This window comes from Gossypium hirsutum, chromosome D04 (assembly GCF_007990345.1).
Source record: "Gossypium hirsutum isolate 1008001.06 chromosome D04, Gossypium_hirsutum_v2.1, whole genome shotgun sequence".
Lineage (NCBI taxonomy): Eukaryota > Viridiplantae > Streptophyta > Magnoliopsida > Malvales > Malvaceae > Gossypium > Gossypium hirsutum.
Window position 1 is genome coordinate 5,082,990 of NC_053440.1, and position 72,089 is coordinate 5,155,078.

General features: G+C 33.2%; 5 protein-coding genes, 1 long non-coding RNA gene and 1 pseudogene across 8 annotated transcripts; 5 read left to right on the top strand and 2 right to left on the bottom strand.

Moving 5' to 3' along the window:
• Positions 1-3,303: 3,303 nt before the first annotated feature.
• Positions 3,304-4,333, bottom strand: LOC107935786 (uncharacterized). Its single transcript, XR_001694277.2, has 2 exons — positions 4,016-4,333; positions 3,304-3,751 (listed from the first exon to the last, which is right to left on the bottom strand). It is a non-coding gene; the product is annotated as an uncharacterized lncRNA (long non-coding RNA).
• Positions 4,334-21,933: 17,600 nt separating this feature from the next.
• LOC107935783 (ABC transporter I family member 10) lies at positions 21,934-26,066 on the top strand. Of its 2 annotated transcripts, XM_016868404.2 has the most exons (6): positions 21,934-22,394; positions 22,530-22,701; positions 23,039-23,125; positions 24,872-24,997; positions 25,091-25,213; positions 25,695-26,066. In XM_016868404.2, the coding sequence occupies exons 1-6, from the start codon at positions 22,144-22,146 to the stop codon at positions 25,902-25,904; spliced, it is 969 nt and encodes a 322-aa protein (XP_016723893.2). In that variant the 5' UTR covers positions 21,934-22,143; the 3' UTR covers positions 25,905-26,066. The 2 variants fall into 2 exon arrangements, with proteins under 2 accessions (XP_016723893.2, XP_016723894.2); XM_016868405.2 differs by lacking the exon at positions 23,039-23,125 and having other exon boundaries at positions 22,134-22,394.
• A 2,493-nt stretch (positions 26,067-28,559) lies between these two features.
• LOC107935805 (GDP-mannose transporter GONST1) lies at positions 28,560-37,291 on the top strand. Its single transcript, XM_016868425.2, has 10 exons — positions 28,560-29,005; positions 30,138-30,296; positions 31,013-31,244; positions 31,389-31,528; positions 32,912-33,041; positions 33,581-33,679; positions 34,574-34,728; positions 36,073-36,189; positions 36,555-36,652; positions 36,766-37,291. Exons 1-10 carry the CDS (start codon positions 28,995-28,997, stop codon positions 36,822-36,824), a joined length of 1,200 nt encoding a protein of 399 aa, XP_016723914.1. The 5' UTR covers positions 28,560-28,994; the 3' UTR covers positions 36,825-37,291.
• A 3,646-nt stretch (positions 37,292-40,937) lies between these two features.
• Positions 40,938-44,144, top strand: LOC107935803 (probable gamma-secretase subunit PEN-2). The gene is made up of 2 exons (XM_016868422.2): positions 40,938-41,283; positions 43,784-44,144. The coding sequence occupies exons 1-2, from the start codon at positions 41,004-41,006 to the stop codon at positions 43,942-43,944; spliced, it is 441 nt and encodes a 146-aa protein (XP_016723911.1). The 5' UTR covers positions 40,938-41,003; the 3' UTR covers positions 43,945-44,144.
• A 693-nt stretch (positions 44,145-44,837) lies between these two features.
• LOC107935802 (photosystem I reaction center subunit N, chloroplastic-like) lies at positions 44,838-45,879 on the top strand (annotated as a pseudogene).
• Positions 45,880-45,973: 94 nt separating this feature from the next.
• Positions 45,974-50,179, bottom strand: LOC107935801 (probable polygalacturonase). Its single transcript, XM_041091757.1, has 5 exons — positions 49,462-50,179; positions 48,500-48,620; positions 47,590-47,764; positions 47,141-47,211; positions 45,974-47,020 (listed from the first exon to the last, which is right to left on the bottom strand). The coding sequence occupies exons 1-5, from the start codon at positions 49,912-49,914 to the stop codon at positions 46,392-46,394; spliced, it is 1,449 nt and encodes a 482-aa protein (XP_040947691.1). The 5' UTR covers positions 49,915-50,179; the 3' UTR covers positions 45,974-46,391.
• A 12,662-nt stretch (positions 50,180-62,841) lies between these two features.
• On the top strand, positions 62,842-64,390 carry LOC107935784 (uncharacterized). 2 transcript variants are annotated; one of them, XM_016868406.2, is made up of 2 exons: positions 62,842-64,001; positions 64,154-64,390. In XM_016868406.2, the coding sequence occupies exons 1-2, from the start codon at positions 63,001-63,003 to the stop codon at positions 64,161-64,163; spliced, it is 1,011 nt and encodes a 336-aa protein (XP_016723895.2). In that variant the 5' UTR covers positions 62,842-63,000; the 3' UTR covers positions 64,164-64,390. The 2 variants fall into 2 exon arrangements, with proteins under 2 accessions (XP_016723895.2, XP_040947692.1); XM_041091758.1 differs by lacking the exon at positions 64,154-64,390 and having other exon boundaries at positions 62,842-64,115.
• The last annotated feature ends 7,699 nt before the right edge of the window (positions 64,391-72,089 follow it).

Genomic DNA, 72,089 nt, shown 5'->3' on the forward strand with positions numbered 1-72,089 from the left:
TACAAAAGTCTTACATAAAACCCAGTTACTATAAAAATCAATATGAAGCAGCCAGCATAATCTCACAACTTTATTCTAAACGCCATCAAACTCTTCCGACCGGAGGTACCGTACCACCGGCTCGACGGCGAGAAATCTGCAAATAAATACAGTAATATTATAAATATTGTGGTCATCATGATTTAACCATCTTAAAATATATTTGATTAAACAGCAACAATTATTGCCTCCCGCAGGCTGCTCCATTGTCCCATATCTCATCAAAAAAAAAAAACAATGCTAAACATGTTTGAGAAATTCGTTTGTTTTATAAAAACAAAAATTCCAAGATTATATGCTTCATACAAAAGCTAGAAAGGGAAGAGAAATGAACTTTTTACCATGATACCTAGGGAAGTTCTACATCAACCTCGGCTCCCCCAGAGATGCTAGCAAGATGGTTTGAAGCGGTAGTGGCACGTCTTCGTCGTTTGATGCGAACAAACACGAGCTTGAACAGAAAAATAGCAGAGATGCCGGTAAGCTGGATCAGTGCCATGATTTTTGTGTCACCCTTCATGCTAATGTCCCCTGAGAAACCCACGGAAAATGTTGATGATGAAGAGTTGGCAGAAAATTCCATTGTTTTTCAGAGATTATTAGGCTAAGAAGAAGTATGTAAAGCAAGAATGGACTGACAAGGTAGATTTATAGAAAAATTCCTTTGTCATAAATGGAGTTTTTGCTTATGGAGACGGTAAAGGGAAAAGCACTCTAGGGTACTTTTAAGAAAGGCACTGTAGTTTACCACCATTTTCTTCCTAAGTTCTCCACCAAATAGTAAACTGCCACTTTTAACACTTTTTGGTGGGGCACAAATCTCACCTTGTCAAATCTCGCCTTGTCAATCCATGGTCCATAAGCTCGTGTTAGTCTGCGGGAGTCAATCGTTGTTGCTGTTTAATTAAATATATTTTAAGATGGTTAAATCATGATGACCATAAATCAAAATGGGGAATTTCAGATTACAGCTTTTGATTCTAATCAGTGTCCTGGTAATTTATTCTGTTGATTGATTTCTTGGTCTATTTTGTCGTTCTTTTTATTGATTTATTATTTGGTAATTCTTTGTTGATTACTTCTCAGCATTGGGTTGTTTGAAATTTGAATGTTGTGATATGGCTTTAAGTTGAGAATTTTCTTTTACAGGGTTCATTTATGGCAACAATTATACGATTTTGTCCTTGCTTATGCAAACAAAGTACTAAAGGACTCTGTCTGATTGTTATTTATTCATCTTAATTTTCAAAAGCAACAAGGCAACAAGTGTGTTTGGATGTTAGAGTGAATTCTATAGTTTTGAGTATTAAAATTTCATTTGTCTTGACATTTATTTGAAAAAAAAAAAAAGAAACGATGTTGATCAGTTTGATCTTGGGGCCATTTTCCTTTTAAATCAATTATCTTGTTGCTTTTGTCTTATAACAAATTATTTTGCAAGTTAAAAGCTAATAACAAAAATAATAATAAAAGGGAATTTGTAATGGTTTGCATCCTAAATTAATGTATGCTTTTGAAGAGGATCTTGATGTTTGCATTAATTCCGTTACTGTTCCCATGTGGTACTGATCTGGATAATATCTAGAGATCACTACTTGTCATGATGTACTCTAGTTGGTCTTTTGTGATAAAGAGTATTGGATTTCTAGTATAGCAGACAATTCTCATTGAATTAGAAGAAGAATCTCTTCACCATTTACTGACAAATTTTTATATAAGAATGGATTCTAGCATCTGAGCTTCTGACTTGATAGATTTTATGTTACCTGGACTCATGGGTGAGTGTTCGATGCTGATATATGTTCAACATAGGTATTCTCTGTTTTTTATAAGTTTTTGCATATATTTAGAGGATCGTACCTATAACGATTTCCAAATTATGTGTCAGACTTAGGTACTTGAGGGAAAGTGGAGAGTCAGGTAACATAGTTGAAAACATGACACTTGCTTTGGTTGTCTTTGACTTTTAGAAATTTACTTTTGTAGATGATGCTTTCTGCTTTTATGAAGAAGTGTGTGGTGTGGGGATGGTTTGTTAATTTTCTCTATTGACATATAGTATGAATTTCAGGAGCAGTTATGTTCTTGTTTGAAGGCAGTTTTGGTAACATCTTGCATACCGGAGACTGTAGACTCACCCCAGAGTGCCTCCAAAATTTACCTGAGAAGTATATTGGCAGGGAAGGAAAAGAGCCACAATGTTGTTTTGATTCTGTTTTTCTAGACTGCACTTTTGGTAGATTCTCTCGAAATCTACCCAGCAAGCATTCAGCAATCCGTCAGGTAGTCCTTGTTTGCTTAGTGATTTTCGTTTTAATAGTCTTGTCATTGTAGGCCTAATTGGAATTTAAAATGTTTTTATTATTCATTTCTCATGAATGCGGTACCAACTTAAGAGAACCACCGAGATTTGTCTACCGTATGCGGACAATATTTTCTTTAGTCACTACCATTTCAAGTGGGGGGGGGGATTCCTCTGCATTTTTTGCTTGTTAATTGTGATGTTTTATAACTTAAATTAAGGAAATATTTTACATTAGATTTCAGATATTGCTTTGTTAATAATGAACTGAAGCAGGCAGAAGTGAACACATGCAAGCAGTCCCATTGTATTTTGATCCTAGGAGTAATGAAAAAATAACACCATTTTGACATTAATCCTTAACAATCATAAGATCATGAAGACAGCAACAATGTTTCTAAGAAAAGGATTGGCATTCACTAGCAATTAGTAAAAATCTGATTAAAACATCAATTTTACTTGTTCTTTTGTCATTATATTGATTTTTGATTAGTCGTAGTGTGTCACAGTTTCCTGAGGGTCTATAAATAATATAAATTTTCTTTCTTCAACTTATTGTTTAGTGTTATACGTAGTTAAATTTCTCAAACATCAATTTTTTGAAGGCTAATTGGTTACGAGTTTTTGCCAATTTTGACAATTAAAATCTGTTTAATTCTTTGAACAATATATAGATACATAAAATCTGTTTAAAACCATAGACAATTCTTCTTCCCATAAGCTTTGATGCCTTGCTTGTTCCTAATGAGCTGAGCAAAGTTCAGCCCAGATCATGTTATTGCTATTGATAGTCGCAAGTAACAAAACTTGGCAAATTGCTTCCCATTTTTTTGTTTTAATTAGAAGCATTTATTGCTATTGCTTCCCATTTCCAGTTCTTGCTTTCAGTCAAAGAAGCTCAACTATGAGACACTGTGAAACTGTCCTTCACAGTCTCAACGGTGGAATCCCACCCATTAAAATGATCCCAATATACCATTCATTTTCCATTTCCAGTATCATTTGGTTCGGACTCACCATGAGTTACAAATACTGTATTAGCCAAGCGGATTTCTGGTCACTGGATGACTAGTCATGATACCACAGCTATTGAAATCGACTGAAGCATTGGCAAATCATAAACTTCCCACCTCCAGCAAGCTTTGCTCCAATTATTACATTGTAATAGGCCAATTTTGGCCTGGTTAAAAAACAAATAACAAGCCCATATTATAACCCAATTACATTAGCCTAAAACTAAATCTAACCTAGCCCAATAAACCCATCAAAGCCCTTTCGCCTCAGTGCTGCAGCAGCAGCCTCCTTCCCAGCCTTGGCGCCGCAGCAACTGTCTTCGCGCACGAACGCACAACAGCCCCGTATGTCGCGCACGTCGCCCTCGCACAGTCCACGAACTCTAATTCAGTACACCTGTAAACCACGAATAGCATTAATAGGACGATACATACAGAAAATTGTAAGAAATGGCTATAAAAAGCCAATCAATTTATGTTATAGGGGTTAGCAAATATATTGTAAGAAAATTACTGAAATACGAAAACAAAAGGAAAATAAATATTTTTTAAGGTGATTAATTTGCTCCGTTTTTCCTTTACTTTTTACTTTTTTTTTATTTTCCTACTTGTTTCTTAAAAGTACATAAGCGAAGAAAAGGAAAAAGAGAAGTATACTTACCTGCGTGGAGGAGACGACGGAACCCCGTTTGCTCTGCCCAAATCGGAGCCGGGGGGAGGTTTCAAACCCGTTGAAGTGGTTGCGGCGGCTAGGGGTTTGGGTTAAAGAAAACCCTAGCAGAGAATTTCTCTCCTTCCTCCCCTCTGTTCTTTAAAGAAAATGAAATAGACATGTTTTTTTAAAAGGAAATTTTTTATTTTAATATTAAAGAAAAGTGGTGCCGTTTAATGGCTATGGATTTGCCTTTTTTATTCCAATGGTCTATTTGCGCAATTGGTCTCCCTGGTTTTACAGTGTTTTTAATTATTTTTTTTATTTATTTCTCTTAAATTTTGCAACGCGTTTTATCACTGTTCCAATTTAATCCATGTTGCTGCACAATGTTTTAGAGGGAGGGATTAATTTCCCTTTTGGTCCTCTACTGTTAATTGTATGTTCTATTTGGGCCATTTTTATTTTATTTGTTTCAAATTTACCCCGATTTTTTATTAAAGTTTAAATTAGTCCTTTTGTTATTTTTCACTATTATTGTATTATTTGTTAATATAGTTATTATAATTATAATTATTATTATATTATTATTATACTTACATATATACACGCATAGGTATTTTATAATATATATGAATAAATTTTTTTTAAATGTTTTTTAAATACCTATGCATATTTTATTATTATATTATTATTTTGTTTTCATACTTTCTATATATATGTATATACATTTATATTTTATAATATTTATATAGTTTTTCATATTTTATAATCCAAATATATATACATTTTTTTCTTATATATACATATTTTCATATTATATTAGTATATTTTTCTTATGTTTTTATTTATTGATTTATATTTTTTAGATACTTATACATATTTTATATTTTATTTTCATAACTTTTATATACATGTTCTAATATATGCGTACACATTTTCAAAATTCACTTACATATCATTATATATATATAAATATATTATACATGCATAATTTAAATTAAAGTATATATTATACATACCTTTTAAAAGTATATATTTTGGTTTCGTCGAAACATTAAAATTATTTTCTTTCGATTCAAAAGCTTTAAAATAATGCAATAATCGATATTTGGAATTTTCGAGGAAATTAAGCCCTAACGTATTGGGTTCCGATTTTCTTTATTAATCCTAAATAATCGAAAATATTCTTTTTCAAAACGCATAAAAAAATTATTTTCGGGAATTCAACATGTTATATCCTAACGCATTGGGTATGACATATTGTTTTCTTGAGATGAAGATTTTCCCAAAAATAAAAGCGATATTCAAAGTTTGGGGATTTTGAGAAATTGTACCCTAACGTATTGGGTCTCGATTTCTTCGTTTGACTTAAACATTTGATTATCCTTTTTAGATTTCACCATTTGAGCTTTTTACAATCTTTTTAATCCTCGACATTAAGACATTAAAATAATCAATTTGGTACCGATTTTTGGGCGTTACGAGAGTGCTAACCCTTCCTCGTGCGTAACTGACTCCCGAACCTGTTTTCTCAAATTTCATAGACCAAAATTGTTTTTAGGGTGAGCCGATCACACCTTAATAAAAGATCGGTGACGACTCCAATTTTTATTTTTTAAAGTCGACTACTAAATTTTTGTTTTCTAAAAAATTGTTTCGACATACATGTTTCAAATATATTTTTTAACAAAAGAGACAAGTTGAAGAAGGAACTTACGGGATGGCTGATGCTTGATGGAGAGCTCTCTCTTTGGTTGATATGCCAATTGCTAAAGAATATGACACAGTTCGAGAATTCTCACCAAGTTATCCTGATGTATTGATGCTACTATGGTTCTTGTTTATTCCGTACGGAAATAATGTTGATTCCCCACCTCAAAAGACGTCCTAATATAAACCTGCTCATTGTTTATTTATTTCCATTCTTCATCCCAATTGATAGTCCATGATAGTCAAATAGTATATCAATTGAAATAGAAATAGCTTTCTTGTGATGAAGAGATGAAATTAAACAAAATAATTAATGGTTTCCCCTACCCCTCGTTTGTATTTCTTGTAGTATAAGATTTTAAGTGTATAATCACAAATAATACACCCTTTTATTCTGATGATAAAGAATATCTATACAACAATAATGGTGACCCTATGGTACCTTATGTAACACCCCTTACCCGAGACCGTTTCCGGAGTCGATCACGAGGCATTACTTAGCTTATCTTACCAATTCGGAGCATAAAAACTAGGTTTGAAAATTTATTTCATTATTCGCAGCAAATCTGTCCAATCGCGCAGCAGTTACTAAATTAATTATAACTTGAGCTACAGAACTCGAAATTTAATTCCGTAAATTTTCCCTGAAACTAGACTCATATATCTACTCACCATAAAATTTTTATAATTTTTAGTTCAGCAAATTAGTACAGTTTATTAGTTAAAGTCTCCCCTGTTTCACCACCTGACTGCCCTGACCTCTAGTCACTAAAAATAAGTTTTCTCACTGTAGGATTTTCATATGAAGTTCTTACTTGTTTCTACAGAAAATAGACTCTTTAAGAAATCTAAGCATGTAAATTTCAACTCATAACCATTTTTTTACAATTTGTAATTATTTTCTAAACTCAGAACAGGGGACTCCAAAAACAGTTTTGACCCTATCTTACTAAAATTCACATATCTTAAAATATAAATTTCCTTTTTCTACATCGTTATTTTTCCATGAAAATAGACTCAACAAGATTTAATTCCATATATCATTCACCCTCTAATTCATTTTATACTATCTTGGGTGATTTTTCAAATTCACGTCACTGTGCTGCCTGAATTCTGTTTCTTTGCAAAATTTTATCCTTTCATGATTTCCATGCATAATTTATCACCTAATCTTTCATAACAACAAACACCTTCATCCTTAATCATTTTAATAACCATACATCATCAAATACTTACACATCACTCATTAGCAAAATCATCATTACAAACATACAAAATAACTAAATCCCTATACATGCCATAACTCAAACGTGTTTCGATATAAAATACCGAGCAGTTGTAGTTGATAGTGTGGACGATCTCCGACTTCTTTAGGATCCTTGAAGTAGCTTTGCAATACTATAAGAGAAAGAGAAATAAAAGAAGTAAGCATAAAGCTTAGTAAGTTTACTAGCAAATAAATAACAATATTTAACTTAAATAATTAAACTCAATGTCTATATCTCTAGTTTACTCTTTAGTTAATCTCATACTAGTTCTCTTACTTGTTTACTTAGAATACTTGTGTGCATAACTTACTCAATCCTTGCTGCATCGTTGAACATCAATTGATAGTATAATAAGTTCTTAAGTCTTACAACTTACCTGAGCTTGCCATTTATGCTTTAAACTGAACTTTCATGAACATGATTCGTTTACAAGCCCGTTGAGCTACATTGGAATAATAAGGATACTCGGGTCTCTTCTGATAATAACATGCCAAAGCCATGTCCCAGACATGGTCTTACATGGGATGTTCTCGTGATGGTGCCCATGCCATGTCCCAGACATGGTCTTATAGGGGACCTCTCATCTCGGTGCCAACGCCATGTCCCAGACATGGTCTTACATGGGACCTCTCGTCTCGGTGCCCATGCCATGTCCCAGACATGGTCTTACAGGGGACCTCTCATGATCTTAAGGATGCCAATGCCATGTCCCAGACATGGTCTTACATGGGATCTCTTTACCCAAATGTCATGACATTCGTATCCAGTACCATCCTTATGTATCAACGGGACTTTTAAATTTTAATTCTCTATCATTTCATGCTTGGATCATCATCAAATAAATTCATAAAATAAATTCATAATTGCTGGAAATTAACAGCATTAATAATAAATATTGAAATATTGCATTTATTTACCGTAAACTTACCTCGGTACCAATTATAGCCAAATTCACCAACTTAGTCTTCAACTTTATTCTTCCCTTTGTCTAACCTCGAGTTTCGTACTTCTTGATCTAAAATAGTAAATTTAACTTATTTAATAATCACATTCATCAAAACAGCCCTCGACTCTAATTTTTTCAAAATTACAATTTTGCCCCTAAACTTTTACATAATTACATTTTTGCCCCAAGGCTCGGAAATTAAACTTCATCTCTTATTCTTATGTTTTATAACATTCTGAACATTTTTCCCTTCTATGGCAACATCAAATTCCCACTCTAACATGTACTTATGAACATTAGGTATTTTTACCGATTATGTCGTTTTACTCGTTTTCACTTAAAATCGCTTAGCAAAAGTTGTTTAACATAATTTCTAGCTTCATATTCTATCATAAAACATCAAAATAAACACTTTTCACCTATGGGTATTTTTCCAAATATAAATCCTAGGTTAAATTATTGCTAGAATAAGCTAAATTAAGCTACCGGGATCTCAAAAACGTAAAGAACATTAAAAACGGGGCTTGGGATCACTTACTATGGAGCTTGGAAGCTTGAAAACCCTAACTATGGCTTCCCCCCTTGCTGATTTCGTTCATATGAAGAAGATGATGATTTTTGCCATCTTTTTCCCTTTTAATTCATTTTAATTACTAGATTACCAAATTGCCCCTAACTTAAAAATTTTCTATTTCACTTATCTCATGTCCATTTTTGTCTACCAAGTTGCCAATGGTATAATTACCATATAAGGACCTCCAATTTAAAGTTTCATAACAATTGGACACCTCTAACATGTAGAACTCAACTTTTGCACTTTTTACAATTTAGTCCTTTTGACTAAATTGAGTGCCCAAACGTCGAAATTTTCGAACGAAATTTTCAAAAAATCATTTTGTGAAATTTTAGACCATAAAAATATAAGAAAAATAAAATTTTTCTCATCGGATTTGTGGTTCCGAAACCACTGTTCCGATAACCTCAAATTTGGGCCATTACAACTCTCCCCCCTTTTTAGGATTTTCGTCCTCGAAAATCTTACCAGTAAAGAGATTCGGGTATTGCTTCCTCATTGTCTCTTCCGGTTCCCATGTTGCTTCCTCAATCCCGTGCTTTTGCCATAGCACTTTCACCAGATTTACCTTTTTGTTTCTAAGCTCCTTTGTTTCTCGTGCTAATACTTTAACCGGTTCTTCATTATAAGTCATATCCGGCTGAATTTCTACTTCTGTTGGAGTAATAACATGTGAAAGATCTGATCGATACCGTCGTAGCATAGATACATGAAATACATTATGAATTTTGTCGAGTTCCGGTGGTAAAGCCAATCGGTAAGCAACTGGTCCAATTCTTTCTATAATCTCATATGGTCCAATAAATCTTGGACTCAATTTACCCTTTCGACCGAACCGGAGAACTTTCTTCCAAGGAGACACTTTTAAGAATACTTTATCACCCACCTGAAATTCAATCTCCCTTCGTTTAAGATCGGCGTATGACTTTTGACGATCGGAAGCTGCTTTTAAACTATCCCGAATCAGTCTTACATTTTCTTCTGTTTCCCGAATCAAATCAACCCCGTGTATCTTCTTTTCACTGAGCTCTGTCCAATATAATGGTGTTCTACATTTTCTACCATACAAAGCTTCATACGGAGCCATTTTAATACTGGACTGATAACTGTTATTATAAGCAAATTCAATCAAAGGTAGATACCTTTCCCAATTACCTTGAAACTCTAATGCACAACATCGGAGCATATCTTCCAATACCTGAATTACACGCTCAGATTGGCCATCTGTCTGAGGATGAAATGCAGTACTGAAATACAACTGAGTACCCAAAGCTTCTTGCAATTTGTTCCAGAAACGAGACGTAAATCGGGGATCTCTGTCTGATATAATGGAGACAGGCACTCCATGTAGTCTAACAATCTCAGATATATACAATCCAGCCAATTTATCTAAAGAATAATCCATACATACTGGGATAAAGTGCGCGGACTTTGTCAATCGGTCGACAATTACCCAAATGGCATCTTTCTTCCTCGGAGATAACGGTAACCCAGATACAAAATCCATAGTGATTCTTTCCCATTTCCATTCCGGTATAGTGATTGGCTGAAGCAACCCCGAAGGTACTTGATGTTCAGCCTTAACCTGCTGACATACTAAACATCTTGATACAAACTCAGAGATATCACGTTTCATACTCGGCCACCAATACACCTTTTTCAAGTCATTATACATTTTATTACCTCCCGGATGTACGGACATAATACCACTGTGTGCTTCGTGTAAAATCTTCTGTACAAGTTCTGAATTCTTCGGTACACATACTCTGCCTCTGAATAATAAACAACCATCAGTTCCAATCTGAAATTCTGAATCATTACCTGACTCACAATGCACCCGTTTAGCCTGTAATTTCTCATCATTCCTTTGAGCTTCACATATTTGTTGACGAAATGTCGATTTAGCTCTCAATTCAGCTATGATTGAACCATCATTAGACAGTGACAACCGGGTATTCATAGCTCGTAAAGCAAATAGAGATTTTCGGCTCAAAGCATCAGCTACCACGTTAGCCTTACCCGGATGGTAATCAATAACCAAATCATAATCCTTTATCAATTCAAGCCACCTGCGTTGTCTCAAATTCAAATCTTTCTGTGTCATCAAATATTTCAAGCTTTTGTGATCAGTATAAATATGACACTTTTCACCATACAAATAATGCCGCCATATTTTCAATGCAAATACAATAGCAGCTAACTCGAGATCATGTACCGGGTAGTTTCTTTCATGTGGCTTAAGTTGTCTTGAAGCATAGGCTATTACTTTATCTTCTTGCATCAAGACACAACCCAAACCATTTAATGATGCATCACTATAAATAATAAATTCCTTACCCGATTCAGGCTGTACCAACACAGGTGCTTTCGTTAACAACTCCTTCAATCGGTCGAAACTTTGCTGGCATTTTTCTGTCCATTCAAATTTAACATCTTTCTGTAATAAACGGGTCATTGGAGAAGCTATCATAGAAAACCCTTGTACAAATCTCCGATAATAACCAGCTAAACCCAAGAAACTTCTAACTTCAGATACATTCTTCGGTGGACTCCAATTGACAATAGCTGAAATTTTACTCGGATCTACCCTGATGCCTTCTGCGGATACAATATGTCCGAGAAAACCTACCTCTCGAAGCCAAAATTCACATTTACTGAATTTAGCATAAAGTTTCTTTTCACGCAGAATTTGCAACACTATTTTCAAATGTTCTGCATGCTCAGTTTCATCCCGAGAATAAACTAAAATGTCATCAATAAAAACTACTACAAACCTATCTAGATACGGTCTGAATATCCGGTTCATCAAATCCATGAATACTGCAGGTGCATTAGTCAACCCAAACGGCATAACCAGAAACTCATAATGCCCATACCTGGTTCTGAAAGCTGTCTTTGGCACATCTGGCTCTTTTACCCGTAACTGATAATAACCCGATCGGAGATCAATCTTTGAAAATACTGTGGCACCTTTCAGTTGATCAAATAAGTCATCAATTCGAGGCAATGGGTACTTATTCTTTATAGTTACCTTATTAAGCTGCCGATAGTCAATACACAATCTCAAAGACCCGTCTTTCTTTTTCACAAACAGAACTGGAGCACCCCAAGGTGAATGACTCGGACGAACAAAACCTCTGTCAACAAGTTCCTGTAACTGTGCCTTTAACTCTTTTAATTCTGTAGGAGCCATACGATACGGAGCTATGGAAATTGGGGCAGTTCCCGGAATCAGATCTATAGAAAATTCCACTTCTCTTTCTGGTGGAAACCCTGGTAACTCCTCTGGAAATACATCAGAAAATTCACATACAACTGGCACTGCCTGTATCTTTGACTCAGATACCTTAGTATCCAACACATACGCCAAATAAACATCATACCCTTTTCTAACACACCTCTGAGCTGTCATAACTGAAATCATATCGGATAATCCCTTTGTCTGATTAGATTTAACCCAAAGTAATTCTCCATTCTGGCATTTCAACACAACATATTTTTGTCTACAGTTTACTACTGCATCATGCTGAGTTAACCAATCCATGCCCAATATCACATCAAACTCATCAAAAGGCAATAACATCAAGTCAACCGGGAAACAAATACCTTTTACCATCAGTGGACAATTTTTACAAACTTTATCCACTATCACAAACTGGCCCAGGGGGTTCGAGACTTTAACCATAAATTCAGTAGGTTCAACAGACAAATTTTTAACAAATGCTAATTTTGTGCATATATATGAATGTGTAGAGCCAGGATCAATTAATGCAATAACAGTAGTATCATAGAGAGAAAATGTACCCACAATTACATCAGGAGAGGACGCCTCTTCACGAGCTCGAATAGCATATGATCTTGCAGGTGCTCTAACATCTGATCTAACCGCTGAATCTTTGAATGCACCCCTATTACTTGCCCCCACTCCTGGGTTTCTCTACGGTCTACCTCTGGTAGGAGCATTACCTGATCTCACACTCGTTATTTCTTTTCTTTTAGTTGTTTCAGGACAATCCCGAATAAAGTGATCGGATGCTCCACATCTGAAACAAACATTTTCACCTGCTCTACACTCTCCGGGGTGGCGTCTCCCACATTGAGGACATTCCGGTCTAGGAGGTCGAGTACTGCCAGTACTTGCAACTGTAGTGGTTTGAGCTCTAAAACCCTCGAATCTTCTACTTCTGCTTCGGCCAGAATATATATGTGGAAAATGTGATCCGCTAGAGAGCTCCCTAGGCATCTTAGATGTAGACTGAAATGATTTACTCATTTGCCTCTTCTTTGTATCCTGCGCTCCAGCTTCAGCTTTGCTCTTCTCTTTTTCTTTTAACAAGTCTTCTACTTTACAAGCTCTTTCTACTAGAACAACAAACTCTCTGATTTCCAATACACCCACTGATAATCGGATGTCATCATTAAGCCCATCTTCAAATCTCTTGCACATGTTGGCTTCGGTGGATACAAATTCTCGAGCATACTTACTAAGTCTGACAAATTCGCGTTCATATTCAGTCACGGACATCTTACCTTGTTTTAGCTCAAGAAACTCCTTCCTTTTCTGCTCTGTAAATCTCTGGCTGATGTACTTCTTTCGAAACTCCTCCTGAAAGAAATCCCAAGTAACCCTCTCACTCGGTACGATAGACACGAGAGTCTTCCACCAATGATAAGCGAAATCTCTGAGAAGTGAGACCACACACTTCATACATTCTTCCGGTGTACAAGATAATTCTTCAAAAACCCTGATGGTATTCTCAAGCCAGAATTCTGCTTTTTCTGCATCGTCATCTTTGGTAGCCCGAAATTCTTCAGCCCCTTGCTTCCTAATCTTATCAACAGGTGGTCTCTCCCTGATAAATATACCTGCAGCTGGGGAAGCTACATGGGGAACCTGTGAATCTTGAGGGGGTGGAGGTCTTACAGCCGGATTCGTACGAACGAACTCGGCAAACCAATCAGTCATGGCTTGGAAGAAGGCTTCTCTAGCTCCTCCTCCCTGTCTATCTGATGCAGGTCTTTCACTAACATTAACATCTGATGGCACCGTCCCTTCTGCGGGAATAGGCGCATTACTCTCTACTTCATCTGTACTAGCTCGTTCAGGATCCATAACTATAAAAGAAAACATTTTAAAATCGTCAGGAGTCGTCACACTATCAAAATATATAAGTATGGCATGTATAGGTAGACTCTTATTCTTACTGAGTATTTCCGAGAACCGACTAAACCTGCTCTGATACCAATAAAATGTAACACCCCTTACCCGAGATCGTTTCCGGAGTCGAGCACGAGGCATTACTTAGCTTATCTTACCAATTCGGAGCATAAAAACTAGGTTTGAAAATTTATTTCATTATTCACAGCAAATCTGTCCAATCGTGCAGCAGTTACTAAATTAATTATAACTTGAGCTACAGAACTCGAAATTTAATTCCGTAAATTTTCCCTGAAACTAGACTCATATATATACTCACCATAAAATTTTTAGAATTTTTGGTTCAGAAAATTAGTACAGTTTATTAGTTAAAGTCTCCCCTGTTTCACCACCTGACTGCCCTGACCTCCAGTCACTAAAAATAAGTTTTCTCACTGTAGAATTTTCATATGAAGTTCTTACTTGTTTCTACAGAAAATAGACTCCTTAAGAAATCTAAGCATGTAAATTTCAACTCATAACCATTTTTGTACAATTTGTAATTATTTTCTAAACTCAGAACAGGGGACTCCAAAAATAGTTCTGACCCTATCTTACTAAAATTCACATATATTAAAATATAAATTTCCTTTTTCTACATCGTTATTTTTCCATGAAAATAGACTTAACAAGCTTTAATTCCATATATCATTCACCCTCTAATTCATTTTATACTATCTTGGGTGATTTTTCAAATTCACGTCACTGTGCTGCCTGAATTCTGTTTCTTTGCAAAATTTTATCCTTTCATGATTTCCATGCATAATTTATCACCTAATCCTTCATAACAACAAACACCTTCATCCTTAATCATTTTAATAACCATACATCATCAAATACTTACACATCACTCATTAGCAAAATCATCATTACAAACATACAAAATAACTAAATCCCTATACATGCCATAACTCAAACGTGTTTCGATATAAAATACCGAGCAGTTGTAGTTGATAGTGTGGACGATCTCCGACTTCTTTAGGATCCTTGAAGTAGCTTTGCAATACTATAAGAGAAAGAGAAATAAAAGAAGTAAGCATAAAGCTTAGTAAGTTTACTAGCAAATAAATAACAATATTTAACTTAAATAATTAAACTCAATGTCTATATCTTTAGTTTACTCTTTAGTTAATCTCATACTAGTTCTCTTACTTGTTTACTTAGAATACTTGTGTGCATAACTTACTCAATCCTTGCTGCATCGTTGAACATCAATTGATAGTATAATAAGTTCTTAAGTCTTACAACTTACCTGAGCTTGCCATTTATGCTTTAAACTGAACTTTCATGAACATGATTCGTTTACAAGCCCGTTGAGCTACATTGGAATAATAAGGATACTCGGGTCTCTTCTGATAATAACATGCCAAAGCCATGTCCCAGACATGGTCTTACATGGGATGTTCTCGTGATGGTGCCCATGCCATGTCCCAGACATGGTCTTATAGGGGACCTCTCATCTCGGTGCCAACGCCATGTCCCAGACATGGTCTTACATGGGACCTCTCGTCTCGGTGCCCATGCCATGTCCCAGACATGGTCTTACAGGGGACCTCTCATGATTTTAAGGATGCCAATGCCATGTCCCAGACATGGTCTTACATGGGATCTCTTTACCCAAATGTCATGACATTCGTATCCAGTACCATCCTTATGTATCAACGGGACTTTTAAATTTTAATTCTCTATCATTTCATGCTTGGATCATCATCAAATAAATTCATAAAATAAATTCATAATTGCTGGAAATTAACAGCATTAATAATAAATATTGAAATATTGCATTTATTTACCGTAAACTTACCTCGGTACCAATTATAGCCAAATTCACCAACTTAGTCTTCAACTTTATTCTTCCCTTTGTCTAACCTCGAGTTTCGTACTTCTTGATCTAAAATAGTAAATTTAACTTATTTAATAATCACATTCATCAAAACAGCCCTCGACTCTAATTTTTTCAAAATTACAATTTTGCCCCTAAACTTTTACATAATTACATTTTTGCCCCAAGGCTCGGAAATTAAACTTCATCTCTTATTCTTATGTTTTATAACATTCTGAACATTTTTCCCTTCTATGGCAACATCAAATTCCCACTCTAACATGTACTTATGAACATTAGGTATTTTTACCGATTATGTCATTTTACTCGTTTTCACTTAAAATCGCTTAGCAAAAGTTGTTTAACATAATTTCTAGCTTCATATTCTATCATAAAACATCAAAATAAACACATTTCACCTATGGGTATTTTTCCAAATATAAACCCTAGGTTAAATTATTGCTAGAATAAGCTAAATTAAGCTACCGGGATCTCAAAAACGTAAAGAACATTAAAAACGGGGCTTGGGATCACTTACTATGGAGCTTGGAAGCTTGAAAACCCTAAATATGGCTTCCCCCCTTGCTGATTTCGTTCATATGAAGAAGATGATGATTTTTGCCATCTTTTTCCCTTTTAATTCATTTTAATTACTAGATTACCAAATTGCCCCTAACTTAAAAATTTTCTAGTTCACTTATCTCATGTCCATTTTTGTCTACCAAGTTGCCAATGGTATAATTACCATATAAGGACCTCCAATTTAAAGTTTCATAACAATTGGACACCTCTAACATGTAGAACTCAACTTTTGCACTTTTTACAATTTAGTCCTTTTGACTAAATTGAGTGCCCAAACGTCGAAATTTTCGAACGATATTTTCAAAAAATCATTTTGTGAAATTGTAGACCATAAAAATATAAGAAAAATAAAATTTTTCTCATCGGATTTGTGGTTCTGAAACTACTGTTCCGATAACCTCAAATTTGGGCCATTACACCTTACCCGGATTCATCTAAAACACAGTTGGCTCCAACCTGTGATGCACGGATAATTGCGATGTTACTTTGGGCAGTGATAGTTCCAGGTATCATTCTGCAAGTAACAAATATTTTCACCAGGCAAGCATTAACTTTGGTCTGAAAGCCAGTAGTGTTGTGTATTCCATGGGACATAACAGAACAAATTAATTTCCCCTGGACCGTTTGATGGCATTCCTTAGCTCCACTAAAGAGGGAAGAGGCTTAGGCATAGGTGCATTCATTGACCGGTACAACTTTCGGAAGTTGTCACTGTAGCCCTTTGAATATCCGATAGAGTAAAAACAATTGTTAGTTTCCTTCCTTGTTAGATTCTCATATTGCATTGTAATCTCATAAGCCTGTTTGTTTTCATATCTGTACTCATGGTAAGTATCCCATCTCATCTCCTCACTTTGCATAACAGTTTGAACTGCCCCTAGCTTTTTCTCTAATCTTTCCTCGAAAGTTTCCGTAGTCACCAACTTCTTACATTGCAGTGCAGAGCCTTCTACCATCAGCTCATTTTAAGAAAAACAGTGATGATTCTTTTGTGTATCTACTCTTTTATGTTGATGACATGTTGATAGAAGCAAAAGATAAATGAAAGATAAGAAATGTCAAAGCCCAACTAAGTGAAGAATTTGAGATAAAAGATTTGGGACCAGCAAAAAAAATACTTGGTATGGAGATTCTCATAGATAAAAAAGTAAGTAAATTGTACCTAAGTCAAAAGCGGTACATTGAGAAAGTTCTTTGCAGGTTCAATATGCAGAGTGCTAAGCTTGTTAGTACTCCTTTAGTAGCCTATTTTAGACTTTCATCGGCTTTGTATCCACAATTAGATGATGAAATTGAGTACATGTCACATGTTCCATACTCTAGTGCAGTGGGATCTCTCATGTATGCTATGGTTTGTTCACGTCTAAATTTATCATATGCAGTCAGTGCAGTTAGCAAATACATGGTGAATCTCGGTAAAGAACATTAGAAAGTAGTTCAGTGGATTTTAAGATACTTACGAAGTACTACTGATGTTTGCTTATAGTTTGGAAGAACTAGAGATGGAGTCATTGGGTATGTTGATGTTGATTTTGCTAGAGGCCCTGATAGAAGAAGATCTCTCACAGGTTATGTCTTTATAATCAGAGGTTGTGCAATCAATTGGAAAGCTACTTTACAAACTACAGTCGCTTTGTCTACCACTGAAGCTGAGTACATGGTGATTACTGATGCTTGCAAAGAAGCTATTTGGTTGAAGGGACTCTTTAGTAAACTCAATGAATACCTTCAAATCAGTACAGTATTTTGTGACAGTCAGGGTGCTATATTCCTTACAAAAGATCAAATGTTTTATAAGAGAACAAAACACATTAATGTTCGGTATCATTTTATTCGTGATATTATTGTTCGTGGTGATATTGTTGTGAGCAAAATTAGCACTCATGAAAATCCTACAGATATGATGACTAAGTCACTTCCTATAACCAAGTTTGAGCATTGTTCAGACTTGGTTGGTGTTCATTGTTGAAGTTAAACCTTTAAGGGCTTTTATAGAAGAGGTGGAGAACTTGTTCATTGAAAGTTCGCGATGAAGAAATTGTTCATTGATAATTCGTGTCAATGTGGAGATTGTTAGAATTAAATGACACGAATCTTTATTTAAATAAAATACAGTGGTAGAATAAAATAAAAGTAAAATCCATATAGAACTACACTTCTTTTATTTTATTTTAGAATAAAGTTTTTTAAACCTTATTAGACTCTATTTATTTGATATTGATTAGAATAAGGTGTTTCAATCTTACAAAACTCCTATTAGAATATGGTAAATTGACATAGTCTATTCCTCTTGTAATCATTCGAATTCGACATAGTGAATTTTCTTCTCCTCTACCTGTGGTTTTTTTCCGAAAGGGTTTCCACATAAAAATCTGCGTGTTCTTTATTTTTATTTCTCTTTTCTTTGTGATATATTATCATTACCAACATTCTATTTTTTTATAATAAGCATGAGAGCATGGGTAGCCATTTTATAGGTTGGATGATTGGCATTTAGCAATGGTATCCCACATCTTAACAAAATCTTTCACACTTAATGAACCCAAGTGTAGGTATATATATTGTATAAATACATGAATGCTCCTATCAATAACACACGAGATAATATTACCTAACATCTGGTGTGGTGAGCGTGGATTGAACACACAACCTTTTAGTGATGTAAGGGTAGAGTTTGGTTGTTACCAAAATCCGAGGTGATCGTTCTCACGGTGGACGAGCTTGGATTATTTGATTGTCAATCCCTCTCATTTTTGTCATAATTAGGGAAAAAGAAGAAAACAAATTTTTTTTTTAAAAAAAGAGTGTTTTTTGAAATTACCTTTGTTTCAGTTTTTGAAAATGCTAAGTGTGAAAGATTTAGGGTTCTGGGGATTTTCCTTTTAAATGAAGGTTTTTTTCGTATTTTAACGGTTCATATGACCGAGGAAGATCAATGATCCAGATGCGAGGAAATAGAAACGATTCAATTTTCAACAGTTAAATACATGTACTTAAAATCTGCTCACGTACGTGGCAAGACAATTGCTGTGCATCACAACTCGCAGCGTACCTAACAAGCTACTTTTAAACTCAACGTGCTGGATCTAAGAAATGCCACTTTATAACCCTCTTTAGACCCAGTAGGGGGACTATTGTTTTACATCAGTGATTGCTAACTTAAGTTCTAAATAGGATTCGAGTCACCTACCTGTAACTCGGATAGGTCCCACCATACGATTGAGTGTGAGGCAAATCACGAGAGGACAATAATGTGTGTTCATAGACCCAGCTCGCAAGGTGAGCTTACAGATCTAACTTGTACGAACCAAGAGAAGGCCACGATCTCAATTCATGTATACCCAATGAACTCGTAGAAAGGACCGCGTACTTCGCAAGTAACCTAGACACATGTTTAGCATGCCCAGAGCCCGTTCAAAATGTAAGTCCCAAGAACAAAATGGACTGCATGTTCCACAGGTAACCTAGACACGTGTCCAGCAGGCCCAGAGACCGCTTCGGATGCCAGTACTAGGGATAGAAAATGTCAGTACTAAGAATAGTGGAGTCAAGATAAAACAGTAGTGTCGTATCATGAGTTGTAATAATATGTCTAAATACTCGAATACTCCTATTAATAACATACGAGATAATATTACTTAACATATGTAAAGCTTATTTGTTTGAAATTCTATTTCAAATACTAAATGTAAAGTTTTCAATTAATTTCTACATCATTTAGTGCAAAAAAAAATCTTACGATGAGAAATCAAACACTTATGGACTAAGCAATAATGGTTCAAAACCATAGACAGTTTTTCTTCCCATAAGCTTTGATGCCTTACTTGTTACTAGATGAGCTTTAGCAAAGCTCGCTCAGATTATGTTATTGTTATTTGTTGGGGATCGACCCGATTAAATAACGAACAAAGTAAAAATAGTGAAAGAAATTGAAAAATTGAACACACAAATTTAACGTGAAAAAATCCCTCAAATAAGATAAAAAACCATGGGTAAAGATAATTTTACTATAATGATAAAAATCCCTCAAATTCCACAACGTCATCTTTTCCAAAGCCCGTCATGGGCCTATCCTGAATTATGCAGGGAATTAATTGAGTCGAATATGTATTTAGAAACTAGAAGACTTCTAGCCATTGACTTGTACACTGTCAAATCAAGACTAACCCAGGTCTAATTTTCATGAACACAGTGACTTAACTTTTCAAAACCTACATCCAAAAGAGAATCTCTTTTTAACAAAATGGTCATACATTTTTCCCTCTTATGACCAAGTTGTCTTCGCTCCAAACGAATTAACTTCGATTCCATAACAGATGATGGACGTCCGATTTCATCGGTCACGGTATAACATTCTAAAATATAAATACTATTAATCCTTTTACTTTTTAACAAAATGAGAGCTCCACGAGATACCTTAATGCCGTTCGACTCAATATTGATTTTGTATCCTTTCGAGTTTAAAATACTCAAGGAGATGAGATTCTTTTGTAAATCAGGTACATACTTGATATTTGAGAGAGTCCTAATCATCCCATTGTGTATCTTAATTTTAACAGTACCAATATCAATTACCTTATTAGATGAATCGTTTCCCATGCGCACAGCTCCACCTTCAACCAAATTGTATATGGAGAATCATTCTCTATTGGGACACATATGGAAGGAACATCCCGAATCTAGGATCCACTCAGACGTAAGCTTGGAGTTATCGCTCGTTGACACCAATAAGAAATCATTACTGCTTTCATCAGCCAAATTAGCATCAGCTACATCTTCCTCATTACTCTTAGCAGCCCTTTCATTTCGCAATTTATAACAATCTGATTTGACGTGACCTAATTCCTTAAAATAGCGACACACTTTTTGTCTCACTTCTTTGGTGATACCATTTGCCTATCTGCCTTGCTATCCGAACCAAACTCATTGTTGAATTTGTCTTTACTCAATAAATGACCCTTTACATCTTTGAACAAGAGTTTGTCTTTGTCATAAATCAGGGTCTCCCTGAAAGACTTATATTAAGGGGGTAAAGAGTACAAAAATTGCATAACTTGATCTCCGTCATCAATATGAACCTCAGCGTTCTTTAAATCCTTTAAAAGAGTAATGAATTAACTAATGTGATCTCTAAGAAGCTCACATTCATTTATGTGAAACGCAAATAGATATTGTTTCAACAATAAACGGTTAGCTAGAAACTTAATCGCATAAAGAGTTTCTAACCTTTTCCACAAGGCAGATGAAATATTCTCCATCAATGCCTCCTATAATACCATATTCGCGAGACACAATTGTATTGCAGACAAAGACTTTTCATCAAGCTCTTCCCATTTTGTTTGATTTAGATACTTAAGTTTTTTCCCGGTAATAACCTTTTTCAAGCTGATTTGAACTAAAATTGTCATCATCCGAACTTGCCACAGATTGAAATTTGTGACACCATCAAACTTCTCAATTTCAAACCTTGTTGCTGTAATTTATATTTCCAATAATTTATATCAATATGAATCAATCATAATAATAAGTTTTCCTTCTAAAAAAGTTATAATAATTAATTATAAAATATAATAATATTTTTTTCTAAAATTTAACTTTAAAATTTTTGCTGAATAAGTAAAATTATTTTTTAGTAATATAAAAGTTATGCTTTTAATTTAAATATAATAAAATTGTATTTTTAATAAATAATGTAAAGATAAAACAAAAAATTACATAATAGAATCGAGGGAAAAGATCACCCCTAACAATATCCTCTTTTAAGCATTCTCGAATTTCCAAAAGCGAGGCTTCATATAAGCATAAATCTTCCTTGTCTGCAAATGTCATTTTGCTTCATACTCTAGTTATGTCATAATAGTGATTATACCGGGAAAGAAATTATATGAAATAGGATACACGTTGTTCTATACTTTACTCCAATTATTTAATTATATTTTATCAATTTTTTTTATTTGTCATTAGCACATCATATTTTTTTAATTTAAAATTTTAATGAAATTTCATTAAATAATTAAGATGAGATACCACATGACATGACCCGCCTGTTCCATACGACCCTTTTCCGTATGGTATGGCTATCGAAAATTTCAAGGTCTCAAAGTGCTGAGAGTGAATGCTTGGTGCAGCTGCCGCCAACTGTAACATTCCCCCCACGGCATAGAGAACAGATAATTCATAAAAACCCGTTCAACATAACCATAGCAAAGAGTAGCATGAATCTGTCTACTCTTGCTCGTACCTCTCTGCTCCATCTATCTCCACTTCGCTCAACTTCTTCTACGAGGTTCAACCCCCCCATTGACTCCCATATCCATCAATTTCTTTTCAGCTACGCATTTTCTCGAACAGTTCATGCTTTTTCCCCTTTTTTGGCCTTTTTCTTCTCGTGGGTGTTTCAGTTTGTGTTGTTTGGTTGCAGGCATAATGCAACTGAAAGTGTTGCCATCGAGGGTCGTAATATTAACTTCTCGGTTAATACGAGGCAAGGCAAAATAGTGCCAATTCTGAAGGATTGTTCAATTCGGATTCCTTCCGGACAGTTATGGATGCTTCTTGGACCTAATGGTTGTGGTAAATCTACCCTTTTAAAGGTACGTCCTCAAAATTTATTTTTTACCCGATATCAGTATAAGCACCGATAATCTAAAAGAGAATGCTACTTGCCTCAACTGGCGCGGATAATGGTTCAACCTCAATTTCCTTATGAAATTGCCAACTTTCAGCATTGGGTTTTTTCTGATTACCATATGTGCCATGTTTAGGGAGTGCAAATATCTGAGGAAAAAATGGCTTTTATAATGGGCAAGTAGCATTGATCATATAAGAAAAATTAGGCTGCCATTATGAGTTTGATAAACTGTTGGTTCTCTTTTAATTTTGAAAATATGGTCTGGATTAAAAGAGTTGGCTATATTGTGAGTCATGCAGATCTTGGCAGGTCTTTTGACCCCTACAAATGGGGCTTTATACGTTAGGAGGCCAAAGAGTTATGTATTCCAAAATCCAGACCATCAGGTTGGTTCTTTTCCTTGGGAAATGCTCTTTTGTAAAACTATATATGTTTTGGATTCTGTTCTTGGCTTCCTTTTGTTACCATCAGACCAATGAGTTATGTTTCCCAGCTAATGGTTTTTGTTTGGGGGTGCTTATGATGGAGATGTTATGGTTTCTAGAACTATATAGTTATGTATTCCAACTAGATTTGACCATGAGTTTGCAAAAATCATATTGGTGCTGTTAGATGGTTAACCATAACTATTGCCGTTCATATTGGGTGATCAAAAGAAGAAGAAATAGTTGTGCTAAGCTTATGACATATGCGAACTATTTAGGAATTATAGTTGAAGCTTGAAGTGGTTTTAGACTTCTAAGGATTACTTGATTTCACTTGTATGAAGCTTCTGTGGCTGAGGACACATTTACTTGTGAACAGAAGCTGTTTGTTCAAGAGGACTGCCTTCCTGAAGTTTTTGCACTGACTATTGTCTGATTTATTACATTCATAGCTTCAGTTGCTCATGCATTTGTTTTTTTTTAAAAAGTTTCTCCTTTGATATTTCCTGACTCGCACATCAGGTTTACATAGTCAACCTTCTTTTCCACTTCAGCTCTCTGGTCATATCTCGTAGTCTTGTAGTTGAACTGAATTTCTGCGTAGTCTCTAATGCTAATGCGATCTTCATTGCCAGTTTGTTTTAACATTTCCATGCCACATAGGAAGAGCATGAAATAATTATTGTGCCATTTGAAGGTGCCTTTGTTCTCTTATTCTAGGCATAAGATAAGGATATCAAGTAACCTTGAAAACATGGTACCTCTGCACCATCTGTTTCAGTTCTTTTGCAGAAAACCAAAGCTTAAGAAATGATGAATGATCATCCCCCCTCCTCCCAATTCTACTTTTTTTGTGGATCTGACATGTACCTTAAAGGTATTGAATGTCCATATTAAAGTAGAACTTGAGAATTAAGAAAATTGTGGATCCCCTAGAGTGCCTTTCTTAAAGTTTATTTACGTTTATAAAAGAATTTTTAGAACATGGTGATAGATTTAGTTTTTGAAATGGTTTATTACTTGTTTCTTCTTCATATTAGCTTTATATTTTCTTTTTCCTCTCTCTAATTGTTGCAGTGGCCCACAATGCACTCTACTAACTGAAAGGAATGTGTCTGATTTGGTTTCTTGTATATAATTCGACTAGATATGATTGTTTTGAAAGCCTTCTGCTGTTTTTACAAGAATTATGACTTTTTTTTTCCTCCTTTTTTCCTTCAACCCTAAAGGAGCCATTCTCGGGCCTGCATTGATTTTCTTTGCTGCCATCAACACCAGCTTCAGCACTATTACTTCTAGAGCTGCTACTTGTTCTCTGCTGTATATATGCCAATGGCTATGTCCTGGGTCTTTTATCTGTAAAACAAAACGTAAAATCGAGATTGTATTTCATTTTCCCTTTTTTGAAGAAATCACTTTTAATAAGTATGTCATCTTATTTGCAGCTACTGCCTTTTCCTTGAAGTTACGCTTCTATGCCGCAGCCTTTATAATGTGTATGCGTTATCTTAATGACTGCATTTTGTTTAATGACCCCTTTTGGGCCTTTTGGCTTTTCATACATGTCAATATGTTGGACAAAAATTTGTCTCTTAATGATTTTGCTGAGCAACAATACTGATATGAACAATCTTTTATAGTGGTAGTAGATTTCTAAAAGGAACTAACCTGAGTTTACAAACACCAGAGGCATCTCTCACCATGCAGGTTGTGATGCCTACAGTTGAAGCAGATGTTGCATTTGGCCTTGGGAGATTAAACTTAACTAACTCTGAAGTTAGATCCAGGGTGTCAAAAGCTTTGGAAGCTGTTGGCATGTCTGAATACCTACAGGTAAGATTTTGTGTTCAACAGCTTCTGGATAATAATACAGGATGTTAAATTTTGCATGCTTACTCAAGGTTTATCATCTTTAATTTCTTCCAGAGGCCAGTTCAAACACTTAGCGGTGGTCAAAAGCAAAGGGTTGCCATTGCTGGTGCTTTAGCTGAAGCATGTAAAGTTCTGCTTCTGGATGAGCTTACGACTTTTTTGGATGAAAGTGATCAGGTGAGTAATAGTAGACACAAGGTAGAGTGTGTTTCAATATTTACTGATGCAAGTTTTGCATAAGTGTACAACATGTTAAAATGCACAAGAAAGAAAAACATATGGTAAGACGAGCCTCGTAACAGTAACAACTGTTGGCATGGGAATGGTTGACATAGCATTGTTGCCCTTACCTATGAACGCACCATTCAGCACTGTATAGATTAAACAGCATAATTCTTTTACTTTTAGGTAACTTAGTGGTCTACTTTCATAATTCTACGAGGGAATAAAACGGAAACAACAACGAACCCATAGTCTTCATCTGGTCCATACAGTTGCAGTTTAAGTTTTAAGAGTGGTGTGTATTATATGTGATCCTGGATATTTCTTCAGTTGGATGTTTCTTCGTAACTGATTATATAAATGAGCAAACAGTTACTTATTCCTTGATAGTTCGAGCTTTTTGTCTGAATCAAAGCTCTTGGTATGATCTGATTAGATGGGGGTGATAAAAGCGGTTCAGAATCTTTTGGATATATCAGGAGAAGTTACAGCATTGTGGGTGACCCATCGTTTGGAAGAACTCGAGTATGCCGATGGTGCAGTATACATGGAAGATGGAAGAGTGATTATGCATGGTGATGCAGCTAGCATAAATAAGTTCATCAAAGCCAAGCAATCTTCATATATCAACCGTATAAATTCTTGAGCCATTGCCTCTATTTTTCGTTCTCTCTATGCTGATTATCTTTTGTATAATAAATTTACAATGTTTGAGCAACGATTACCATGCCATCTTACTGTGTTTTGGTAAATTAAATGTATGTTTATGAATATGATTTTGGAGCCTGTTTGAACATGCTTTGTTTAACTTTCATCTAATTTCACTGTTCCCATCTCACTATTATTGTAGTCTTGTCTCAATTTTAAATTTTTGGACAGTGATGCTAGCTTTATGTAGAGTCATCTATGAGACTACCACTACAATGGTAATGCATAAGTTCCATGTTTTTATATTACATAAAATATTGCATAGTTTTCTCAGGTTAGGAATTTCATATTATTCTTTGTGCATTTTCAGAAAAAGCAGGGAATCATCTGTAAACCTGCAGATATCCTGAATTTGATTCCAACTTTAGAGTATTGATTTTAAAAGGATAAGAATGAAATTTAAAGAATATATTATACAAGCTTATCTTTTCAAACTCATTCATTGCACGCATTCATAGCTTTCACACTCACTGTATATATATAGTGCACTTGTTGTGACAACCTTTTTATTCAACACAAATGCAACCCATCTATATTAGTCATTTTCCACTTGCCTTTCCCTCAAACCCCAAATGATTATAAATATATAACCTATGAATTCTTATTCTATTTTAGCTGAAAACGTTATATCGGGTTTGGTGAGCTTAATCACTTTTCTTGCCAACATTTGGCAACTGGATTCTCCTCCATAATCCTGATTATATATATTTATCTTCATTTTTTGGCTGTTCAAATTATTAATTACACGATCCTGAATTTTTTAATGTACTATTTTTTATCTTCATTTTATTTTAATTTTTTAAAAAATATTTTTTTTTATTTTTTTTATCCCAACCAAACCAAATTGAAAATTTTGACCCCCCCCCCCCGCGCATAAGTGACCTAGAAAGGTAAAATCTTCATTTTGATTGAGAAATGAATAGGAACATGAGTGCCATTCCATGTAGGAGAAATGTGAATTTCATGCTCTTCTACAGCTGAACCCATGTTTAAATTAAGTCTTTATTTCGTGCCAAAAGTCCAAATTACATGTAGTGATCTCCATAAGTAGATTCTTTTTCAATTTCCTTAATTCAATTCGGTGATTCGTTTCATCTTTAAAAGAAAATTGCAAATATTTTATATTAATTATTAAAAATTCAAACTAAAGAAAATCATTGTCCAAAACTAAATCCATCAAATGGTCCGCCCAACATACGAGACTGCTACATTGTCAAAAACTTAACAAAAAGAAAAAAGAAAAAAAAAGGCAGTCATTTTCAGTACAATTGAAAAAATATATATTTGGAAATGGGCAATAAAAAGAGAGGAAAATGTCAAAGCAAGCTGAGTCAACAATACGTCAATAAACTTAACGGTACCAATTTCAGTATTGGACTTTGCTATTATTTAGTTTATATTTATATTAAATATATTAAAATAACATATAAATTATATCGCAGGAACTAAATGTCTATTTTTTCAAACATTAACCTTTTAAGCATGGAATGTGTGAACTGTGAAGGAAATGTATACAAATACCATTAACATATCATTTATAATCATTAAAATACCCACTCATAATCCTTAAATAGGAAGATAATGCATTTCAGTGTAATCGAACTTATATTCTCTTGCATTTATAGCAATACCCATACTAATTGAATTAAGACTCAGTCGGCCATAATTTGAATTATTTTATACATAAAGAATGAAAAGTTATGTTAAAAAAAATTAAAAATATGTGATAAAATCTTTAACTTATTTTTAAAATAAAAAAATTCCTAAAAACTTTTAAGCATATTGGCGTGCCAAAATTAGGGGAGAAGCGAGGTAAAGGTAGTGGGAAGAAGAAGAATATTGCAATGACGTGGAGGATAATTTGATTCCCTTAAAAAAAGCTTATAATATTCGTAGATATAGATATTTGTTGTTTGTGGGTGAGTCAATATTGGATGGTGGGGGTGTTCATAATTTCACTAAGCAAAATGAATATCCAAAGTTTAGGCCACTTCCCACTCTTCTTCAACTTTCTTTACCTCACTTACCCAATTCCCCACTTCAAGAAAACCATTCAACGTGAAGTCCAAGTTCCGTACATAATCAAGTTTAATTAAATCTTTATTAAATTAAATAGTAATGAATTGAACAATGTTGTTACCATTAACGTGTTTAGACTCACATTCTCTTAATTATTACGATAATAGTAATGCTAACAATGCTGCTTTTTTTATATAATATTTAAAATTATTTATAAATCCTCACAAACTCTTAAATAGGAAGATAATGTGCGTTAGTATATTCGAATTCACGTTCTCTTGCACTGGCAGCAATATCAATACTAATGAAATTAGAGATTTAATCAACAATTCAGGTGAAATTCTTTCCGCTAGATCAATAACTTATTTGTTTTTTTAAGCAGCCTGTTGGGTGGATATTAATTTTATTTTATTTTTTAATTTGAACAAAATTTGGTCTGAATATATCTAAAATATACTTTTTCTGCAAACAATGAATTAAGCATTTAATTAATCCAAAAAAGGCAATTAATCAAGCAAATGGCTTTAATTTGAGCTAAGCAAAAAGGTAGGCAATAAAGGCCAGTCAATACGGAAAAAGAACCAGTGTCAAGAAAAACACAAGCTCTATCATTCAACCACCCACCCAGCGGCCAACGTGAAAACAAAGAAATTTCAAAAGCATAAATAAAAGAAGAAAAATCCCAATAAGTCAAATAAAAAAGGAAATCTGGGAGGTTTTTATTGAAGGGCCAGTTGTTTGTATTATTATTATTATTTTTTGTATACGTTATCAAACAAACTCATTGAACTCTTAGCCCTCTCAACTTCCCTTTTTTTATATTCTTCTTTTTGTTCTTTGCTTTTCTCGCTCAAATCTCAAAAGGGTCTTTTCTTTATTTCCCTCCAAGTTTCTTAAATCTATTCTTCTTTGGATTCTCACTGTTGGGTTTCTTTCTTTGATCGTTACAGTATAGAATTTGAATGCTGTTTATGCATTCAAATTCCGGAGCTATCAATTTCTGAGTTTGATGGGTTCAAGGTATTTACCATTTTTCTCTTTCCCCTTTTGGGTTTTCCTTTTTAATCTGGAAATTAGGTTTTTTTTTTTCTGTTTCATATAAAGTTTGATTCTTTGCTTGTGAAGATCAAGTGGGTAAATTATCTAGCTTTGGGTCTTATCCAGCTGTTGTTGAAGTATAAGTTTTAGATATGGATAATAAAATTTTCTGTATTTTTTTAAATAAAAATAAGGTGCCGATCAGTACTTCAAGTATATGTTACACTTAATGCTGGTATTAATTAATATATATAAGTCTTAACTTGGTAAGTTACCCTTTTTGCTTGATAACTAATTTAAACCGGCTGATCTAGTTGTCTTTAGTATAAAGAATAGGTTTTTGTTTATGAGTAATATCAACTCAGAACTGAATCACAGAAGGTCAAGTATCGGGAAACTTAGTGTGGTAATTATTTCATTCTAAACATCTTGTTGCTTGTAGGTATAAGTTTAGATTGTTCTACAATTTTATTTTTTATTTTTAAATTCTGTTGCTTTTATGATTATGTATATATTCTTTTGTTACGGTGGGTAATTTTCGTAATTGTGTAAAAGGAGAACAAAGATTAAGCTTAATTGGGTTTAGGGCATGTTATTTAGGGCAAATTTCTCCAATCAGCTGGTGTTGAAACTCATAATGTTGTAAAGAAAGTGTTGCAAGTATTTTCAATAATTTAGAGTTTTTTAGTCAAAAGTGAAACTGAATGTAACCTAGAAGATGATTTTCAATTCCAAAAGCAACTAGGAAACTGAACTGAAGGTTTAGTAGTGCTTGTTACTTAAACGAATACTGTTGTTTATATGCTACTTTGCTTTCCATCAGAATCTTTTATGATAGGAAGCTGGAGTACTTTTTATCCTTTAAACACTCATGGCTCCTTCTCTGGGTTTCTAGGTCCTTTATTTTTCTCTGATTCGTTATGCCTTCAAGTTGTTGGCATTATTTCTAGCAGCAACAAACTATTGGTGCTGGAGCTCGTATAATATGAAAGATAGATATATGACTACTTAAGCATTGTTTATGCCACTGTTACCGTCTATCCGTGATCATGTAATGTACAGTTTTCTTTTTGGATCTCAAGACTGAGTCTTGGATATTTTTTTTATTTGGAAGAACTTTGTCAATAGGTGCATCTCTAGATTCTCCTGATGGTCATTTTGAAAGGAATCACACCGAAAACAGCAGTATGGTTTCCCTTAAGTTTCATGAGCCAAATGGGGTGCTAGATCAGGGCCATCAAGCCTCTAGTCCAGTAAGAAGAGATGTTAACAGGTATTATTTAGTTATTTAACTGAATTTTCATGCACTTGCGTGATTTATTTTGCTTTTGCATTTCTAGGAAAGCTTCTCATATTATAAATTTCTACTTTATGGTTCTCCTAATTTAAGTTTCTGAATGTGGGATGATATATGGTTTTATTAGAAATTCTTGCTCCTTCTCAGCCATTTATTTGATTACACCCTGTATACAGCTTCTCTAAAAATGCTTCTAATGCATAAAAACAACAAAGCTTTTTTTTTAAAATGAACTTTACAGCTTTGTTACTTGAACTTTTCCCCATTCGTTTTGAATGGTAGTGTTTAGGTAGGGAGAAGAGAGGATGGAGAGTGGAAGGAAGGTGCCTGGAATGATAACCTTCACTCTAATTGCCACTTAAGTTTCGAACTGGATTCTGCTTCCAGATGATGTTAAGTTTTGAAGGAATGAAACTTGACTGTTATGTGTCTTGAAAGTAAAGTGGGAGTATCCTTCAAAAAAAAAAAAAAACAAGTGAAGTGGGGGTATAGTTACCGAAATTCTAAAAGTGATATAGGTCTTATCGTTCCCCAAGTGTTCCAGTCCCCTTCTCCGTCCCTTTTCTATTCTTTTAAGTGGCATGTGAGCTTCAGTAGGTTCAACATGTTTTTAGCTTGCATATTTTGTTGGCAAATAAAATGAAGTGCAATAGTTAACAGTGGTTATTGACCAACTTGTTCTGTTAATGTAGGTCATTATCTGGAGTAAAGTTTCTTGAAAATGATGATTTGGATTTGGAGGACGGTAAGTTGGAAAAGGACAGGAATAAAACAGTACGTAGTAACAAGGCCGTTAAAATACAAAATCAGGCATTATTATCTGGCCTTGCATATTGCTTATCCTCCTGCAGTATGATACTGGTAAACAAGTTTGTTCTCTCTGGCTATGATTTCAATGCTGGGATATCCTTGATGCTGTACCAGGTATTATACTGACACTGATATTCAATTGTTATGATAGGATTTATGTTTTTGTATCGTAGCAGCAGACTTTTATGTGTGATTCAATAAACCAGTTAAAAAGTGTTTCCAATCTCATTACAAGCTCTTGACTCTGTCTGCCTGCAGAACTTTATATCCGTTGTTATTGTGTCTATACTGAGTTCTATGGGCCTAATATCGAGAGAGCCGCTAACATGGAGGTTGATTAAAGTCTGGTTACCTGTAAATGTCATATTTGTTGGAATGCTTCTTACAAGCATGTTCAGGTATGAAGTTAATTTCTTGTGTCATCATCTAGGTGAATCCTTGTTTGATTTTTTTTTATATATCCATCAGCTGAAAGAATATTTAAAATTTCTTCCTTGTAATTCTGTGCATGTGAATCAGTAACCTGTTACCATTTGAAGAAATTAGTCCCCTTTTGCATAACCTTATCAAGGCTGTTTCATGCTTTTGTCTTCGGAGCAGTTTTCAGGCTTTATTTCTATTGTATATTTTTTTATCTCAAAAGACAGGACTACCAGGATAATCATCCATCTTAATAGTTGAATAGTACCTTGTTTAGGTATTGCCACTTTTGTGTTGAGGTTTCTGTTTGAATTTTGAAAGAACTTTTACCTCTTGTTAATTAACCAAAAAGAAAGATGAAAAGACTTGTACCCAGATTAATTTACCTTATAAGTTCCAACTGAAATCAACCGGACGATACTCAATATAGTCTAAATTGGTTATTTAGAAAGCCTAAACTATGTGGACTTTGCAGATGGTTTGGTGGTGAAGGCTGTGGGTTGGAGAAAGACAAAGAGAGAAAAGGATGGGAGAAAGGGATTTTAAGTACTTGATGAATTTCATTATTGCTAGCCTTATGGTCCAAAGGATGTACTGAATCTATAATATCAAAAGAGTCTCACTCTGTGATGCTTGCTGATGGTCTGCAATAAAACCTTTACATATGAAAATGAACCATGTTTCTTGAGATAGTCTTTTGCCATTTCTGATTCTGTCTTTCCTGCTCTTACCACACATTCATCTTAGCATGTGCATTTCAACTACAGTCATCTTTTGATATGTTGCTTCTTCTTAGCCCAAACATTTCATACCTTATAACAAAGTAGGCCTGCTGTCCTAAAGAACCCCCCTTCAAACTCAAAGGATATCGCAATCATGCAACACTGTTGTTGCACTTTTCCAATTAGGTCACCGAACCTTCATTACATGGTTAGCAATGCATCTCGGCATCTCCATCAATCATCATGACTTTTTTGAATTATGGCCCCTAGGTACTTAAAGTACTCCGTGATTGGTATCCCTTGACCATCAATTTGATCACTTCTTGATTGTTATTCCTTATTTTACTTAACATACACTTAATATACCTAGTATTCGGATATATGTTTGATTATATAGTTTCTTAAACAACTCCTGACCATGGTCTATAGCTTTTGCTTGTACTTGTTACTTTTCCAGAGATTATCTTAGGTGGAGGTAGTTGGAACATTCAGTTGTTAGTGCTTAGCCACTGTTAGTTGCATTTTTCTTAAATGTTATTTCCTTGAAAGACATGCTGTCATGAATAATGGTGGTGAAAGCTCAAAGTAGTGGATTCATATTTATTGTAGCCTGACTGCAATTTTTGTTGCTTTATGCAGTTTGAAATATATTAATGTAGCCATGGTCACAGTCTTGAAGAATGTTACTAATGTAATTACCGCAGTCGGTGAAATGTATTTGTTCAAGAAGCATCATGATAGCAGAGTGTGGGCTGCTTTGTTCTTAATGGTATGCTTATTAGATTAGTTAATTTGAGAAAAGAGAATACAGGAATGAGAAAAATTTAATCAACATGTTGCTCTTCTTATTTTAGCTTGATATTGGATATCATAGTTTATATCATTTCCTTTTAACTGCTTTCATTTTCCATCTGCAATCATTTTCCGTAAACACTTCTGTTAAATAAAGAAATAGTTTTAACTCATACCACTACTTTCTAGGCATACTATGTCATGGTGCTTTTTGCCTTTTTCCTTCTATGGAAACTTCAAAAGATTTTCTCATGAATTGAAGTATCTATAGCAAACCTGGTTATTTATTATGATGGTCTTATCTAACAGAGATATATTTTAATAAACATAATCAATCTGGAAAGTAATCAGCTTAACTTGATTTTACCTTTGTGTAATTCTAGAGCACTTATCAAGTTGTTTCCATAAGAAATCAGGTTACTTTGAAGTTGGTCTTATCTAAAGGAAATTGTCTTATTACATACTCAGTTTTGAAGAGTAATCAGCGTAACAAGAGTTTGCTTCTGGATTGTGCAGATTGTTTCAGCAGTTTCTGGAGGGATAACAGACCTGTCATTTCATGCCATTGGATATTCATGGCAGATTGTAAACTGCTTCTTAACTGCATCATATTCTGTGAGTATATAATGATATTGCGTGAATTATGAAAAAGGATGTTTTGTACTTAATTTAATAAATTCTTTAGCCAATTTCTGTTCATAAATCTATTGCTAGTGTTTCAATCTTCATTTGTTGTCTGGAAAAATAAAAGCCTACTTGTTGTACAAAGACAGGTAAGCTAAAGTATAACAGGATTAAATATCTACATGCAGACATGCAATATGTTAATAATGGACCAACCTTTTTGTCTCGCTTTTGAATTTTTTTATATAGATCTTGAATTTCTTTGCTATCTATTTCAGAATAATGTACTATGAGATTAAAAAGAGACATCATTTGGTAATAAAGCAACTATCATGTTAACATACCAGTACTGGTATTGTCTTTGCCTATATAGTGCAAAATGTCATGTGCATTAGTAATCTTCAATATGATAAGTGCCAAAAACCTTAGGAGTGTAGGTAAGATCTGTAGTTTGTGTTAGAGAGTGTAAATGAACATTTCTTGGTGAAGCTTCTTTTGGCTGAATGTGCAGACACAGTAACGGTTATGTAATAGTTGAGACTTGAGATGTTTAAGACATCCACGTGTCATATTTATGGGGGTCTAATGCCCTTTTTTTATTCATTAGGGTTTTTGCTGAAGTGTCAATTACTTGTGCATCCTAAACATGTAATCAGTTGTGTCTTGAATTTCTATTTTCAGTCCTGAACTCTCAAAAGTGGACTATGATATTGCTGAGAGTTCAGTTTGTTGGTACTTGCTATATTTAGTATTGGACTCATGATATCTTTCCTCCCATTTATACAATTATGGATTGCAGCTTGTTTATTCATCTCTAGTTCATTCATTTTCTTTTAAATCTAAAATCACAATGATTGATTGTTCATTTATTTTTTACTGGTGCAGTTGACTTTGCGTAGGGTCATGGATACTGCAAAGCAGGTCACTAAATCTGGAAACCTAAATGAATTTTCAATGGTCTTGCTGAATAACACACTTTCCTTGCCGTTGGGGATTCTTCTTATTTTTGTTTTCAACGAGGTTGATTATCTCTACACAACGTGAGTGCTTTTATCCCCCTATCTTTATTCATGTCAGAACTTCAAAGCACTATATTTGCACTGTAAACAAACAAATAAAGATGTCCACTCTTTCATGGTCTAATGTTTTAATTCACATGATATTTGTTGGATTCTATTAGTTTTCAATCTTTGTGATTGGTTCAAAATATAAATAGCTTTTAGCATAAATGCTTCCATTTCTAATTTTTAATCGAGTGATAGTTGTTTAATTCAATATCATACAATCAATAGTTAAAGGGAGATCCACCCCAGAGGGTGGGGGCAGGCGGGGTGTTAACAATTTAGTAAGTCCTTGAGTCCCCCACTTCATGCTGTGTGTAACAGGATACATTTGCTTTGTCGCTGTTGATTTGAGAAATATAACAAAATTAAGTCTTAACATGTCCTACATAAATTATAGATGCTGCCTTTGATTCTTGCTTTAGATACTGCTTGAAGAGTTGAGAGATGACTAGTTAACGGCACCATGGGGTGTCTGTCGTTTAAAGGGCAATTGCTTGTTGCTAATGGGTTGTGTCAAGTGTAGATCCTAAACTTGAATTGGCTTCTTTCCTAAACAGTATTATTTCATCAATTGTTCAATTGTGGCCCACATTTCATATAATACTGTACCTTTTCTTTTCCTTCTATGGTTTGCGTTCACCGGCCATAGTCATTCACTTCAATTTTTCATTAGAACTTTAAACTTCTTCTATTCTAAAAGTTTACTGTTAGTTTTTTGCTTGGACGTTTCAAAGCTTTTCTATTAGTTTTTTGGACCATCAAGGTGCTATCTCATGTTATTTGCTTTATTTTTGTTTATTTTCTTTACTTATTCTCAGCCCTCTTTATTCTAACTTTGTTCTTTATAAAACCAAAGATTGCATCAGCCAAAGTTGTTTGATTCATCAAAATATAATTTTGTGGATCTCTTCGTCATTCATAAATCCAAGTTCTTAAAAACCTGTCTCCAATTTTAATATTCCCAAAACAAACAAATTCACCCAACTCTTCCTACAACTTATTTGCTTGTAGATGATGTTGGTATTGATGCAGTCTTTTCTTATTTCAAACCTTCTTAGTAACATTCACCATGCAAGATTGTTTTCCAAGGACCAATCTTTTCATGCTAGGATTTAAATAGCTCAGTTTTAATTTTTGAGCTCAACAAACAAGTGCAGCTTAATTTTCAGACTTAGATTTTATTGGTTGAACTGGAATGAAAACCCATGCCATCTAGTGAAATAACCCTCAACAACCAGTTTTGACTTTCACTTAACTATGAATTCTTGTAACTTTTCTTAGAGTTCTTTGGAAGCTCACTATCTTTAATTTACTTGACAGACCGCTTCTAAGAAGGCCTGACTTTTGGTTGGTAATGACATTAAGTGGATTTTTGGGTCTGGCGATCAGTTTCACTTCAATGTGGTTTCTTCATCAAACAGGTGCTACCACATACAGGTAAGATGAAAAAGGGCTTAAAGGCCACTGCACATAGTTACATAAGCATTTAGCTTTGTACGAATAGACTGAAGTACCTAAGAAACATTTCTAGTTTTTGACAGTGTTACAGTGCATAATTTCTAGTTTAGCAAAGTGCAATTTCTTTGGAAGTTAGGTTATGCTAGACAACTAGAGTACAGGTCATTGACTTATACTACACATGTTTTCCGTAGTTTACAATTTGACCCACTACTGCCAGCTGAATACTAAGCCTGCGTTCTTTAAAATGTGGATTGGTTTATGGAATGAATGCCAGATCCACTGAAATTACATTAGACTTGTTTCATTAGTGGTTAAAATGTATCTATATTTGTTATCTGCAGCCTTGTGGGATCATTGAATAAAATCCCTCTCTCTGTTGCCGGGATTGTTCTTTTCAAAGTCCCTACTAGTTTGGAGAACTCTGCCAGCATTTTCTTTGGTAAGGCTCAAGAATCCAAAAATGTTATCATCATCAGACCCGCTTTAACATTTCCCTGATCTCTTCCTTTCCAAGTTCCTTTCATAAGATGCCATTGCCATTGCATTTTGCAGGTCTTTTGGCCGGAGTTTTTTTCGCGAGGGCCAAAATGCGGGAGAAAACTCAATCTTAAAAGACAGTTATAGTCAATTTTAAAACTAGTGGCCAGCGTTTACCCCTTAATAGGCCTACAGAACGTGAATGATTAGTCATTGGGCTTTCTTCCGTGGATACCTTGGAAACCAAAAAACAAAAAGAGTTATAATAGCATGTATATTTATACAGTGGATGCATCCCTCTTGAGTGAAGGTTTGCATAGTGTGTAACATGCACCCTGTCAACTTTTGAGTTTTGAGCATTGTGGGAGTGGTGGAAAATTGGTTCCCAATGTAAGTGTAGTTTTTTTAATTTGGGGGGGGGGGTGTTTAACTTTGAGTTTTTAGCATCTGTTTTTGATGCTAAACCAAAGTTTGTTGTATCTTTATCGGGGACCTTATTGTTTTTCTTATCCTTTGTATTTTTACTAATTCTTGAATGTAATCAATGCATCCTTTAGTCAAACTTCAATTTAAATGAAAGAAAAAAAAAAGGGTTCACTCACATGATATCTCAATTATTTTGCATATACAGAGTGATTCATTTTTAATATATAGTAATAGCATAGACAAACAAAAACTAGTCAACCCTCTAACTAAAAATTGAAATTATGAGATGTTGAGCTAAAAAATATATGAAAAAAAAATGTTATTTATTATCTGATTTTGAACTTACAGTAAATAAATAAGGTGTTCTTGGAGTTGGGGGAATTGAACTGAGGGAGGGGTGTCAACATTTTAATATCCTAATGACTTTACTGGAGAGTATTTGCCCCCAAAACTAAATCTAATAATTATTTTTAATTTTTATTGTTTTGAGGTAAGTAACATTTTGTTATTCTTGAATTATAAGATGTGGTGTAATGGTTATTCACTTTGTTCTTCAATAATAAGATTAAGGGTTCAATCATTGCTCATAGGAAAAGAGCATATTTCATGGTTAATTATTTATTTATTTCTAGAAAACACTTACGAAGAATGGATTAATCATTGTGGTGGACACTCTATTTTCGACAAAAAAAACATTTTGTTATGGTTCATATATTAAAAGTTAAAATATGTTTTAAGTAATTGTAGTTTGTGTATATTTAAAATTTAGTCCTTTTTATCATTAGGGATTTAATTATTTAAAATTTTAGGTTTAATATCAATAGAACATTATGGCATGTTGACAATTAGCTCTGTTACAACTCTAGTACAACATATCATGAGTGATTTCAAGCATTTGATACAATAAGAAAATCAAAATCGGATGGTCCAAAGCGGGGTATAAATTGGCAAAAGAACCGAACATTCCCCAAACTAGAGAGGACGGTGACAAAACTAACACTAAAATCACTCACAAAAGTAAGACTACATACATAAGCAAAATTATACATAAGCAAAATTAAAAAGTGTACTACAAGAGTAGACAAAAACTTCTAAAAGTGAAACTTATTAAACAATAGAAAAACAAATAAAAAAATATAAAACTTAAAACAATATGAATTTAAACTGATTCATGAAATCATTTATCATTCTGAAATACTCTCAAAACAGAAACAGATTAAGAAGTCAACAAAGAGCTACTCACTTTCTAAAAAAAATTGTCGATGGTCGGTGATGTTTCAGTAATGATAGGCATCATCATCTGTCTCTCACTACTTATAAAGACAACAAATATATCCACAAAGTGAATGAAAAGGAGAAAGAAAAAAAGAGTTTATGGGCAGGAGAAAAAGGCCAGGACAGTAGTTAGCCTGAACGCTATTACTACTGCTAGACAAAAACAAAAAGATAAGAAATAAACGACTTGGAGAAAAAAAATTAAGGTTTTTTGTGTTTTATATCGTAAATGTTAACTCCACTAATATGACATTTTGAAATTTAAAAAAAAAAATTACTTGATAGTCATATAACAATAGGTTATGTTATAAAAAGAATATTCACTGAAGTAAAAAAAAATAAAATTCTTAAGGTAAAAAATCTCACCGGTTCCTCTCAAATTCAAAATTAAGCAAATTGATCCCTATAAAAACTGGAAGCAATTTAATCCTATCAATTTCTAAGGTAATCAGACAATTTAACTTTATTTTTGCATTTCTTTAATTGACATAATAATAAATTTAACCTATATTATTGATCAATTATGTTAATTTGGTCATAATTCTAAAAAAAATTCAATAAATTTATCTTTTTTTAACACTTACACACTTGTCAATTTCATCCTAATTCTTAAAAATAAAATAAAACCCAATCAACAACCCTCACTCATGCTGCCATCCATCACCATTTTTGCATCAGACCATGCTTCACAAAGTTGAACCCAGTACTCCAAAATCTAAAGCTTCATAGGCTTGTTCATTAGTCAAATGTAATTTATTATTGCAATGGATGGAACTTAGAGATGAATCAAAAGTCATTGCAAACATAAAACCCCCAAAAGATAACTCTTTGAACTTCACTGTTCATGCCAAGAATCCAGAAAACCCACAAGGGATACATGATTTACATGAACATACAAACACATAATTTCTAACTCTGAAAACATCACAATACAAATATAACCATAATGATTCACAAACAAGCAAGGAGCCATATATATCCACTCACAAAAATAAAAAATCGGCTGTTTCGAGTTGGGATTTTGAAAACAAAGAAGGTTTTGATCTTTTAAAATATCATTTTGGTTTTTATTTTGGACTTGAGGAATACATGAGTTCTAAATTTGCTTTCTGCAGTTGAGGGAGAAATGGGTTTACTTTCTTTGGCTGAGGAAGAAACGAAGACGAGATGAGAGAAAAAACATTCAAAGGAATTAAAATTAAAAATACATAAAATTCCATGTATATTTTTTAATTTGCAGATAAATTTTTTAATAATTAGAATCAAATTGACAAATGTATGAATATTAAGAGTTAAATTTTTTAAATTTTTTAAAATTAAGACTAAATTTACCAAATAAATAAATATTGAATGTTAAATTGATTATTATACCAATTAAAGTTATGTAAAATTGAAACATTCACACCGTAATTAATTTTGTTTAATTGCTTAATATCGAAATTAATAAGAATTAAATTTCTTCAATTTTTCAAAAAATTAATTTATTTAATATCGAAATTTAACAAAAATATAAAAGCTTAAAATCTATTTTAAACATATAGTGATATTTATATTTCGATATTTATTAGTAGTAGGATGGGCCTTAATATAATAATAGAAAAATTTTAACAATATTAATAATTAAATTTGTAATATTTATATTTTTAAATTTAATATTTATTAATAAGTTTGGTTAGGTAGATTTTGTTTTGGGTAAACTATATTAATAGTCATCGAAATATTAGTGTTTTTTTATCACCTGATTATGAAAAGTTATAAGATGGTTATTCAATTATAGTAAATTTTTTTTGATCACCCAACAATGAAAAATTACAAATGGTAACCCAACTATTTAATATTGTATTTTCTGGTCACCAGACAACTTTTAAAATTGGCATAATAGCAATATTAACTCTCAACATTTATAATTATGTCAATTTAATCTTGATTTTAAAAAAGGTAACACTCAACATTCACATATTGTGTAATTTGATAATTTTCTTTTTTGCAATTTTACTTTTCTTTGTGACATTGAAGGTTAATTTCAAAAGAACGAGAAAAGATGAATTTTGAATTATTATTTTAGATTTTTGAGTGTTAATCAAATTTAGTTTATAGATTTATTTTTAGGGGTTTTAAGTGAAAGGATCACAAAGAAAAGAAAAATTGCAAAAAAATCCAATTACACAAATTTTGAATGTTGAAGGTTAGAATAATTTTATTTTTGGGATTTTAAGTGAAAAGATCACAAAGAAAAGAAGAATTGCAAAAAAGATTAAATTACACAAATTTTGAATGTTGAAGGTTAGATTTTTATAATAAAAAATATAATATATAAATATTGAGGGTTAAAATTACTATTATGATAATTTTAAAAGCTGTCAACGTTTGCAATTTGGTGATAAAAAAGAAAAATTGAATGATTGGATGACCATTTAATAAATTTTCACAGTTAAATGACCAAAAAAAATACTAATAGATGGATGATTATTTTATAATTTTCCATAATTAGAGGGATCAGAAAAGAAATTTACTAATAATTAAGTCACTTAATTAAACGGAAGGGTCTTCTCCCAAGAGCAAAGCACAAGGTTTCAGCTCCAACGACATCGTTTCGGAGCAGTAGATCCGAAATGGAAGCCTCACAGTCGCAGGCATCAGCGAACGCAGCCCTGAACCCTCACCCTAACCCTAACAGCAATTACACAAACAATAGCAATTCTATACTGTCATCGACGCCGGTGTGGCCCACAATCGACGGTCCGTTGGGCCTGTCGGAGGAAGAATCGTTAGCCTACGCTCGGAGGTTCTACAAGTTCGGCTACGCGCTTCTGCCTTTTCTTTGGGCCATCAATTGCTTCTACTTCTGGCCTGTTCTCCGTCACTCTCGCTCCTTCCCTCGCCTTCGCCCCTGTAATTTCACTTTCTTCTCACATTATTTAATATTTCCTTTATTTGTTTATTTAATCGAGAATTTTTCGATTTCTTTTCCAAATTCTTGTTGCTGCTTTGATGTTTTTGTCTTTAGCGAATTGATTAAGAATTTCAATTTAAGTTGCTATGTAGTAGATCAATCTATGGAAATCATAGGATTTATTGGCTGTTGTTGCCTTTTACCTTCTTTTTTTTTTTTTTAGCTTTTGACTTGAGAATTCATATGGATGAAAAAAATTGTAAGGTATACTTAAAATTTTAAATAATTAAAATTGAAAATTTAGTATTTTTGAATAACTAAAGTACGTGGTTTTACTTGTCTATTGAACAATTATATGATTGAATGTAAGTTATATTTAGTTATTTGCTGATCACAAGTTAAATACATTATTATTATTAAGTAAAATTTGAGCAATCAACATGCAAACGCTAGAAGTATTGCAATGAATATTTAGACTAATAAGACTTTAGTCTATTTATTTAAAGTTCACAGTTTGGTTAGTGAAAGGCAAAAAAAGAAGTTATAATTGTCTAAGACAAACTCTTTGGACTTGAATTTGATCCGTTGATATTGTAATAATCATTTGCATTTAATCTAAGTTGGTTTGGCCTACATAATTTCAAGTTAGTAGCTATTGGCTCTTTATAGAATCTATTTGGAACCAAGTAAATAGGAGCTTGTACATTGTTTCATTGGAACCCAATAGCCTTATTTGAAGTCCAACATTACAGCCTGGAATGTTGCCCAGAATTTGGTTTACCAATTAAAATGATTAATAGGCAAGGTTAAAAGCCATTCCATTTAACTTATTCTGCTCCATATTGACATTACTGAGATGGAAAGGTAAATTGTTTAGTGTTTCCTGACAACTGATTTCTCTATCCTTTCTCTTGGCTTATATGCTGTGGAGAAGTAAACTAGTTTTATACTGCATTGACCATAGTTTCAAGGAACTTGGTATGTTCCAATTTGTGGCATGTTATGGGAATGAGTTACATCATCCAGTTAATATGTGATACAAAGAGATAGGCTTATTTGGAATGCCACTAAGAATTGTGGTACCACAAGTCTTGAAGGTATCAGAGGCACCTCACCTTGAGGTTTAGAAGGTGCATTTGCTGTTTAGTACTGCACCTTGACATTGTCTAGCCATGTGCCTGAGCCCTTTGTAGCGCAGTTAAAACACAGATTCTACAATGTAAAGTTGTCTTACCAAACAATTTAGCCTTTGGGAAGGTTAAAGGTTCTTTAACAAAATCTTTTTTATCCTTTTTCTAAACTTCTGATATATATTGTTGGATTGTTGGGTTGACTTAGGGTGGGTTTGAATGGGCGATTGGGTATGGTGCGGTGCGTTTAGCTTACTTTTTATTTCACGCAACAGTATCGCTACAGTATCTAATCTCACCACCACCGCTATTTTTACACTAACCACAAGTAAACGCACCGCCCATCCAAACCCACCCTTAGTATGCAGTCTTGTTGTCACTTTGGTGGTTTTGTTGGTAAAAGTAACTTGAAAGACCATCTTTATGGAGTATACATTTATAAACAGTGAAACATAAATGTTTAGCGAAGAATCATGTGGTATTGATGCATATGAATTGCTTAAATTTTTTGTTTTGTTTTATTTTGATCAGTACAAGAATAACTAGTTTTTTGTGTACGTAAGGGTTTTCCTTGAATGTAAGTTGGGAAATGCTTTAGTCGTCCACAGTAAATTGTTAAAGGCATATACCTTGATGCTAGGTGCATCACTAAATAGAATAAGCATCATGGACCTATCAAGAAGAGTTGCTTTTGATCAGGCACATGACTTCTGTACTTGGGTGCAGTTTCTATTTTGGTCAATCGCAGGGACAGCTCAACTAACTAAAGTGTCTAGTTGATCTCTTCTTTATCTTAGTAAAAGGACAATATCTAACCTCTATAGAAGACGGATATATATCTATAATATGCTCCTTCACTCACTGAGTGTTATATTTTCTGTGCATTGGGTGATAGAAGGCTTTTAGCTAAGAGTGCGCCTTGTACTCTTGAATGTTTTGCATCTAAGTTTATACTTGAACTTTTTGTTCTCCATCAAAAGTTCATATACTTTTTCTCATGGCGTGTGTGCGTTTTTGTGATCTATTTTCATTATATACAAAAATTGACTGTATACATCTTATTGCCGAGAACCAATCATATGCATATACGTGTTACACATGCAAGTCCAAACAAATTGCCTATATTGTTTTAAGTTATACTCTTGAGACATTAAAGAAAAGGGGGCTCTTTTAGTAAGATGGCATGATGTACCTCTTCTTTTCAGGGGATGGGGATGATATTGAGAAAAATATCAATATTCATGATTCTGTTGTTTGAACAAAATCAATCCTTTAAATTTCCCATGTTGTTCTTCCAGGCTCTATACTTTTTTCTTGTGAAGTTTGGGATTTATTATTTATTTGTTCTAATAAATATTTGTTTTTGCAGATGTTGTGTCATCAGCAATTGGGTTTTCAGTGTTTTCAGTTATTTTGTCTTCATGGGCATTGACATTTGCCATAGGAGGAGAACATCTCTTTGGTTCTACCTGGGATCAACTGGTAATGTATAACGTTGCGGACCGGTTAGGTTTGACAGGTTGGAGCTAGTTTTCTTCCCTTTCAAAATTTTATGGCTGCTAGCTTTTGCATTATCAATCCCCAAACTATATTTTGAAAGAAGAAAAAAAGAATCTCATTTGAAGTCAACGTGTATATTCTGATTGTTGAACCAATTATGCTTTTGTAATCAAAATTGTCAAATTGTTTGAGGCTTTTGGGCTTAATATGTAGAAGGAATGCATTAAACATGAGAGCCTTTTTTCTTTTCCTTTGTGCTTATGTGCCGAAAGACTTCTTTTTTTCTTGTTGGTGTGGGATTAATGCATCCTAATTACTTTCTTAAAGCGCTTGGCGTGACACTTACTCTTGGTCTAGTCTTATTTGATAAATTAGATTTGGGGTTGTATTATGATTAGTAGTGTACGTTAAAATATGGGGTTTAATCTGATTTGAATCATGGTTTTAGATTACCATTGTGTCACTTTGCACCAATTCCATCATCAAACTTTCATATTCATAATGAACTCTTATATACAAATTGTCAAATAATGGACAAAATGGCTGTTCCACACTCTAGTGTCACTTATCTTACTTCACGTACAAGTTCTCCCATGGAAACTTGGATCCTTGTGTAGAAGATTTTCATGCAACATTTGCAAGAGAGACAATTTGAAATAAAGGGTCTGTATAAGCTAATAACTTTTTACGTGATAAACAATTAAAGTACAGCAAAACACTATATGCAAAAGGAAAAAGGCAGAAATCCCAATTTCAAGTTTTCAACCCTGATCTGCCCTCACTCCCCTGCGAGGTAGAGATATACAAGCCACAAATTTTAGATTCCAAAGTGGACCCAAAATTAAAGCTTGCCACACAAACTTTAATTACACCGAAAAACACAACATGAAGACCAAGGTTTGCCAATAGGAGTGAGGCAATCTCACCTTATCCACACTCCACCCACAATCATTTATCCAATTCATCATCTCTTCTTTCCACATCACTAACTTATCAAATATCCCCAATCACAAATCTATCATACTGAATGATTTTGTCAAAAAATAAAATTAAAACGCCAATTAAGCTTCATTTTCTGTGGTAAACAATTAGTCCCATTTGTCGCAATGGCAGCCATGAACTCCAGCGTTTTGGCATGCAACTATGCTATCTCAGGCAGTGGGCTTAATGGAAGACCCCCTCAGTGCCTTCAGTTGCTTCCCCAGTTTTGCCTGGTGGTCACAAGTTGCCAATGATCAGTGCCCAACAACAGGGTAAAGTTTCAGGTTCCAAAGAATCAAGTGGCAATGAAGGAAGAAGAGCTGCTATGCTGTATTTGGCAGCTACCCTTTTCACCACAGCGGCTGCTTCTTCTGCAAATGCTGGGGTCATTGATGATTACCTTGAAAAGAGCAAAGCTAACAAGGTATGTTTGCTACGAAAACTGTAAACTGAAAAAAAAAATATCAGTCAAACACGGTAGGGGATTCATTATTTTTGTGTTAACATAGATTAGGGTGAGAAAACGCAGGAGTTGAATGACAAGAAGAGGTTGGCCACAAGTGGAGCAAACTTTGCAAGAGCATACACTGTTCAATTTGGCACCTGCAAGTTCCCTGAGAACTTTACAGGATGCCAGGATCTTGCAAAACAAAAGGTTCCAACTCGCTTTATCTTTGTTTTTTTACAGGTTTAGGGTTGATAACGATGATATTTGAGCATATATATATTGTTGGTTTTGTTGATGCAGAAAGTACCATTCATCTCTGATGACTTGGCCTTGGAGTGTGAAGGGAAGGACAAATACAAGTGCGGTTCCAATGTTTTCTGGAAATGGTGAAGACATCCCAATGTAATTTTCTCAATTTTCTCTGTATTGTTGTGCTATTTAGTGAAACACCCAGAGAATGTTGTGGTATTTGTTGTTAAACAGAAGTATGGTGCTGAATAAACTAGTGAAACACTTTCCAGATGGATCTTTCTTAATTTTGCGGTATTGGTTCACCATGATGCTTATTTTCATATGTACATATGTATGTTTATCCCCATTTGGTCCCTATAGATGTGTATGTATATTAACTAAGCAAATATCATACTCATAGCTTTTAATATAAATTAGCAGGCATCCATAAATATTATATACCACCATATATGACATACATTTGTTACACAAGTGATAAATTTAAATCAACCCTAAACCATATTGCAATACAGTTATAACCAGACAAATCTGGAAACCCTAGCAATCACAACTACTCAAATGAATATTATGTGTTTTGACAAAATTGCAGTATGCATGGAATCTTCATATCTAATCTGAGAAAATTGCAGTATCCCCTCCATCCACAACCCCACTTTCATGAGCAAATGAAGCTCAGACTAATGATACTTGTGAAATGATTCACCTTTAGAATCCAGTTTGTTCAGAGCATCCATGGTTGTGGGTGGAAGTGAAATTTCCGTATGCAGTCAGGAACGTACTCACCTCGAACTTGAGCCTATGAGCAACATGTTGAGGAGCCATTGTTCTGCAAGTGAGGACATGGCAATGGAAACACAGCATTTGTACAACCTGAAACAAACTCACAGTGCCATGCCGCGTTCGGGGAAAGTCCAAGTAAAGTAACATTCTTAAAGCATAACCCTTCAAATGATGCGCCGCGAATACCAGCCAGTACTGGTGCCTTTGTTGAATTCAAACTAACAATGTTACTAATGAAAATCCCCCTTATTTTAGGAATGGCTTTAGGATCCCATCTATCATCAGGGTGATCATTCGAGCCTCTACTCAACCTAATAGGAATTTTGACTCGTTCCATCATTATATTCCTTATGGTGATATTTGCAATGTATCCCCCTCTACCCTTGTCAGTTTTTATACGGACCCCAGCTGCCGAATTCCAAACATGCATATTTTCAATAGTTACATTAAAAATCCCTCCAGACATCTCACTACCAATGCCAACACCTGAACAAGTTGGTGTAGTGCCAGAGATTCTCCTCACTTTTATGTTTGAGCTTGGTCGTGCCATTTTGATGCCGTACTGGTCCCATCCACTTTTTATTGCTACAAGATCATCTCCACTCTCAATATAGCAGTCCTCGATACATACATTGGTACTGGAGTCTGCATAAAGTTAAATGAGGATGTTGGAAAAGATTTTTCCATTATGAGATTTAGGTTGCTACAGATGAGATACAATAGGGAATAAGGTACACAAGAAGATGGAGAATGAGACTGGCACACCTGGGTCTATTCCATCAGTATTTGGGGCACTAAGGGGAGCCAATATTGTCATGCCCTTAACAACTACATTGCTGAAGGAAAAAGAACAAAAACTAGATATTAGTTTCCTTCCTGTAATTATTATAATTGAGAAAACTGTGATAAGCAGCAATGGGGCACTAAACACAATCTCAAGTTCTTTTTGTTTTGTCCTACAAGTGAATTTGGGGTGTAAATATTGAAATGAGAGGAGGTAAATAGTTGCGATATCTTTAGATATTAATCTTCTATCTGTTAAAACTGGTTTTACTACTCTCTTTTTCTTTTCTTTTTTTTTTCAGTTTTGCAAACAATATCAAGCATAAAGATGTGCATCTTATCCTCTTATTGGATCAAAATATAAAAGCTAGCAAAATAAATAAATAAACAAATGAAACTAGATGAACTACTACAACTTAGAGATCTCATACCTACAGTAAACGGGATGAATCGTCCAAAATGGTGAATTCCGGAAGGTTAAGTTAGAGATAAGAATGTTACGAGAGTTCATCAGTTCTACGAGGTGGCCTCTTGTGTGGTTTAGTGTTCTGTTCCACCACAATTCCCACCAAATTCGACCTTGGCCATCAATTGTCCCGTTATTTCCTACAAAACTAGGACAACTCATCACACATGCTTGATAAACCGTCCAAATCAGATACAAGTTTCATGGTAGAAGTTGGCATGGTAATGGTAAATTTTTTAAATAAGGTAAATGATGTCACTAGTCTAGTAGAAATAGTAGATCAAAGTGCCATTGTTCTTTTCAATATAATGCCTAAGCATGCATAACAAAGGCATTGATTTTGTATTACTGAAAGCAAAACAAAACAAACTCCTAGGATGGCTTCCGTTGAAGTACCATCCACTAACAATTTTTTAGCTGCTTAAGATCCCATTGAATATTTACTGAATGTTTAGAATAAGTAGATGATGTTTCTATCAGTGGTCAGCTAAACTTAAAATATAAAATATTTCTGTCAAATGAATCAAACTGCAAAATGTAAATCTATAATGCCATTTCGGGGTAGCTTTAGCTAATTCAACTAAAGGAATAATAACATGTCAGGAAATAAATGCAATGCTACTTCACACTCCATATAAAATGATATCAAGGTTATGCTTTTCAATGTACTAAAAATGAAGAACACCTAAATAGTACTCAAGGGGAGTCCATTTACACTCAAGAACTAGTGGAAAGAAGATCCATTTAATTATACAGGCAATGAGAAAATTATGTTTTCTGTAAAGACAGAAGTTTGGTTTAGTTCTCGACTTGTTTACGTAAAAGCAACAACTCTTCTTTCTCTTTTCATATTGTTAAGAAGAAAAAAAAAATACCTGTAATAACAACATTGGTAAGACCATCTCCATGAATAAGGCTTATGTGTCTTCCTCCCAATCTCTCTCTCCCTCTACCATAAGAAGGCAATGGCTCTACAATAGGCCATTCCTCAGGGTCCTATTATTCACAAACACAAGAAATTAAAACCCGGCACTTTTATATCTGATCATCCACATATCACCACTACATTGCACTTATATCTGGCACAAAGTTGATAAACAAATTAATGGAGTAAGTAAATTAGAATGACCTAATATCTAACTTATTAAACAAGCTGCTGCGTAGCATTAACAAAATTTCTAATTCAACCAACTTGATTCACCAAAACAAACACATATATCTTGATTGGATCAAAACATTCATGGCATTCTCTTCCTAGAGTCAAATCTATACAAGAAAAACAGCTCAATATAAACTGAAATGAGAAACAAAATTTAGACGGCACAATTAATGGGGTCCCTTTAGTTGAAGTTGCACATCAGCACCACCAACCAACTTTGTTTCACTAATAAAGAAAAAGGAAAAAGGGCTATGAGAATGATCAAAGCATGATAAACATGACATGGCCAAACCTAGCTATGTTTCAAACGAGCAGTAATTGAAAATCTGCCCTCTCTTTTCACCTAACTTTTAGGTAAAGGCACTTCTCTTTTTCTTTCACCTATTACAAAGCTTCATTTCTTCCTTATTTTTCGGCTGACAATGGGGAAAATGGGCTTTCATTAGAAAGGCTAAGTACTGAGAGACTCAAAGAAGAAGAAGAAAGAAAGCATTCATACAGGGGAAACAGAGTAACCCACACTGTTTTTCTTTTCTATTTTACGGCATAATAATCCCCCACAATTCAAAAGACTATGAAAGAAGCTTATGCTCAGTACCCAGTAATCACAAAACTTAATTTTTCAGGTTCCAGTATAAACCAAATAAATTAAACAACTTGAAACAGAGCATAACTGACCTGAGATCCTAAGATAATAGCACCCTGTTCAAGAAACAATGTGAAATTACTAGTGAGATTAAAACTTCCGGTTAGCCACTTTCCTTGGGGGACATTAAGCTGAGCCCCGCCTTTCTCACTGAAACGTTGCATGTAATCTAATGCCTTCCTAAACGCCGCCGTATTAGACGTTTTCCCATCGCCAACTCCCCCGAAGTCCTTCAACGACATAACGTGTTTCCTCTCTGGAAACTCACCGAAAGTTGCGACGCAACTTCCGGGGTCGAAATCGGATTCGAAGTCGAGTTCGGATGATCCGGGAACGGGAAAGAGTGGGAAAGGAAGAATAATAGCTTTTGGAGAGATTTGAAGACTAAGGATTGCTATAACAGTAAAGAGAAGAACAAGGAAAGCCCAAGAAGGCTTCGTGAAGTAAACCATTATCGCACCATAATTTGACTTCTCAGATTCCATTTTTTTTATTGAATTTGGATTGCTGTAAATGAAAGAATCAAAGATTAAATTTATCAAACAAAAAATGGAATTGGGTTTTGCTAAAATTTACAAATAAAATAAAATAAAATAAAACAAAAACAAAAGAAATGTATGGTTTAATGAGTGAGGAATAAATAAAACAGTGGGCTGTTCTGTGTTATTCTCTGCATGCGTTAGAAAGAAGAAGATGATGAAATGAAAAGAGAACGGTGGAAGCTGGGCTCAGCGTACAGAGCCATCACGCGTATTTTAGCAAACACGGCTTAAAATATGAAAGGATTAAAAATATTGTGTGGGTCCGTTTGGAAACTAAAATAAAGTTTTGGTTAAGTTCTGTTATTAGTCCCTATACTATGCGTTAGTTGTGAATTTAGTCTCTATTCTTTAATTTAATATTTTTAATCTATTTACTTTTCGAATTTCAAAATTATAGTCTTGATCAAATGGTAGCTATTAAACATTAAGTCGAGTTTTGCTAATTCAAAAATTTTACGCAAGATACATATTATCACATCTAATTTAATTGTTACTATTTAGATCAAGACTAAACTTTTAAAATTTAAAAAATATAAAGATTAAATTTGATTAATTCGAAAAGTACAATAAATAAATTTGATAAAAAGAATACATGAACTAAATTCATAATTTTGGTATAGTACAGGAACTAATTGCATAATTTAACCAAAAATTTACTTTTTTGGATCCGGTTTGTACGGTTGCAAGAGGTGCAACTGAGGAAGACACGTGGAGAGAAAAAACATATGATGCTTATGACCAATAGAAAACTGCCACGCGTAGATTTTGAGTGCAATATTGGTAAGCCCGTGTTTAAGAAAATGGCGTGACGCCGCCTGTCACGGGATTCTTTTCAAAGTTGTTTTCCTATTTTCATTTTTTATTTTTTAAATAATTTTAAAAAAATAAAAGAAATATTTTAAGAGGGTGTTTTGTAGCGTGTTTGCGGTGCATGGAGAGGTTTTATTTATTTATTTATTTATGATCTTTTACGAGGAATCGTGATCATACACGTGGTACACAAATTACTGAAATTCATGGCCTCTATCATAAGCCTTTTAGTCTAGAATTATTTTTTAATTCATGATTTGGCCCCTTAAGTATATTATTTCCCATTTTGGCACCTAATCTTTTTTCCCAATTTGGTATGTAAAGTATCAATCAATTCCCAATTGAGTACTTAAAGTATGCCTTTATTATATTTTTTAGTCAATTTCTTGACAAAATTTTAAAAAAAATTATAGCCAATCATAAAGTGCCACGTGGCATCTTTATGTAAACAAATAAAGATTATTTATAATTTTTTATAGAATTCTAAAATATATAATTAGAAATTTAAAAAAAATCAAAATAATATATGAAAAATAAAAAATGTTATAAAAATAAAAAAGTATTTAAATTTCAAGTAATTGCAAAAAATAAACTTAAAATTTAAATGCATTTTTAGAATTTTAGAGTTATATATTTTAGAATTTTATAAAAAAGTTATTTTTAAACATTTTCTTTTTCTATAATTTTTACAAATTGTTTACCTTTTTTTTATAACTTATATGCTTTTTTTAGATTATATATATTCTGATTTTTCTATACATTTATTTTCATTTTTTATATTTTTAATGTATATATACATTCAATAAAATAAAAATATTTATTTTTTTACATAAAAAAGTCACATGGCACTTTGAGATTTTTTTTTAACTTCCGTAAAAAATTGGACTAAAAAATATAATAAAGATATACTTTAAGTACTAAATTGAGAAATGATTGATACTTTAAGTATCAAATTGAGGTAAAAAGAATTTAAATATTAAAGTGATAAGTGACAAAAATGAGTATTTTTTAAAAACCAAATTGAGAATTAATCCTATTAAAAAATAATAAAATAAATACAATATGTTACATAAAATATTTTTTAAAATTTTATGTATAAAAAGTTATTAATATATTAATATTATGATGCGGTACACAACTATTATTATTATTATCAACTATTACAAAATGCCTTTCGGTGGAACAAGAAGAAAAGAGTACTTTTGACTTATTATTCCTTTTGCTCCCTTTCTTTTTTGACTTCTTTTTATTTTTAATATTTCTTCTACGGTCATGACAAAAAAGTGTTACAATAACTATCCACAGTATATTAGCAATTAGACTTTTAAGAAGTGATGAGTGCTTTTGCCTCGTGATTTATTAATGGAGTATTTGGGTATTTATATATGTTATTATAGTTTACGATATGATTCTATTGTTTTGTCTTGACTCCGTCGTTCTTAATGTTGATATTCCGTGCGGGCTTCAGACTTGCGGACACGTGTCTCACTTTAGGTCACCTGCGAAGCATGTAGTCCTTTCTATTCCTAGTATTGACATTCCGTATGGGTTTCAGGCCTGCTGGACACGTGTTTCACATTGGGTCGCTTGCGGAGCACGTGGTCTCCCTTTCTACGCGCTCCTTGAATGCATGTGAAATGAGACCATGGCCTTCTCTTGATTTGTGCGAGCTAGATCCACGAGTTAGGTCCATGAACTCCTTTTATTGTCCTCTTGTGATTTGTCTCACATTCAACCATCTGTTGGGACCTATCTGGGTCACGGATAGGTGACTCGGATCCTATCTAAAATTTGAGTTGGTGATCACCGATATATAACAAGAATACAATTAATAAATTAATATCCTAATTAAACAAAGTTTACTTATAAGAGTTTGTTTCTCAATCAAAGAAAATTTAAGAAAATGATATATCTTTTTTAATCTATCTTAAGTAAAATTTTGTATGATAAAAAAATTTAAATTTAAATCTAAATTATAATTTTCTTTTTATTAAGGTATTTTTATGTTCGTTTTATAATTTATGAAAATTAATCTTTTCAAAGTTGGTGATTATCTCTCCCAATAAAATCATATCTAAAATTCGAACTCAAATTCATTTTATGAAAATGTAATATATTTTACAATTATACATCACTTATTGATTAAATTAAAATTTTTAGAAAGATAAAATATAATTTTTTTTTGTTTTTTAGCAAATAATAGTTAATCATGCAAAATCAGCCTCTCATAAATGACTTTTGTTACTATAAATTCTTAATTATTTTTTAATTCTTTTAAGAGTTGGTGACTTTTCCTTCTCAATAGCGTACCAGTTGCCCTTTCTCGAAACCTCTTCTCCCGGTCTTTTTACCTTAATAATTCAAAAAAAAAACTTAATTATTAAAATAAATTATTCTACAAATTAATTATCAAAATGGGTTGTACACATTGATGACACCAAACTAAAATATAATTAGTGATTATATTTATTATGTTACAAAATAGTTATTTTAGCTTAGGTGGTAGAGGGTGTGACTTTTAATTATGTGGTTGTGGGTTCATTTCTCATAAATAAGTTAAATTAAAACAACTATTTTATAATATAATAAATATAATAATTAATTATATTGTAGTCTGGTGCCGCCAATGTGTCAAACGATACCAATAAAAAAAATTTTAAAAAAAATTCATGTGGTGTCAACCAACCAGATAAGTGATACAAAAAAAAAATACTGTAACAAATGATCCATTTCGATAATTAATTTATAGGATGATCTTTTTTTTTGGGATTATTGAGCCGTTTCTGCGAAACCAATCCAATCGTACTAATTTTGTTATAAAAATTCAATTAAACCATTGAGAAAGGTTTTTTAAAAAGGAAAATAGATAAAAATACGTAAAAAAGTAAATTTGAATTTCACAGGTTCGTTACTTGATTATTGCGATTATTCATTATTTATTATAATATATTTTTCAAGAAGTTTTTTTCTTTAGAGAATCATTGTCACCTATAAATATTAAGCTTAGGATAGTTAAATCACCACATGAGTGTATATTTTGTATGTCATAAGAGTAAGACTACAAAGTATAGTAAATAGTAATTCGACTCTCATGGGAGACACATTTAAGATTGTAAAGTTTAACCATTTACGATTGATTCAACCAACTTATTTAATACAAAGAAGTCTACATCCATGATTTTATTTCGCAAGATAGTCGCATTAAGATTTCATAAAGAACATTTAGTAAACTATGCACTTAAATTAATATGGTAAAATTTTCAATTAGTTTTTTTTTGTAATTTCTTTTTCAACTTTTAAATTTTGTGAAATTACATATTGTTTATTTTAACAACAAGAAGAACGAGTTATTCATGCTTGACAAAATCTAAAATTTCTGGAAGCCGATGGATGTATCTTAGATCACTTGAAAAGTATTGGTTTACATATGACATCTATGAAGGCAAAATTATTATGATACTGAAGTTGCTTTTTGCCTTCATGGAATGATGGAGGCCAAAAATGCATACATTACATTTTTCATGCAGGGAAGTGACTATAACGCTAGAAAACATTGCTTTAATAACTGACTTTCCAATTGACAAGCATGCAATAATTGAAGCTACTAATATTGAGACAACATATGAGTGTGATCGATAACTGGGTATTATGCAATCTAAGAATGAGAACAAATTAGATGTGAATTGAGTGAGATACACATTCTTGGTGAGGCTTGTTTAAGTGGCCCCTCCACCACATGCAACTGTGGAGAAGATGAATCAATACGTTAGAGCTTGGACGCTTTGGGTGGTAGGAGGAGTGTTGTTGTCAAACAAGTCCAGCAACAAGGTCCTATCATGTATCTTCCTCTACTCGATTCTTTTGAGATAGTTTGTACATTCAGTTGGGGTTCAACGACTCTAGCCTATCTGTATAGGGCACTTTGCAGAGAATCTTGAAAATGAATTGACGAAATGGTTGTTGCCTACTTCTGTAAATATGGTCAAGGATACCAGTGCCATGGTTAGCACTCATCCATTCTAGTCATGGGACACCCCTCTTAATAGAAGGTAAAATATACTTGTATATAATGTCTTAAGATGTATTCAATTACCAATATTTATAATCCCCCCTTACATTGAATATTTGAACAGATTTAAGGGTCGCTTGGATCACACGTGTTATAGAATGAACCATACTTGGATAGGACAATATATAATTGATCAACCAATGAAGAGGTATGTTGATGTTGTATTTGCATCCAGTGCAATTCATTATTTCTGTTAATGAAAATAATTGTATTTGTGTATATTTATAGTTTCTATGGATGTCATACCTAGATAAAGCAATATTTTTCATCATACCTAAGATAACTTTCGTGTAGTATACATTATCCAGGATGTGTGTACCCATCATTTTTTTCCATATTATAGTGTAACAACACTATAATATGGTGAAACAATAGATTAGCTTGTACAAGATATTTTGACTGACACATAAAACATTGATAAATTTCATAGGATAAATGTTAAGGGGTAAGAATATCATTGATTGATGGATGATGCATTGTGGGTTAAGTTCTGAGGCTAGTAAGCTCAATAGTACATGTATTGGGAAATTATATAGGATGATAATTTCTAACCTTCTAAAGCATGGGCAGGGGTGGTTCTATCAGAAAGGAGAGTACCCGGTAGTAAGGAAACAACGCATATCATTCAACCATCGACAAGTAAATTAGAAAGGTCATGCATGACATCCCAACCTTTTTAGTCAGACTTGGAGCCAACTATGCATCAGTTTTGTAACACTGTACACCTGACTTGTCTGCCGGATCTAGATTTGGAGCGTTACAAAGGACCGGATTAACTTATCCTAAATTCTATCAGCTAACTATTATAAAACATACTATATTGGAATAATAATACTTATACTTCTTATACCAAAAGCCTCGAGTTTGTTCAAAACTTGGTATTTTAATGTTTCTGTCTCTATACAGACCATTTGTTTACAAAATAACTCTTAAGATTTAGTTAAGGGCTAACTGTCCCTAAAATCCAAAGTCTAAGTATGTCATCTAGCTTCATTCTTATAATACTGAGGTGAAGCCTTCAATGGTACCCCTTCTTATGTGCATAACTCTCACTGTCTACAATCTCCGATCTTCACACTGTCTGGCTTGGTCCTTTCTCTGAGTTCTCAATCAACCTCGCAAATCTTGCGATCAGTAGATAAACCCTATCGCACGAGGGTAACAAATGCAAAATAAAATAAACATAAAATTTACTCATTGCTTACTCAAGGTAAGTGTTCTTTATCAGGGTGGCGGACTTCACCCGATCCTCTGAGCTACTCGGTTGTATTCCAAATACTTTACCATATCAGTGAATCTTATCCTTACTTCTTGCCATTCCTTCATTACACTTTCCCTTCATTTGGGATGTTCGTTGCCCTCTATCTTACTTGGTTGTACGCCTATTTGCCATAATGTACCTTTATATTGGCTTTCTCATCTTTCCACCCAAGGATTCTTAGATCATAACTTCCTTTGCAGACTTTCATAGTTAAACTAACCCTTGGCAGACTCCCCTCTTCCCATACCTTAGTCTTGAAAGACTTATTGACATTTTTGTATTGTGCAGACCTTTAGTAGTCCTCGCCACTCTAGCGAACCCTAAACCATAATATCTATACATACAATCTATTTAGATGAAGCTTTGCAACAAAATAAAAAAAAAATTCATTTGGTGCATTATATCTTCATTCATGATTTGGATAAATTCATAATGGACCTTTACATATACATAGTTGAGAACTTCGTTAGGTTTTATAGGTATGATAGGCAGCCCAACTTCAACAAAAACACCTTCACCTCGACCTTGACCTTATCCATGTTGCCTAGCTTCAACAATTCTGTTGACAAGTACACTTATGCTACGACATGGTCGTAGATTCCCCCTCTTCTATCTTGTTCTCCTGCAGTAAGTTGAGCCTGTGCTTCCATGTTTCCTTCGATATTATGAAATTGGACATTGAATTTGATGTATCAGAGCCTATCCCCATATATACAAATATTGTTTTCCATTGGCCCTATATTATTCCCTATAAATTGCAGATGCTGCAAAATTACCATGCTTAACCAATGTGTGACATGCTCAGCAAATCTAATGGCCTAATTATGTTTCAACCTCAAACACAAATCTATGAAATGATAATTATCCATGTTCTTTAGATTTGTAAGAATTTCTTGAACCATCCCAAACTGTCGTAATACTTGATCAGATTTATGCTACTCGATGCAAGAAAATCATATAAGTAGTTGTACACATTAAAAACATATCTATACGCACATTATTTTTATTATAATATGGTTGCAATCTGCTTAGTTCAACATCATACAAATTGCAAAAATGATAAAATCATTTCATTTAAATTCTATTACGAGGTGATATTAATTAAAGTAAATAAACTTGGCAGTGCAAAACACAAATTACCAAATCATTTGATTCAACATTAATATATGCTCGTATCGTTAAGAGATCATCCTTCTAGTAAATTGTATGACAATGATGCTCAAACTACCTATTAAAATATAAAATTTCAGTATAGATATAAAACATTTAGAACGTTATGGATTGTATACCATATGCTTTTAATCACTTTCTAGCAAGAGGGAAGCTCAGATTCTCAGAAAGAATAGGTGCAATCTACTAAAGTCGATACCATCCCAACTATTGTAAAATAATAAGGCAATCATTTACTTCCTCATTCCTCACTTTGCATGCCTTATATATTGTCCTTTATTGGATGGCCACAAGAGAAGATACCCAACTGCATCTACCAACTGTCTCTAAATTAGATAACAATGGAAGATACATGGTATGAACTAAGTTGTCAAAATTTTCTAGCATTAGCACACCTCTGATCAACTGAAGAATGCACCTAGCATTATGTTCAATATATTTAGGTGCTAGATTTTGTGGGAGATGCTCAAAGCAGGTTTTCAACCATTTTAACTTAACTCGATGCCTTTGAAAATTGGATTTAAGGTTGGTACCTGCTCCAAAAGCTGGACAAAAGACCTCTTATAGATTGTGCTTAAACTTCCCATTATTGGATTCTCATCCATTAGACGCCTCGTCAGTAATGCTATATCTTTTCGAACTATTGTTGCTTTGTTGAATAAAATATGAAAAGTGTGGGTCTCAAGTTTCCATCAATCAATTAGAGCATATATAAATTCCAACACAAAAGTAACTTTCTTAATTTGGCTAGCGTGATAAGAAATTGACTTGTGTTAACTGAGAAATGATTTTGCTGTCAGAAAGATTTATTCCCGTGTTACTCTAACCTCAAGCCATAAGAGAATACTCCAATGTTGTTGTATTCTTAGCAACATGTTCTTATTCGTATCCCAATAAGTAGACAACCATTACAATATGATTAGAAATTAGAATTTAGAAATACTTAGACGTGTAGAATAGTATAGAATGTAGAATAGGATTTGTTTTGGGTTTTATGTGGAAAAAACTAATAAGTTAGTTTGCTTATTTATATGCTTTAGAATTAGGGTGGTGATATCAATTTAAATTTTGTTTAAATTTTGTAGATTACAGTTTTTTTTTAAATTTAAACAAAAGCTAGCATTCGTTCCATTTAAATATTATCCCTAATCGTTAGAAAATTAAATTATATTGTTACAATTTAAAAAATAAATATTTTAAAAAGAACTCAACACCTATGGATGTTGAGGTGTTGTAATCGTTCTAAAATAATTATCCTAATTTTAACAAGGTGCGGAGAACTTGATGGTACAATAAAATCTAACGAACTGAAACTCATACAAATTGAGTTATCTATAAAAACATATTTTGAGAAATAAATTTATAATAAAATTTATAATTTGATCCATTTGATGATACAAGCAAACCATGTCCTTTCTAATAATAAAACCAAACAAGATTTAACATATTTGTAAGCAATAACCAAAAAGGAAAATATAATGTATGCATAATATACAATACATATATATGCCATTTTGCCATCACCGGTATAAAGTGTCGTTTTCCCTGAATTTGGAAGCTCTAAAATGGGTCAGTGTCAAAAGGAAATAATGATGTTAAATATTTTGGGCCACCACTAATTCTGTAATTTTGTTCCCATCCCATACACAAAATTCAGTGGCATGGGGTGGATGCCAATCCAATCATCCTCCAACCCTCAACTTCCTCCTTACCCAGTTTCGCTGCTCTTCTAACATGGAAATGGTTATGTTTTGGACCAAAGTAGGAGGTCAGGCTTACTAGGCCCGCCTTTGTACAGGTCCAGTTTATGTGCATCAATAGTTTTGTATTAAATGAATTTGCTATACACTCATTATTTTTGCTAAAAAATATATTTAATAAAAAATTAATATAAAAATAAATGTTTAATATGTCACATGTACAAATCTCATTATAATTGAATTTTTATTAATTTTATATAAAAATATAAAAGGCAAAATTACTCCCATAATAATATAACTTATTATATATATAAATAAAATTTTAAAATTTTTTACTTGAGTTGATGCCCAATTAATTCGTAACACTAACTCAAAAAAGATAAAATTGAATAGTTGGGTACTATTTTGTAACTTTTCATAGTTGGGTGACTAAAAAAGAAATGGTACCCAACTATTCAATTTTGTCTATTTTGGTTATCAGTTGGCTAACAGTAACCACTTTTAAAATTGACATAATAATAACTTTAACCCTCAACATTTATAAATTATGTCATTTTGTAACTTCTCATAGTTGAGTGACTAAAAAAGAAATTAACTAACAACCATTTTGTAACTTTTCATAGTTAAATGACCAAAAAAGAAAGTTACAAACAGTCGGGTAATTACTAGTGTAATTGACCCTATTTTTTTATTCTAATTTACTTTTTTTTCCACTAAACTGATGTAGAGTTAATCCATATAAAAAAACTCAACCAAAAATATAATTAATAGTATATATTTATGATTTTGGCAAATTATAAATTATATATATATATATGTATATATGATATATTTATGTTTTATTTATACTAGTTTTCAATATAATGCGTGTTGCACGTAAATATACATGTTTATGGTTTTTTTTCTATATAATAAAATAGTTTTATTACATTTAATTAATGTATTATTGAAATTTACATATTGTGTAATTTGATTTTTTTTAGAAATTTTTTTTGACATTGAGGCTTAATTTTAAAGGAGTGAGAAAATATAAAAACTATTATCTTTGATTTTTGGGGTTTTTCATTTTTTTGTATATTTTCGATAAAACTTAGTTGATATTTTTATAGCGTTTTAGGTAAAAAGGTCACAAAAAAATACAAAACCGCAAAAAAAAAATACACAATGAGGGTTAGATTATTTTAAATCAAGACTAAATTGACACAATGTATAAATGTTGAGGGTTAAAATTGATATTATGTCAAATTTAAAAGTTGCTACTGTTAGCCAATTGGTTACTAAAAAAGTCAAAATTGAATAGTTGGGTGACCAAAAAAGAAATTTACTAATAGTTGTGTGGCTATTTTTTTTAACTTTTTATAGTTAAATGACCAAAAAGAAAATTTAATACTTATCGGGTGACTACTAATATAGTTTTCCAAAAGTATTATATATATATGGGTATAAGTATTTTTTTTTTCAAAATTAAAAACCTCCGTGTTTTTTTTCTTCTTGTTTGATAGTATATTTTTTTGGAACTGTTTATTTTTCTTATTAATAATTATTAATTGTAAAATATATTTATTAATTAAATAATTTATATTTATATTTTATGGATAGAGGGATGACAATGAAATACCAGAATATACATTTATTAATGGTTAAATTCTATCGTCAATATTATGAGCAAGTTGTTGATTCAGTCAATGTGCTAATTTAATTATTTTTGATATTTGTACATTTATTAATGGTTAAATTCTATCTTTAATATTATGAGCAAGTTGTTGATTTAGTCAATGTACTAATTTAATTACTTTTAATATTTGTACATTTTTTATTTTAAAATTTTAGTATTAACCAAATAATAATTATTAAATTAATTAAATTATATTATTTTTAAAATTTGATGTGACAAATATATTATCACATTATTTACAAAACAAGTCAATTAGGAATTTAAAAATTGTTGAAATTAAAAATAAAAAATTCGAAAAATGTAGAGGCTAATAATGATCTAATTAGAGAATGTAGACCAAATCTATAATTTTAGTCCTAATTTATAACTAATAAAAAAATTTAACCAAAAAATTTAAATTATTATCATTTGATTAAAAACTAAAATTTTAAATATTTTAAAAATATAAAATCCAAGTCTATTTTAGTTAACATAATTTGACTTTTATATTTCAATAAAAGAAAGAGGGTGGAAAGAGGACTTAGTTGCGTTGCGTTGTGTTGGGTGGCGTTGGGTTTGGCGTTGGCGTTGACCTCAAAAGTCGAAACGCAAATCCCAAGGAAAGAAGACGCTTCAACTATCCTCCACCTCTCTCCACGAACTTTCCTCTGCCCCCACTTTTTTCTTAAAATAAATAAAGAAGTCCCCAACCTCAACGACAATTACCAATATGCCCATACAACCCTTTTTTTTTAAATTTTTTTGTAATTACTTATTATTTTAAAATAATTATTATTTTTTAAGATTTTGCCATTTTTTAAAATATTAAAAATAAGAAGATAAATGAAATATTTTTTTGATAAATTACAATAATAAAAAATTTAAATCACACTTAAAACAATAAATACTCCTAACTATTATGTCATTAAATGGGGTTCAAGAATGATTACATTCTAAAAACATTTGTAGAGTTATTTTATTACAAGCAAAATAATTATACCTATTTTAAGTAAAATGAATATTAAAAAAACTTAAAACCAATTAAGAATATGCATATGATTTATTTATTTTTAGCACTGAAATTATAAAGTATTAATTTTGTTAAATTAATTATTTTTAATGTTAATTAAAAAAATCTTAATATTTATTTTAGACATTTAGATATCCACAACTCTTCTATGCTCGCAATTGTTTTTCCTAATATTTTCAAGAAGTATTTTTTTTAATACAAAAAAGGAGGCTTCCTTGGGATTTAAAAGGAGCAGTGTAGTATACTACTACATCCAGGAAATGATTGGTATCATTTTACTTTCAAGGAACAGCCATGAAACTGAGCTAAGAAAGTTGAAACACACCGCACGAAGTCATCTGCATCCTTTCTTACTGTTTTCCATCTAATACCCACCGTGGTCCCATCTACGTCATATTTCACACACAATTTTCTTTGCTGCATTAAATTCTTGGTTGGATCACTTAATATCTTTGTAGGTACATTTTTGCAAAATTTCATTTATTATCTAAGAAAAACTTTTTTGTTTTGTTTTGTAATTTTGCTCAAAGAGGAGGGCCAATTTAAAATTTTGAATTGGTTTATTATTATTATTATTAGTTACTATTATTTGTCTCAAATTACATTTTAATCACTTACGTTATTATTTTGTTACAAAGTGATACCGTTAACCTCCGTTACCTTCCCAATAACAGTCCTACATGACAATCCAAATAAATTTTAAATGATAACTTAAATGTTCAGTTGTTAGGATGAAAATAGGTTTTTAATTAAATAAATTTAATTTGAATTGTCACCAAGGGCGAAGCGAGAAATCTTTTTTAAAATTGTAATTTTTATGATAGAAAAAATACAATTTTACCATTTTAATAGCCTCTATCTTTATACTTTTTAAAGAATTAAATCAAATTTTTATCTTTTTAGGGGGCAAAAGTGCAATATTACATTTTCTAATTTAAAATTTTAAAAATTTCAAAGGGCTTAAATGAAAAAAATTTTATTTTAGGGGAGGCCGAGTCCCCTGACTGCCACGCAGGATATTAAAGTTGGCATTTGAAACCTCTTTAGACTATCATGTATGACCACAATTAGGGAGGTAACGGAGCTTAGCAATAGAGTGATCACTTCATAACAAAATGATAACTTAAGTGATTAAAACGTAATATTTCAAACATAAATAACTAAAATATAATCTAAAACAAACAAAAATAACTATTTTTATATTTTATCCTATTATTATTAATAAATATAACCACCAAATATTTAATACCACCACAAGCTTTTCACCCCCATCACTCAATTTATTTAAGAAATCATGAAAACAAAAAAAATCAAACCGAAAGCTGAGTATTGTTGATGATGATGGATGGGGAGCAGGAAGAGCTTCAATTTCTGGGTTTCTTTGGCATAGTGAAAGAATCATTGAAGATCATATATTCATGGAGAAAAATCTTCGCCCAAATTACCCTATCCTTTATTTTCCCTCTCTCTTTCATTTTCCTAGCTCATATCCAAATCTCTCAGCTCCTTTTTGCTAATATCCTCAATAATGAAGACACATTGAATTATACCCAAGCCGGAACTCCTGGATATGATAAACTTTCCGATGTAATATCATCGGAATGGGTTGCACTTTGGCTCTTCAAAGCTGCATATTTCACTTTCTTTCTCATTCTTTCACTTCTCTCCACTTCGGCTGTTGTTTACACAATCGCATGCATTTACACAGGCAAGGAAATCTCGTTCAAGAAGGTCATCAGTGTGGTACCCAAGGTTTGGAAGCGACTTTTCGTGACTTTCCTATGGAGTTTCGCCATTGTTTTCGTTTACAACATCGTTTCTGGTATGTTGCTGTTGTTGCCGGTTGCTGTGCTAGGATTCGGCATGTTAGGGATATCGGTTTTCGTGGTTGTTCTCGTGCCTTACTTGGCGGTACTGGTTTATATTTCCTTGGTTTGGCAATTGGCTAGCGTGGTTTCAGTGTTGGAAGACGACTATGGGATCAAAGCCATGAAGAAGAGCAAGGCGTTGATAAAGGGTAAGACGGGGGTTGCGGTCGCCATGTTTCTTGTGCTGGTTGTTTGTTTTATTGGGATTCAAGTGGTGTTCGAGATCGGGGTGTTGTTTTATTGGTCGATGAGTGTTGAAATGAGGATTGGGATTCCAATCCTTTGCTTTTTGATGCTGTTTATGGTGGTTCTGTTCGGACTTGTTGCTCAAACAGTTATCTACTTTGTGTGCAAATCATATCACCACGAGAATATAGACAAGTCTTGTTTAGCAGATCATCTCGAGGTTTATCTTGGAGAGTATGTTCCTCTCAAGGCTAAGGATGTCCAACTCGAGCAGTTTCATGTGTAATTTTCTGTATTCTATATATCTTTTGAGTATTTTTGTATCAAGGAAAAAGTTATTGGGTCCAATTCCAAATTTGAATTTTACTTAAATGCAAGGAACAAATATACAATTAATTTCAGCGTTGCATTGATGTTGACTTTGATAATTGTAGATGGGTTTGAAGGAGGTGGAATTTGAGGAGGTTACTTGGGTTTTATAAAGAAGCAAAAATGGCATGAGTGCGATTGCTCTCGCATCGGATGCATGATTGAGGAGGCTCGCTTATAATATGTGACTCATGTTTTACTATGTGATTTTTAGTTTACGAAAGGATTTGTTTAGTATTACTTATTAGAAGTATTTTTAGTACAAAAAGTATTTTTTAGATAAAAATATTATTAAATACGATACTTTTAAAATTTTTAAAGTGTTTTTGGGACAAAAAAACGCTTTGGAAAAGTAATTTTTTTTTTGCCAAAAGCAGAAGTAGAAAATTTTAACTTTTGCTTAGAAGTATTTTTTTTTGTCCAAAAGCACTTTTGAAAAACATTGCTAAACTAGCCCTTAATCTAATAATGCGGTAGTTTATTCAAATTAATTTCTAACTTTGATTAGTTATGATAAAATGGTTATGATATCAAGTAGATTTGTTCATGAGTCGGGTTATTTATTCAAGTTTAAAAGTTTGTTAAAATTTGGGAGACTTCGGGCAAAAATAGTGTCCAAAAAATGAACTTGAGATAAAAAATTAAATTCATTTAAAATATGGATTGGACTCAAACTTGAACATTTAGGGTATGCTTGGTTGGATGAAAAAGTGGAAGGATGGAGGAGGGAATGGAAAAATGAAAAAAAAATTGGGTATGCTTGGTTGGGAAGAAAATTGAGAGAAAATAATATAGGAGAGATGATCGTTTTCCATCCTAATGCATAAAATCAACCATTTCAATTTGAAATGATGAGAGGAGAGAAAAATGAAAAAGAAGTGCATGTTAGTTCAAAATTATGCATTTTTCAAATGCTTTATGTTCTTTACTTTCATTTTTAACTCCACCAAGTAATGGATGAAAATAAAATTAGTTTTTCTTTTCATTTTTCCATCATTCCTACCAAGCACACCTATGGAAAGAAAAATTATGTTTCCATCCTTCTAATTTTCTACCCCTTCAATTATTCATCATTCCTATTTTCTTTTCACTCTACCAAGCAAAGCCTTAAGGTCTAAACTCGGTTCAATTAGTTTTCTAAGTTTATATTAATATTAAATCTATAATAACTTATAATACTATAATGTAAACATTAAAAAAAACTAAAATAACTTATAATACTATAATGTAAACATTAAAAAAAAACTAAGATGTTTATATATTAAATTTTAATAAATGGAAAAATATATTATATATGTATAGCAACTAACCATAATCGCATGGGCGAATCTAAAACTTTTTTTAGTGGGGCTGAAATTGAATTATAAACTTTTTTTTAAGTCAAAAAATAATTTTATCATTTATTAATTTATAGTTTCATAATTTTTAAATGGACTAATCATGTTTTTATAAATTTTTTTGGGGGGATTTAATTTTTTCATATATTAAATTAAAATTTCATTATTTATAGATGGACTTAATTGCATATTTTTATTTCTGTAAATTTTCCTTTGCATAACCATAACTCACTGTATGAATAGTCCCAGTCATTGTGGAGCTCTCTCATTGCTAGTTGTTAACCATCCTAAGCTTTCCAATATGAAACATTGTACCTATATCTTGCCTGCAACTCGTCAACCAAGACAACAACATGAATGGTTGGCTTAGATTCGACCAACGATTTAATGCATTTGCATAATTACTTAGCATCGAGCTTCTAGTGGTCTTGAGGCAATCACACAGTAGTACAAGTGTGTGGCCCTACACACTTTCGAATCTCCCAAAGTTCTGAGTGCTTTATAAAATAAGCACAAAGCATACTCCTTCCACTTACACCCTTCATCAGCATCCCAACATTTGCCAATATACAATGTCAAATTGGATATGGTGACCTTGTAATCAACCAACACCTTTAGGCTATAATGCTTAATGATAACAATGCATACATCTCTGTTTGAAAACTATAACCCTACATACAACCCATTTCAATCTACATCTGGTTGTAACATATGGCTAGTGTCATGGGCGCAGTTTAAAGCCCATGACTATCTCACCAAATGCATCCAATGGAGGTCTATTGTTTAGATAGGGATCATTTAGCCCGCAAGAACTGGCCTGATTCAAGAAGCTGTTGGAGAAGCCTATCAAATTGAAGCCTGGTTGGCCCGATAATAAAGATATGACGACTTAGGCTAATTTGGTAACTAATCTTAGAAGATTGAGGGAATAATATCTTGTAAAGATTAGATTAGATTTGATATGACATATCTTGTAAATCCCTAAAATCAAGGGATATGGTTAATCTCGTCCGTCGATGTAAACGTATCTCGACCATTGGTTTTGAGGGAGTTCAACTATAAATAGAAAGCCTCCCCCTCATTTGTACTCACTCTATTGATTGTTTCATTATTCTTCGTGAATAAGAGAATATTGAGAGCATTTACTCAAACACTTTGTGTGAGCTCTTTCTGTTGTTCTTTGTAGCTTCTTTTGGCATAAACCGCTTCCACTCTTCAACTTGGTGCCTTAGAGGAGTTCTTAAGGAATCCTCACTTGAGTAAAGACTAACTTAGGTGAGTTTGGACGAACGGATCACCTAAGGTTACACGGATTGCGAGACGAAAGATCTAACCCCGTAAAAAGTGGTATCTGAGCTATTGGTTCGAAGACACCCTTAGAATGTCAAAAGAAAAGTTTGAACAAAGGTAGGCCAGAAAGTCTTTAAGAGATATGCTGTCGACTATTGAGGAACGCGTGAGTAAACTTGAGGAGTCTATGGAGGACGCAAAAGAGTTAGAAAATACACTTGGGGAAAGCATTGAGGACTTGAGGGAGCAGTCCAAGGACTTTGTGACCATGTGTCTCATTTCCCAGAGGGATAGCGTGCAAAAGTTGCTAGATTTCCAAAGAAAGAAGCTGATGAAGAGGAATGATGCTCTCGAAGCCATGGTAAAGGCTTTGAAGGAGGAAACAATAGCCACGACGATGGCTTTGAGCATAAGAATAGAGGAGCTCGAGGGAGAGTTGGCCTTGTGTCGAGCAGCCATGGGGAAAGGAGTAGCAAATGCAACACTTAGTTACAGGGATATCTTGAAGCTGAAAGAGTTTGTAGGGACAAGGTTTGCATTCGATGTGGATAATTTTTTGTGGATGATAGAAAACTACTTTCGTGGCAAAGGCATCATAGATGATGCAGTTAAGGTAAACACTGTTTCAATGTTTCTTACTGATATTGTGCGCTTATGGTGGTGAGGCAGGACCACAGATAAAATACAATGTAAGATTGAGACGTGGCAAGAGTTCCAATGTGAGTTGAAGGGATAGTTTTACCCAAAATTTACCGAGGAAGAAGTTCGGGCAAAGTTGTAAGGGATAACGCAACGGGGCACAGTGGGGGAGTATGTTCGAGAGTTCAAGGAACTCATGCTCCAAGTTTCAGATATGATCGAAAAAAAGCATTACTTACTTTTCATAATGGATTGAAGCCTTGGGTCAGATAAGAGGTGGAACAAAGAGGTGTCCAAAAACTATCGAAAGCCATGACGGTAATAGAGTCCCTGATCAAGCTTGGTCTAAGGAAAGACAAGCTTGGGTCATCTAAGTCCGAGAAAAGGGGCGAATGTGAAAAGGATCACAAGGAAGATGTTGTTGATGGCAATGGCAACGGCGATAGTAGTGGTAATGGGAAACTACGAGTTAGGAAGAAGAAACCCAAAAGGAAAAGGGACAAGTTGAAATGCTTTCTCTGCGACGGTCTACACATGTTGAAGAAATGTCTAAAAAAATTCGTGCTTAAGGAGAAGCCGGTGGGTAAGACCTTGGTACTTGGTTCGAGCACAAAGGGTGTCGAAGTCGAGAAGGTCAAAAGTAAGAATAAGCCAATGGAGTACTTCTTGTGTCATGATCTACATAGGTTGCGAAAGTGTCCAAAGAAGTCTATTATTGAAGGGAACGATGGAGCAGATAAGGAGCCTAAAAAGCTTGATTCGAGTAAGGGAAAAGCCGAAGCTAAGAGGGCAAAAAGGAGCAAAAAGAAGCGAGTAAAATGCTTCTTGTGTCGTGGTCCACATGAGTTATGAAATTGTCCAAAGTAAGTCATAGTCAAAGGAAAGGCAACGTCTGAGCTTGGTGAGTCATTAGAGAAGCTTCCACCCAGGGAAGAGGTAAGTTTGTCATCGGACTTAGAGGGAAAAATTTTGATGAAAACAGTGAAGCTAGGACCAATGAGGCTCAAATTGAGTGAAGCGCCAGAGTTAGTAGAGTCATCGACAAGGCTTCCACCTATGGGAGAGGTGGGTGGTGCATTGGACTTTAAGGGAAAAGAAGTGATATAAGTGGGACAGTTGACCTGAGTAAATGCAAAGGTACATTCCGAACACTTTGATAGTGTGTAACTTGTTGACTTGGTAAAAATGTAGGGGCCTTTTCGAAGTTCTTGAGCAAAAAGGCCGAGAGACTATGGGTAAAGTGAAGCCAAGTATTGTGAATCTAGAGGATTCTGTTCGAGTCAAGTTAGAATGTGGGCAAGAGAGTGACATAACTTCTTGTCATCAAAATGTACAAACGAGTAGGACAGTTCGAGTTAAGAAGCGACGTAAGCCGAGGAAAAAGTCCCGAAAGAAGGGAAAAGTTAAGGCATCGAGACGAGACCAAGGCGAATCAAGTTAGTGCCATTCGAAAGTCGAAACGAGGGCGTTACAAGAATGGATAGGGAAGAATGTCATGGGCTACAGTTCAAAGCCTATGACTATCACACTAAATGAATCCAATGAAGGTCTATTGTTTAGATGGGGATCATTTGGCCCGTAAGAACTGACCCGATTCAAGAATTTGTTAGAGAAGCCTGTCAGATTGAAGCCTGGTTGGCCCGATAATACAGATTTGACAACTTAGGCTAATTTGGTAACTAATCTTAGAAGATTGAGGGAATCATATCTTATAAAGATTACATTAAATTTGATATGACATATCTTGTAAATCCTTAAAATCAAGAGATATGGTTAATCTCGTCTGTCGATGTAAACGTATCTCGACCGTCAGTTTTGGGGAGCTCAACTATAAATAAAGAGCCTCCCCCTTATTTGTACTCACTCCATTGATTGTTTCATTATTCTTTGTGAATAAGAGAATATTAAGAGCATTTACTCAAACACTTTGTGTGTGCTCTTTCTGTTGTTCTTTGTAGCTTCTTTTGGCATAAATCGTTTTTGCTCTTCAACTTGGTACCTTGGAAGAGTTCTTAAGGAATCCTCACTTGAGTAAAGGCTGACTTTGGCGAGTTTGGATGAACGGATTGGCTAAGACCGCACGGATTGCGAGACGAAAGATTTAGCCCCATGGCACTAGTAACAATGTCGGGGTGTTTAAAGAACTCATGGGCATGGGATGAATCTGGGTCGACGCTAAGCTTAAGGGCCAATGGTTCTTTATGTAAAACAATCCCACTAGTATGATGCCCTGGTTGTGGGAAGTCATGAAAATTTTTTACATATTCACCGTCATACCCCTTATGAGGCACCTTGTCCACCTTTAGATCATTGAAGTCCTCATGTTGAACATAGAGGACCTCCTCCTCATCGGGCTCATCCATGAGGCCCCTTTGGAACCAAATACCAATGGATATACCAACTCAATATTTAGATTGAAGTTATAACCACTTACAAAAGACCTCTTACCAATTAAAACTGGACAATTAATTAAATTGATTTCAAATTGTTTAAATTTTCATACTAACAAATTTGACTATTTTACTTTAATAGATGAATATCTGAAGTTCAAAATGGCATAGAGCCAAGGTTCCTTTCAATTTTAAATAACCTTAATTTGAAGTGCAATATGTCATGAATATTAAAAAAAAAACCTTATAATGTAAAATAAACAATAAGCTGAATCAAAATATTTAATTAACATTTTTGAATTTCATATTTTACATATCATAATATTATAGCTAAAGTGTGTTAACCACAAACCCTATGCTTGTACAAGATGTTAGGGCTTGAACATTTTCTCTCGCGCTAGTATAGAGTCTATAAAATCTTTTGGTAATTTGTTAAGGACCAAATTTCTCATTCAAGGAATTCTCGGAGTTCCCCTTATGATTTTGCGGATGTGGTTATTTGTAAAAAGATAGACAATTCACTTTGTACCACCACGTACAACACTCTTAATAAAATATTTAATTAATATTTTTGTACCATTCCTTCTCCTTATGATACCTCGTTACCCCTAAAATCTATCTTACCTAACTCAATGCTTTACATAAATAAAAGTTTCCCTTAAAAAATTATATTTATGTATATCTCGCTTAAGACCAGGATCATACATCCAAATCAATTTTTGCATGATGCAGTTTACAACAATTATGTGTGCAACAACACATGTGTTGTTAGGGTTCATTATATAAATCTTTAATTGCCCCTCAAGACTAACCATTGTTTCTCTTTGCTCTTGATTCCTAATTTATTTTGGAGTATAAAAAACCTTAGCTATTTTCACTGCACCAATTATATTCGGAGTTACTATTACCATTATCATTTAGGTACGTTGTTTACTTGATAATTATTAATTACACTTACATTAAATATTTCACCATAATTATCAACATACTTGTTAAAAGAATTATTTAAATGTTAAACATAATTACAAACTCATACAAATATTTTAAAAAGTTAACATGGATAAAATTACTTCTAATGATTTGCTGAGATTTCTCATTTAATATTCCAACCATGATCGCCAAGATAACATGAATAATTAATTACAATAATTTAATTAATTTATAACTACCGTTATATCATATTATTTTAAAATGAGATTAATAGTGATATAAAAATATTTTTACACTATTATGTAAATTAATTCATAACATATTCAAAACATTTCTAACATTATAACATAATTTTCTTAAAAAAGAATTAAAATTTCATAATAATATTAATTACTATAATATAAGAATACTACATTATTAAATATGTAATATTTTAAAATTATAACATAATTTAATTTCACCTATTATTAATGACCCTAACTTAAAAATTACATTTTCTAACATATTTAAACAACTCTAAATATAATTATATAATGCAATATTTTGGAGAATGACAACTTATAGCGGTTTCTAGGAGTGATTTTGGAATGAAAATGTTTTTGGGTTAAATTTTTTCTAGCTTTTTATAGTATTTTTAATGAGTTTTTTTGGGTGTTTTGTAGGGTTGATATAAGGGAAGATCAGGGTATTGTACAAGAAAAGATCATATAGGATTTTGTCAGGGAGAGATTGTTCGCCCAAATCGTCATCAATTGTGTTGATTTGGACAGAATTCTCTATCATGCACAATAGAAAACAATAAAAAAAATCACATTTTCCAAAAGGCTCAAATCAACCTGTCAAATCACCACAAACTGTGCCAATTTAAGCCTTTGAAAAACATGAGTTTTTTTACGACAGAAAACATATTATTTGGATAAAAAAGTCTAACCCATATCATTTTAATAAATGATTATTTTTATATTATTTTAATAATTTTTTTGAAAAATTAAATTATTAAAATATTAATAATATAAAAAATATAAAAAATTAATTTTATATTAATATAAATAATTTCATCTCAATCTTGTTGAGTAATTTTTCTTGTATGTTATTAATATGAGTATTGGGATATTTATACATGTTGTTAAAGATGCTATTGTCGCTAGTACTGACATTCTCTACGAACTCCAAGTCTGCTGGCTACGTGTCTACGAAGCACGCGATCCTTTCTATTCTTGGAACTGACATTTTGGGCGAGCTCCGTGCTTATTGGACACTTGTTTGGATGGCCTGAGGGGCACACGGTCCTCCCTGCGAGCTCCTTGGGTGTATGGGAGCTGCGACCGAAGCCTTCCCTAGGTTCTTGTGAGTTAGATCTGCACCCTTACCTTGCGAATTGAGTTCTTGGCTTTGCCTCGTGAGCTTGGTCCGCG

Excerpts from the sequence above, each read along its gene's own strand:
- LOC107935783 (XM_016868404.2), top strand. The coding sequence starts at position 22,144 with ATGACCCGCCTGTTCCATACGACCCTTTTCCGTATGGTATGGCTATCG. Across the intron at positions 22,702-23,038 it reads GTAAATCTACCCTTTTAAAG|ATCTTGGCAGGTCTTTTGAC; the intron begins GTACGTCCTCAA and ends TGAGTCATGCAG. Across the intron at positions 23,126-24,871 it reads TCCAAAATCCAGACCATCAG|GTTGTGATGCCTACAGTTGA; the intron begins GTTGGTTCTTTT and ends CTCACCATGCAG.
- LOC107935805 (XM_016868425.2), top strand. Across the intron at positions 34,729-36,072 it reads GTTGATTATCTCTACACAAC|ACCGCTTCTAAGAAGGCCTG; the intron begins GTGAGTGCTTTT and ends TTTACTTGACAG. Across the intron at positions 36,653-36,765 it reads CTCTGCCAGCATTTTCTTTG|GTCTTTTGGCCGGAGTTTTT; the intron begins GTAAGGCTCAAG and ends TGCATTTTGCAG.
- LOC107935803 (XM_016868422.2), top strand. The coding sequence starts at position 41,004 with ATGGAAGCCTCACAGTCGCAGGCATCAGCGAACGCAGCCCTGAACCCT. Across the intron at positions 41,284-43,783 it reads CTTCCCTCGCCTTCGCCCCT|ATGTTGTGTCATCAGCAATT; the intron begins GTAATTTCACTT and ends TTGTTTTTGCAG.
- LOC107935801 (XM_041091757.1), bottom strand. The coding sequence starts at position 49,914 with ATGGAATCTGAGAAGTCAAATTATGGTGCGATAATGGTTTACTTCACG. Across the intron at positions 48,621-49,461 it reads CTATTATCTTAGGATCTCAG|GACCCTGAGGAATGGCCTAT; the intron begins GTCAGTTATGCT and ends TGTGAATAATAG. Across the intron at positions 47,021-47,140 it reads TACTGATGGAATAGACCCAG|ACTCCAGTACCAATGTATGT; the intron begins GTGTGCCAGTCT and ends AACTTTATGCAG.
- LOC107935784 (XM_016868406.2), top strand. The coding sequence starts at position 63,001 with ATGATGATGGATGGGGAGCAGGAAGAGCTTCAATTTCTGGGTTTCTTT.